At 38.7% G+C, this 62,386-nt stretch overlaps 4 protein-coding genes across 4 annotated transcripts in view; 3 read left to right on the forward strand and 1 right to left on the reverse strand.

Annotated features, from left to right (window-relative positions):
* LOC133878517 (arabinogalactan protein 13-like) overlaps positions 1 to 230 on the forward strand; it is a 765-nt gene extending 535 nt beyond the window's left edge. Inside the window, exon 1 of the mRNA XM_062317078.1 lies at positions 1 to 230. This exon is cut by the window's left edge and continues 535 nt beyond it. The gene's annotated coding sequence lies outside the window, so the exon portion shown is untranslated.
* A 2,446-nt stretch (positions 231 to 2,676) lies between these two features.
* On the reverse strand, positions 2,677 to 40,292 carry LOC133877389 (mediator of RNA polymerase II transcription subunit 13). Its single transcript, XM_062315667.1, has 22 exons — positions 39,869 to 40,292; positions 37,154 to 37,227; positions 36,890 to 37,029; positions 36,705 to 36,791; positions 36,005 to 36,092; positions 35,840 to 35,920; positions 34,409 to 34,486; positions 34,206 to 34,285; positions 24,725 to 24,803; positions 24,277 to 24,606; positions 23,908 to 23,967; positions 23,220 to 23,466; positions 19,873 to 20,142; positions 16,605 to 17,975; positions 15,505 to 15,772; positions 15,284 to 15,431; positions 8,617 to 8,704; positions 8,349 to 8,427; positions 6,985 to 7,280; positions 4,912 to 6,016; positions 4,073 to 4,444; positions 2,677 to 3,619 (listed from the first exon to the last, which is right to left on the reverse strand). The coding sequence occupies exons 1-22, from the start codon at positions 39,890 to 39,892 to the stop codon at positions 3,003 to 3,005; spliced, it is 5,982 nt and encodes a 1,993-aa protein (XP_062171651.1). The 5' UTR covers positions 39,893 to 40,292; the 3' UTR covers positions 2,677 to 3,002.
* Positions 40,293 to 43,585: 3,293 nt separating this feature from the next.
* Positions 43,586 to 44,086, forward strand: LOC133877619 (toll/interleukin-1 receptor-like protein). Its single transcript, XM_062316004.1, has one exon. The coding sequence runs from the start codon at positions 43,586 to 43,588 to the stop codon at positions 44,084 to 44,086; it is 501 nt and encodes a 166-aa protein (XP_062171988.1).
* A 5,969-nt stretch (positions 44,087 to 50,055) lies between these two features.
* LOC133877620 (disease resistance protein RPV1-like) lies at positions 50,056 to 55,414 on the forward strand. The gene is made up of 6 exons (XM_062316006.1): positions 50,056 to 50,753; positions 51,777 to 52,866; positions 52,988 to 53,320; positions 53,440 to 54,201; positions 54,291 to 54,862; positions 55,324 to 55,414. Exons 1-5 carry the CDS (start codon positions 50,245 to 50,247, stop codon positions 54,807 to 54,809), a joined length of 3,213 nt encoding a protein of 1,070 aa, XP_062171990.1. The 5' UTR covers positions 50,056 to 50,244; the 3' UTR covers positions 54,810 to 54,862; positions 55,324 to 55,414.
* Positions 55,415 to 62,386: the final 6,972 nt, after the last annotated feature.

Consider the following 62,386-nt stretch of genomic DNA (forward strand, 5'->3'; position numbering starts at 1 on the left):
GATTTGTTTGATTGTGATTGATGTGTTTTTTTGGTACTGTAAAATAATTTTATTTAATCGTGTATTTCTTTTTTTTATATGGGTTAGATTTAGGCTAATAAGGAGATCACGGGGATGAATGTTATGATTGGTGGTGGATGGTTGGTTTTGGCCTCTTTCTTGTACTCCTTCATTATGTCTTCTCATTTGTATCTGTGATCCATTTGATGTAATAAAATTCTATTCTTGTACATTACATTTCTGCAAAATTTTAAGCTGTTATTGTATTAATAATCACATTATTGGACTGTTGCCTTGGTGGAGGATTTGATAGGGACTCAGGAGAGCAAAAAAAAAAAAAAAGAAAGAAAGAAAAAAGAAGAAGATAGAAGAAGCTAGCTTCATTGTTGGGAAGGTGGGTGGTAAGAGTTAGTTATGAGCTGTAGCTTGGCCGAACCTAACGGATTTTGTGTGGCTATGATGATGGACAGTGGCTGTAGGGCCTACATTTGCTGGCATTGATGGCATGGCATAGCCAGAGTCATGTGAATTCATAATTCAAAAAAGAGGGTTCTTGGTGGAGTCTAAAAGCAAACTTTTGAATAACAAAGCAACAGGAAGTATATCTGAAGCATTTAAAAGAGGGTTCTTAGTCTGGTTTTATTGATACAAGCTTGAAAATTGGCTTGCAAGAAAAGGGTTTTTCAAAACTTATATACGCATGGTTAGGATTGTACAACCACATAAGATACTTAGGATCGTAACTTTGTCTTTGAAGTTGTGGAAGAGAATGGAACTACAGTGGAAGTTATATTTTTCTGGCCAGTTATTGAATTTGTGTGAAATGGAAAGTCAATTTTGTGGCTTTGTATCTTGGTTTCCCTGTGGACTTGGGACTGAATGAGTTTAACCATTACCAACTTCAGAGGGGTTTGAATCTCAAGTCTAATTTTAGTTCTAGGATGCTTCTAAGTAGCCATGGCTGTCTTAATTGGATGGCCCCAGATGAAATTTCGAAATGGGTCAGATCTGCATATAGTATGTTTATTTTTTAGCTTCTTTTGAGGAATTAATAATGACTCAAAATTGTGGTTGTGATGAACCCTAACCACGTGGGAAGACATTCTTTGAGGAATGGACATGGAGAGAATTATTCAGGTGATGGCAACTTTTTTGAGTGTTCAATTGTAACAAAATGTTATAAAGTGACATAAATGTGAAAACTGTTTTTGTACTTTGATGAGTGTTTTGTGTTTTGAGTTGTTTATTAATGTATTTATATTGAGAACAAAAAACAAAAATATAAACAAACAGTGTTGAAAACTGTTGAGCTTATACAATAATTGAAGTATTGAGGAATTGCATACCATTGAGATTATAATTTTCTCTCTTTGGTTCCCTCCTAATATGCTATTTTGAAGGGAATTATATGCTGCAATTTCTCTGTGATATATATTCTCAAGTTATAAGTAATTGGCTTAAATACCAGTTCTAACATGCAAAAAATGATTTAAAAAATTTGACCACTTCCTAGAGAAAATGTCTCAGAAAATCAATTCTGATGTGAACCTGTGAACAGACTGCACATGCTTGCTGGGTCCAAGTAAGTTGGGGACCATATGGGGAGATAACTTGTGTTGAAAAGACAACCAAACCCTTTTGTTTTTTAAGCTCTCAAATCCTCACTTATTGCCTTCATTGCAGAAGCCTGGGCTAATTTGATTCTTCTTCTTCTTCTTCTGTTTGTCTTTTTCCCACCCACCCACCCACCACATGTATGAAACAAAGAAGATACTTCCCCTTTCTAGGTTGCTTTTGTGGTGCTCTAAAACTGAGTAAACTAGAGAGAGGGCAAATGAGAAAGATCTTAAATTTGGCTCACGGCAGATCATATCAGATGCTTTGCACATGGGTTCTTAAGACAGAACATACATAATCACCCACAATAGTGGTTTGAATGGGTTCAGCTTTGTCTTTACACCAAGGCTCTGAAATGGAAGGGGACCCAGCAATTAGTACCAAACATGTTACTTTTCTTCCATTTTTTTTTTTTTAATATATATTATTAATTATTAATTGTTCCATGGAGATAAAGTCCAAAATATAGAAAGAACGAAGTGTTTTTCCACAACTTTACCACCCAGTCAATTTTGTTCCACTTAATCCCTATTTCACGGCCACACGTCTTTTAGGCCAAGGAATAGAAAACCTTTCTCTTGAAGTTTATAATAACATCATTGTGAACATGGAAATTATTTTTTCAATGGTTCTCATCATATTCTTTATTTGATGGGAGAAGTTAGAAATTTAAACTGGTATACGTATATTGACAACCAAAAACCTACCATTTTGTTTCTTTTGATGGGTATTACTTTCTTAATAAAAGCATTTCATATCATTTCCTTTAATAACCCGTTCATAATAGGTAATTTCTACCGTTAGTAGTGAGAGGCTGTCCAAGCCCCACATGCTCGAACAGGTGTCTCAACAGCTTCTCATCTCACATGAGGCTACCTATTTCAACACAATAAGACAGTTTTAGACAGCCTTATTGCATGGGATCCCGGTCCACTATATACATACAACATAGATGGTGGCATACTACAAACCATTTCATGAAGAGCAAGAGGGGTGGGGAAAATTGGACTCTATATTTCCCGAAATCCCTTCACTTTTCAATTAAACAAACACCACAACTTGAAATGTACTAATCATGTTAACTTGAGCAAATGTCAGCTGTCCTACAACTTTCATATACATTTTTAACGACATCTGCAGTAAAAGCTACACCTGTCAGACCTAACTATTTCTGCTCAGACTGTCCAATTGCTTTCTGGGAATTCAAAACTGCGGATCAATGGGACAAAATTACATATACAGATTACATGCTATAATTATTATACATGTGAATAGAACACTCGACAGACTATAGCACAGCCTATTCGATGCTCATTTTCGCATTCATCTTTCAATAAAATCTTCACCAAGAAACCACCCTAAATCATTTCCTACTGTGTTAATGTTTAACCTACACATTGTGACTTCTCTAGCTGCCGAGAGACGTCTTTATCAGCAAAATGAAGTAGCCTTCTTAGTCTCAAAACCATGTCGCAGTGGAAAGGCAATGCGGTTCGTCGCTCCAAGTATGCCGGGCTAACAGTCATCCATGATAGTGCATGAAGCTCTGCTGCAACACACTCAAGAACTAAATGGGTCTCAATTTCGAAATCTTTAGACTCCGAGCTTAAACTCCTACCTCCCTGTTTATGAACACCTCGAACAATCTTGTCTTGGATAATGCTAGCGCCTCCATAATAATCAATAAGACTGACAGAAAGAACCGAAGGCCATTCTTCTTTCATGCTGCTTCTATAGTCTTTCCTCATGGAAGGTACAGCCTTTGAAACCGCGAAGCCAGTGGAAAGTGGAATTGCAGAACCCTTGCTGTGAAGGAGATGGGCCAGCGGGGGTGATTCGGCAGTGAGGCATGTTGGGAGTTGAAGAGGTGTTGCAGGGAGAAAGCGCATACTGGGTGATGGGATCAAAAGGTATGAAGCAGACATAGAACCAAGAGACTTCACAGGGGTGAACCCTTCAAGATAGCCAGACGGTCCCATAACACTGCCACCTTGGGTGCCTCCTGCACAATGTTTACTGTCAATACTGAAATTGAACTACTTTGTTTGCAGAACTCAACTGCAAGTCATGCTCTGCACACTATTTAAAGTGGCCTGTACCTTACAATTTATATGAACCATCTATAATATGACTATATCCACCATTTTTTTAATGGTGTACAACACAGCTGAGCAAGTTTCCATATAGTAATTTACCAACAGAAAACGAGAGAAGGAACAAATTATAATGCTTAGCTAGATAAAGAAATGGCAAACAGAAATACAGTACAGATCACGGATACAAGATAAACCAATAAGGTTGTCACAGTAGAACGCCGAGAAAATTGTCATGCATAAGACCTAGATCCAAGTTTTCAACAGTCCACATGACCGGTGGATATTACTTTGCTTTATGGTGAGATGAACACATTTAAGGGATACGAGGAATGGAACTAAAGGAGAGGGTGACAGCTTACCAGGAGACAGTGAATCTGCTTGAAAAACTAGATGTAAAGAATGGTCAACTGAAATTGTAACAAAACTGATGCTCTGCACCCACTGAAGCAAGCTCCTTGAGCTGTCAACCACTGTATGCCCACCTATAAGCTGCTTTCTTGCAGCAGGTTGTCCTAACCCACCTTTTATATAGCCAGAAGCTTTCGTGTGAGGGCTATACAAAGGACTAGGTGAGGAAGGTAGGCCCCTGTCTTGAATCAAACTCATCTCCTGTTGCTGTAAGGAAGTACCATTGCTGGTTGCAGGAATTCCATCACGCACAGATCGTCGCAGTTGCAGGGGCCATTTTTTCACCTCAGACCCACCAACTGAATTAATGGCTTTCTGCCACTCTGTTTACAATCCAAATGCCAAAACAAAAGAACATAATGTCAATCCTACCCCATTGAAAATGCTTTCAACATCTGACCAAGTAGATTTAATTTGGAATGGCTGTAAAATCAAATAACAATGAACAGGATATACAAGGAAAAAAATTAAAATGATATGTGGGCTCTTCATCTCATGGTAAAATTGTTTCCTAGCCTCAACTATATGGCAACTTATATTCTTCCACCAGACTACATGCCAGTAATGAGAAGAATCCAGAGGGAGACAATCTCATCATTTTTAAAAGAAAAAGTGTAATATTGTTGGTTTAATAAAAAATACACAACTGTAAGCCAGCTACTACTAACTGTTTGACTGCAAAGCAGAGCATATGAAACGAATCAACAACAGCAATGGGTTGGAATTTTCTCAACACTAAACAATAAAAATGTGGACTAGAAACATAACATGACGGAAGAAACTCATATACCTAGGTATTCAAGTTCAAAGAAACTTCCAATGCGCGTGATCACGAAATCTCTAGGCTTGACAACACCAATGTCAGGAGAAGAGCATGCCTGAAGTATCTGACAGCCTTGCTGCAGAACTTGAATGAAAAGGCATTGCAGCCCCTTTGTGTCCTGCCTACTGCTGATTCCACCAAAGGGGAATACATGGCTGTCAAGCAATTCTCCCTTTGAATCTGTCCATATGCATACTAGCCAGCGCCAATCCTCTGTCCATCCATAACAACAATGTAGGCTCGGAAGAGACTTTGGATGGCTGGATCCAAAGGCATCAGTTTCAGATCCATCAAGTTGAGAGCATGATCCAGCATCTGCACTTCCTGCTGAACTTGTGCCCTGCATAAAGGCTCCACCACTATCATCAGACAATGGCTTCGAAGATTCTGATACTATATTACCAGAAATCGCAGGTGAAACTCCATGCTCTACAGAACCAGGTTCTGCGAGAATAAAAAGAGGTTCAAACAAGTAACGAATTTCATCAGGAATGTTATAATCCCCAGGTCTAGTTGGTTCACAACTTAAACCTCCAGTCCTTGTTTGCCAAGAATTATCCCAAGCACCAGACCTAAGGCTAGCATCGATTTCGCCCTCTCTTGGAAGGGAATGCCCAGTAATTCGAGGGCCGACACAGTCCTTCCACATCCCCGAAATAGGAGACATTTGTGTCAGGACTGAGGGAGATCTACTAGATAATGACGATGATTGGATCATATCATTAGAGGTTCCTCGTGAAATTCGGCGGGCCTTGTTGTAAACAGTGAAGGCAGTTTCCTTAAGAATTACGAGCTCACTAAGTGGAGGACTTGTAACTCTAAAAATGGCATCAACTGTCACAATCTGTAGTACCAATTTAGGAATACTAAACCCTGAAAGTACTAAAACATTTGACATTGTTGCTTCATCCACGGCTGCTGAGCAGCTTAAAGCTTTCCCAACCTGGCTGTGTAATATTGATCTTCTCTCTCTATCTGATTGGAGAATGACTGATCCAACAGCAACAGAAGATTCGACGACTGTTTGTAGAACTGCAATAGGCTCAGGGAAGGGGCACACCACATATATTACCTGCATATACGGCACCAGTAAAGTAGGTAACTGATTGGCCACAGTAAAATAATACCAAAACACCATGTACAGTCCAAAAATAATACTTTAACATGTATATGGGCGGTGAGCTATCCACAACCACCCCCCAAAATAAAAAATAAAAAATTGGCCTGACTGGGAAGTATTACATGCAGATCTTCACCAATTCTAAGGAAATAGATTGTTGAAGTTTCTATCTGTCTAAGGGTGTAATTCCCTCAGTTACGAGAGGTCAAAATGCATCCAGGATCATTTGTTGGGAAGAGAAAGTGACAAAAATTGTGATACTTCTTTCAGAAAAGTAAAGTCATCAAGTAAGTCAACAAATAAGAACTAGATCTAACATAACATCATAAGATATGAACTGAAAAACCTTAGGGAAGTCGGACAGTGGAACTTTAGCTTCTAGATTCAATGTCTTAAGGAACTATTAAAGAGCATATAGGTGGTCCAGATTACTGAAAATTAATATAAAAGGCCAACATTTGTAAAAATGTTCTTGACCAGAAATAATAGTCAACTACTCACGTGTTGTAATAGGGTGTGCTTCTTGAGGGTTCAGGCTTGAAGGCTGTTGGTTTTGAGGGTTTCTTGGGTTTCTTTCTTTTTTTGGGCTGTTTCTTTTTCTCTTTCTAGTTGAGTGCTTTCTTTTGTATATTTCCGGTGTACTTGGAAGCGCCTTACACTTTTAATAAGACCAGTTTATTACTTATCAAAAATAAATAGTCAACAATGCACATTGTAAGCCTGATAACATGTTATGCCTCAGATCAAATGAAATGCTTAGTTTCGACTAAATATTTGAGAAAAATGGCTAAAATAGCATCCCACAAATTAGCATAATACATCATCACCATAACCTATATTCCAATCTGCCATGATCAGTAAATACTAAAAACTTTTCCGTTTCAATCAACAAAATGATTGCAAATAGTACTTCCACTTACCATACAAGGACCACTGCTTCCTTCTTTTGGGTTTGTGGACAAGCACGGACCAAGTTTCAAGCCTTTTAGAACCTTTGAAAGTGTCTTAAGATAGCTCATCAAGTCCCAACCATTAGAAAGAGAGAGAAAATAATCGCTTATTGAGCCCACAAGAGAAGCGTTACTGCTTTCCATCTTCATTGATTGAGGACAGTCAAGTAGAACAAAACCAGAAGATGACCATTTTCCAGAATCTATTTCCATTTGGTTCCCCAAACTTTGTGGTGAATGACTACCTAGTTTACATGTCTCATAGACTGAGAGAACAAAAAAGAAAGAATTTAGGAACAAATTCTTGATTTTCTTCTCTTTTAAGAAAGAAAACTAAGATTAAACTACCATCAATAAGATGGTGAGCATATAAGTATTCTCAATGAAAGCATGAAGATCTGGAGCATTAATTGGCATTTGGTATAACAAGGATTTCATATGATGGAACTCAAAGTCCACATATGCTTTGCATTTTTTGTAACCCAGATTCTAGATAGTGTAGATAGGAAAGGCCTTGTCTAAAGAGCTACTCCTATATTTTATGAGAAATGCTAGATACTATAATTCTATCCAACATTCATCTAAAAAGGCTAACATGCAACTCTTAACTAACCCTTGGATTAATCATTGTTAAATGAAAAAAAAAAAAAAAAAAAAAGATCCAATGGTTGCTTTGAAGTGCCACATAACATTGTCGAGCAATTGTAAGATAAAAAAAAATAGTATCTAGCAATACTCATTTTGTATTGAAAAAAACTACATTTACCCACTTCTAACTAACTACCCACCCTATTTGCAATGTCCCACCCCCTTGCAAGGGCCCCTTTCCGCGACCCAAAATGACAAAAATACCTTACATAAGATAAACAAATTCCAAAAAAAAAAAAATAAAGGCCAAAAAAAAAAAAAAGGGAAAAGTTCTGTTTGCCATTTTTGGCATGGAATGGGGACATTGTAGCCCCAACGGTAAATTAAGGGGACATTGCAGCCCCAACGGTAAATTAAGGGGACATTGCAAAAATTGAAACACCGGGGAAACATTGCAGATAGGGTTTTAGTTAGAGGGGATAAATGTAGTTTCCGCTTTTATAGTAGTCAAGGAGAATGCTGTTTTCAATAAAAGTAGCACTGAAAACAGAGGTAGATATATTAATAATATTATCATCACTAATAATCCATTTCTGGTTGGCTCGTCAGTACTAGGATAAAATACAAAACCTTTTTTCAGCAGTCACAACATGCAAACAGCAATAAAAATTCTGGTGCCTGTGCATATAAGAGTTAAGCAACAGCCAATTCATTTGGATTTAAAGAATAAAACATGACCCACTCACCAGTTCCTAGTTGCTGGAAAAAATCAGCAGCAGCAGAAGTAAGTGGATCAATGTCTGGACATATAACATTGTAAGTAATCTGCAACAATTAATGAATTTGATTTACTTATTTAAAAAAATAATAAATAAATAATAATAAATAAAAATTGGAGCAATTAAATAGAAATCAATTTCTCAAAGTCTTTCAAAAGAAATTTACAGAAATGTACGGTAAACAAAATGGGGCATCAGCATCACCGATATGTGTTGCAACTGAAGTTTAACTTACAGGTTTCTGTAAAGCATACGGTTCAAGAGGAGCCTTCTCCCAGAGTTGTAGGGAGTTTGCAGATGTCTTAAGCCAATCATCCTGGTAACTATAACAAAAATCATAATTTGCATGAATCTCCATACATGATAACAATCAACTTACACAATGAGAAGCATCCTATGTTATTCTACCATCACTATAGAACACACAGAATGCACAAAGCAAATACTCATTATTTGAAACATTCAAAGACACCAAATCCACCACTAACATCTTTAGCTAAAATATGACTACAACCGCCTAGTAATATGTTCTTTCGGCCATTTAATTCCTCCCAACCATGAAGGAGATAAAGAGACAACTACATGGACCACTACAAAATTGCTAGTCTGGGAAGATATCTTTTACAGTCCTTTTTGTTTCCAATCTTGCAATTGCTGTAAAGAAAACCATTTAACTTACAAAATATTTTATCTTTCCTACAAAATAAGATGGCAGTCTTCTCTAAGACAAGATGTCCTGAATTCAAACGGTTACGGCTCCGTTTGCGACACCGGCTCAAGCTGGACCCTCTGTGGCGTTGGGAAGGTCGTCTGACATTAGGCATGGTGCAGCTGAAGCTACGGTTCTCCCTGCAGCACGCTATAGCCATTCTGGTGTAAGTCTCGATGTGGGTGCCCTCAGAGAGTCGTTAGAAAGGATGCAAAAGGAGATTTGACTTTTGTCTGAAGGGTTTGGCCTTTGTTGATGGAGATGGTCTGGGTCGTGCAGCTTCTTCTAGGGCCCGGGTGGTGGGTTTCAGAGTGGCTCGGCCCAAATCCAAACCAAAGCCCAAAGCGAATACCAGTGCAGTATCCAAATCAGCCAGGGCCTCCAAAGGAAAAGGAATCTTGGAATGTCCAGACCAGGCTATGGAGTGGAGGGCTAAGGTGGTTCCAGGCTCCCGCCCCCCTTGGGCCCATGCGAGTTCGGTGCTTCTTCATGGGGCTGCTTCGACTCAGGGCTTGGAAGCCGGGACCTTCACGCCAGGGGCTTCGTCCTCTACGTGGGCTCCGGCTCTGGAACATGTCGCCGCCACTTCCTCTCTCGACGGCCAATAGCGTTCGCCGGTGAGGGAGTCATCTGCGCTGGTGTCGGTAGCCACAGAGCCAGACGCACGGGGGATTGGTTCTCTGATCAGTCCTCAGAGACTAGTTGCTGACTCTCCGATATCGAATCCATCTCCGGGTGTAGGTGCAGAGCAGCTTCAAGGACAGTCCAGGCTCTTGGATAGTTGCTTCTCGCCCCTTTGTAGCTCTGAGGTGCAGGAGGAGGCAGAGGCGGTGCAGATGGAGGGGCCGGGTCAGCGGAGGGAGGGGGAGATGACAGTTGGGTCCGGTGCAGCAGGGGAGAAGTCTTTTCCGGAGCAGGAGCAGGTGAAATGTAGTGATGCCCCTGTCTTGTGTCTAGAGGGTGGTCTGGTGAGGGTGAAGGACTCGTCATTTTCGCAGCTGAGGAGTGTGAATTTGCTGAGCGTGTCTCGGGAGTTGACAGGGGATGTGTTTGGGCATGAAACGGTGGATATGGAGATTGTTCCATGCCTTGGCAGTGCTGGAGGGGAAGGTTGTGAGTGGATGGGGGGGCCAGTGGTGGACTCAGTGTCCCCTGGTCTACAGGTTGGAGTGGTGGGTGAGGCCTCTAGCAGCTTTACTCCAGGGGGTGCTGGTTGGGTGGAGTTCAAGGAGGGGGGAGGGGCTGGTGATGTGGTTTCTCCTCTCAATTCCTACTCTCTAGACTTGGGTGGCTTGGGGTACTCGGACTGGGTGATGCAAAGTGCTAACGAAATTTCCCCCATTGTTGGGATGACGTACGTGGGGCATAAATTGCAATTGTTAGCTTTCCTTACTTGTATAGAAGAGGAGAGGAAAGAGGAGCGTCGCTTGGGTAAAGGACGCACGAAAGGTAAGAGGGAGATTAAGAATTTGGAGAGCTCTATTAACTATGATGCTAAAGGTTCCGGATTGATTAGCGGCAAGAGGAGGGCAAGGGGGCTAGTAGTAGTGCCATGAAGCCGAAGATTCTTTCTTGGAACGTAAGGGGGCTGAATAAAAGGAGTAAACGCTTAAGGATTTGTAATTTGCTCAGAGATTGGAAGGTGGATCTTGTTTGCCTCCAAGAAACAAAAGTTAAGGATCCTTCTAGGAAATTTGTGCGTAGTCTCTGGGGGTGTAATTATGTGGATTGGTGTTGGTTGGATGCTAGTGGGGCTTCAGGGGGTATCCTTATCATGTGGGATAAGAGGGTGGTGGAAAAGGTGGATGTGTGCGTGGGGAGCTTCACACTTGCAGTTTCTTTCAGGAATGTTGATGATCACTTTGAGTGGGGTTTTGTGGGCGTGTATGGTCCAAATTGCAGGGTTGATCGGAGGGGTCTTTGGGAGGAGCTGGCTGGGATCATGAGTTGGTGGAGTTTGCCTTGGTGTATAGGGGGAGATTTCAATATCACTAGGTTCCCTGGCGAAAGATCTGGAGATGGTAGTGTGTCTGCCATGAGGGACTTTTGTGATTTTATCTCTGACCAGGGCCTTATGGATTTTCCGCTCGTTGGAGGTTCTTTTACGTGGTCGATTTCCTGTGATCCTCCTGTTTGGTCCAGAATTGATCGTTTTCTTGTCTCTCCTGTTTGGGAAGAAAGGTTTCCTGAGGCGTCTCAAAAGAGGCTTCCCCGCCTTTTCTCTGACCATTTTCCTATTCTCCTCGATTGTGCTCACTCTTCTGCAAGAAGGAGGCCGTTCAAGTTTGAGAATATGTGGCTCAAGGTGGATGGTTTTGTGGGGTTGGTGAAACGGGATTCATTCTCTTTTCATGGCTCTCCTAGCTTTGTGCTTGCTTGTAAACTAAAGGCCCTCAAATCGAATTTGAAGACATGGAATGTAGAGGTCTTTGGTAATGTGGAGAGGAACAAGAGAAAGCTTCTTGAGGAGCTTCAGGCGGTTGAGACAGTGGAAGACAGTAGGGCTTTGGTTGAGGAGGAAATTCAAAAGAAGCTGGAGATTGTCAGTGAGTTAGAGAGATGCTTACTGTTGGAGGAGGTCTGCTGGAGGCAAAAGTCCAGGGTGAGGTGGTTGAAAGAAGGAGATAAATGCACAAAATTCTTCCATTCTATAGCCAATTCAAACAGGAGGTATAATTCTATTGATTCCTTATTGATTGGAGATTCCATTTCTTCTAATCCGGCAGAGATAGGGGAGCATGTGGTTCAGTTCTATCAAGATCTCTTCTCTGAGAAGCACAGTTGGAGGCCGCGGTTGGATGATCTTTCCTTTGATGCCATTTTAGAGTCAGAAGCTAGGTGGTTGGAGAGAGACTTTGAGGAGGAGGAAGTTAGAAAGGTAGTGTTTGCTTTGAATGGCGACAAAGCGCCAGGTCCGGATGGCTTCACAATGGCTTTTTTCCAAGCTTGTTGGGAGGTGGTGCGATTGGACATTATGGAGGTTTTTTCTGAGTTTCATGCTAGAGAAGTTTTTGAGAAGAGTTTGAATGCTTCTTTTATTTCTCATATTCCTAAGACTCCGGGAGCCTTGTCTCTCAAAGATTTCCGGCCTATAAGCCTTGTAGGAGGTATCTACAAGATTATTGCTAAAGTCTTGGCCAACAGATTGAAGACGGTTATGGATAAGGTTATCTCCAAATCCCAGAGTGCTTTCATCAAAGGGAGGCAGATTCTTGATCCAATCCTTATTGCAAATGAATGCCTTGATAGTCGTATTAAATCAAGGGAGCCGGGAGTCGTTTGCAAAATGGATTTAGAAAAAGCTTATGATCACGTCAATTGGGATTTTCTGTTGTATATGTTGAGGAGATGCGGCTTTGGGGGTAAGTGGTGTTCGTGGATAGCTCGGTGCATTTCTTCTGCAAAGTTTTCGGTGCTAGTTAATGGCTCACCATATGACTTTTTCAGCAGCTCGCGAGGCCTTAGGCAAGGAGACCCTTTGTTCCCCCTGTTGTTTGTGTTTGTTATGGAGGCGCTGAGTTGGATGATTACTGCGGCAGTGAGTGGGGGTGTGTTGGATGGTTTCAGAGTGGGCGATGCTTCTTTTTCCCACCTTTTGTTCGCTGATGACACATTGATTTTCTGTGATGCAAGCTCCTCAAAGATTCGGTCATTGCGAGGTCTCTTGCTCTTATTTGAGGCTGTATCGGGTCTTAAGGTTAACTTGGCCAAATCCAGCATTATTCCAGTGGGGAATGTCGCTCATGTGGGAAGGTTAGCCGAGATTTTAGAGTGTGAAGTTGCTCATTTGCCTGTGATGTATCTGGGTCTTCCATTGGGGGCTCCTTACAAGTCTATTCGTATCTGGGATGGAGTTATTGAGAAGGTTGAAAAACGGTTGGCTAGTTGGAAAAGGTTATACCTCTCTAAGGGAGGGAGAGTGACCCTTATCAAGAGTACGCTCTCTAACTTGCCTACGTACTACATGTCTTTGTTCCCTATACCGGTGAGTGTTGCTTCTCGCATTGAGAAGTTGCAACGCGATTTTCTTTGGGGTGGAATGGGTGAAGATTTTAAATACCATTTGGTGAGTTGGGAGAAGGTTTGTACTCCTATTTCGAATGGGGGGCTGGGCATTAGGAAGTTGGTTCAGTTCAATCGAGCATTGCTAGGTAAATGGTTATGGCGTTTTGGCATGGATAGAGATGCTTGGTGGAGAGTCGCGGTGGATTCCAAATATGGAAGTTTGTGGGGTGGGTGGTGCTCCCGAGAGGTTGCTGGGGCGTTTGGAGTAGGGTTGTGGAAGTTTATAAGGAAAGGATGGGAGAATTTCTCCAAATTCCTTAGATTTGAGGTGGGGGATGGGAGCAGGATTAGATTTTGGCATGACTTGTGGTGTGGAGATTCGATTCTGAAAGAAGTGTTTCCTGATCTCTTTGGCATTGCTCGGGTGAAGGATGCGTCAGTGGCTGATAATTTGGAGAGTTTGGGTGGGTCCATTCAATGGAACGTGAGCTTTATTAGAAAGGCTCATAATTGGGAAGTCGATGTTTTTGCCTCTTTCTTCCAGGTGCTGGGCGCTACCAAGGTGAACTTTGAGAGGGCTGATTGTCTCAAATGGGTCCCGTCCAAGAAATGTGTGTTCGGGGTGAAGTCATATTTTGGTTCTATGATGGGTTCTGGAGGTACGTGGTTCCCATGGAAGTGTGTGTGGCGGTCTCAGGCTCCCCCGAGGGCAGCCTTCTTCACTTGGTCTGTAGCTCTAGGCAGAATTCTTACCTTGGACAATCTTAGGAAGAGGCACATAATTATTGTGGATAGATGTTGTCTTTGCAAGCGGGATGGGGAATCAGTGGACCATATCCTTCTGCATTGCGATCTAGCCTCAACTCTTTGGAACTACATTTTCTCCCGCTTTGGTATTTCGTGGGTCATGCCTAGGAGTGTGCTTGACTTAGTTGCTTGTTGGTGGAAGTCTGGGAGATCTGGGAGCGCTACTTCATAGAAGATGGTGCCTATTTGCCTTTTTTGGTGTACTTGGAGAGAGAGAAACCTTAGGTATTTTGAGAATCTAGAGAGCTCCCTAGAGGAGGTGCTAGAGTTGTTTCTCCATACCTTGTATGTCTGGTCGATGGCTTATTTGTACCCTTTATCTATCAGCTTTGCTGAATTTCTTGCTTCTTTTTCGCTTTCTAGTTAGGTGTTTCCTGTTGTATACTTCTAGTGTACGTAGGGGCGCCTTACGCTTTCAATAAAACTATTATTACTTATAAAAAAAAAAATATATATAGAAAAGCATTTGGACAAGTTCTTTTAAAGAAAATTGAAAAGTATTCCTCTATTTCTAAAGTAACTAGAGATCAAACATGCCATTGCCATCTTTCTTTCCTTTTGGCACTTCTTTCTTCCTATTTAGGATGTTCCTTCCATTGCTCCCAATGTACTAGGTCACAACCCTTTTGGCACTTCTTAATGACACAATTACTCATAGAAAGGTAGTAACAACAAACAAACAGGCAATCAAATATGATACATTTCCTATTACTTCTTTAGGCAAGTAAAAAATCAGCCAAATAGTATGCTGTTTGTTTACCTTCTCATCAGCATTCATGTACTATCTTCTGAGTACATATAAGAACTTCAGTACCCTGCATCAAACCTAGAAATGTAGCACAAAGTGGCCCAAAACCCAAGGACTTAAAACTGATGCCACTAGGAAAGTCCCCTCCCCACGGCAGAACCAAAAAGGAAAAAAATATAGATAAATATACCATCAAACCTAGGTCCATATTAGCATATTCCTCGTATTATGGTTTTTCTATTAGTCTGATTCTCTTTCTTTGTTGAAATAAGGGACTAAGGCACAAATGTTGGTTAACATTTGGTAGTGTTAAAAGCTTAAAATAAATTGATTTTGACGGTCACTTGGTTCTCTAATGAATCATAATAAAAACCATTCTACAAGCATGAGAAAAAATTTAAAATTTTATTTAAATGAGAATCTTTGTTTCTGTCTTCAACAAAATGTAATAAGCCTCTAATCAGTTATAAATGAGCCCAATTCACACATCTTCAAAATTTGAAAGTAACTTGGAAATAAATTATGTATTATGCATGCTCATTGGAAACAAGGCTTCCCATCTAAACAAAATGTTATTCGTAAATAATTTGATTTTTCAGGTGTCAATATGAAAAATTGTTTAAGGTATCATACCCAACAAGTATAGCAGGCAACGGAAGAACAAAAAGTGTTGGTCTTAGGCGGGTGCATAGTTGCTGCTCTGACTCTGAACTAAAGATTTCTTGGTTAGATCTCCTTTGGCATGTCTCATCTGCTTTAGCTCCATCCATGGAACTAGACACTGCATCAATGGTCAAACTATTTGTAACTAAAAAGTCAATAATCTCATGATGTCTATAAAAGCATAATCATACCTTTAAGGCAAGATGATCCACCAGCAGAAGACTGGGATGGGCTCATTGGTTCTCCAACAGATAGCGTTACAGTACTCGAGGACTCTCTACATTCACTTATAGAGGACTCGGCAGAAAATCCATCACCTGTACTTCCAGCATCACCCGATTGATTGCGACCTTTGCACCAATCGGTGACAGACAATGGCCCGTCCAAAATGCCAAATGCAGATTTTAAGGCTGTCTTTATGTCAGACTGCAACAAACTAATCACTGACGAAGCGTGAACCTGGATTAAACAAGATATCCTCTACATAAGGATCATTGCATGACAAATCCATAGGTATATTACAGTCACATCTTACTATGCCTGTTTGTCTACAACCGTCAAAAAAAAAGAAAAAAGATAGTATAAACAGTGTAACAGTTAACCAAAAAATCGAACTAACAGCAATAGCATCTTAATCTCAATTCCGAAGTTCCCCAAGCCCAACCATAAGGTTGCTTTCCTAAGGAAAAAGTATAAACAAGGAAACATTATCTATTGTCTTACCTAAAACTCGAAAAGGCATCCCGCTACAAAGCTTTTGACACTGCTACTCAAAGCATGAGAACCAATGCACAAATAAATTGTACTACATCGTGTAACCAAATAAAATGTACATTCATTTAAAAAGATTAGCATTGTACCGACCGCAACAATAATAATCAAGTTGATTTTTGAACAACAAATAGTATCTCAGATTGTAAAGTCCTTAGCTTGAAATTGAAAATATCTAAGAGTGGAGTGATAATCATTTATCATATAGCCTGTCGTAACTGACTCTTTAGATGCATTATAAACAACCCTTATGTGATATGGCATCAAAATATAATCAAGACCAACTCCAATCAATTTATTCTCATACAAAAATCTATTTCCCACATTCTTAGTCTCACAGTTCCATTAGAAGCTACTACATTTGGTTTGACAGTGACATATAAATGAAATCAGAAGCAACATTATCTCAGCACAAGCATTACATATCAGCTGTATAGTATAAAACCCAACACCTAAAGAAACAAAAGGTGTACCTATTAACATAAAAACCATTCCAGTGACATATAAAATGAAAGCTTACATCAGCAGAAAGTGGATCCACCAACTCCACGCCAGCAATGTCAAGGGAATGACAAGAAGCCAAAGTCCCTCCACAACCTGCATGAACCATAAAAGGCCCACAAGAAAATCCCCGCTTCCATTGCTCTTGTAATGCAAGCCAACCATAAGGACCATCCCCACAATCCCCGTCTAGAGTCAGATCAACAAAGGAAGTAGCTTGTTGGACAAGTAATGCCATTCCATCAAGAAGTTCCTGAAGTGGTTGCATTTGCCCAAAAGAAAGGATACCTTCCTCGTTGAATGTATTGTGAGGCAAAGAAGGGCTAACTTCCATACCTGGTGAATTTGAGGGCTTTGGAACTTTAGGAACTCCAACAGAGCGCCAAACCCCAACAGGTGCATTAAGGTGCCCATCTAGCACTCCATCAATATCACCAGCTATTCTAACTGGTATAGATTCTTTCTTTTTAACCTCAAATTTGCCAGATATGTTGTCTGTCATACTACTATGTTCACCAGGCAGCTGATTCAAAACAGTATGTCCACTTGACCTACTCAAACCAATAGGCATAAGGCTACTCGAAGATAAAAGTGTGTGCCTTATCCTGCACATGGAGGCCTGGAACATAAGGCATTCAACTTCAGTTGCAAGCACAGTCTTCGTAGACAGAAGGAAATGCGCTAGTTCAAGGGTGCCTTCAGTCAATTTCCTCAGGGAAGATTTAACAGCATTTGTAGAGTTGAGATTGGAGAATGGAGATGGTGCCACCCCATCAGACATAGCAATACTATTATTACCTGCAAATGATCTTTTCTCATGTTGCTCCTTCCCACTCTCCACATGAGTGTAATATTTCTGTGAGTGGATAACAGAACTCACATCATTTCTTCCAGGACATGGTTTTGAGTTCAAGGGCATGCTAGTCTTCTCTTCTGATCCATCAAAGCAAGGAGAGAAGGGTGGTGTTGCACCATATATATAATTGTTTGGGCTTGAATTGGAGCTCTCCACTTTTCGAGATTTAGGAAAATACGGGCTTCTGAAAATCGATGAGGAAAACTCACTTGTAGGGGTTTCCACAGCTCCATATTCAGTGGCAAATGTCATCAGTGCTTCAGCTTTTATTATATGATCAAACTCACCTGTAGAATATGCTGGAGTGTGGTTCACCAGACCTGATGACAGACTGCTATTTGTGACTTCTAGATTTTTGCTGAGACACTCCTCTTGGGCTACTGGAGGAGGTGGATCAAAACTGTCAAAAGATGGAAAACCCACAGGCAATAGCATCTGATCAGAAATATCCGTCATCCCCACTGGACTGCAACGTACATCTCCACCATCTGGTGCAGAAAACATGAGTGCCTGTGATTCTGCAGTTCCTGGGGGCTTCGCAAAACAAAGGGTCATCATGAGATTCAATGGAAGATTAATCATTTCACCAGAAAAGCATTTCAAAACAAAAACGGGGGCATGGGGGAGATGTACGTTTATGTAGACTGATAGATTAACTTCTTTTAGCATGATGGTATACACACAAAGCAACTGTACTAATGACATACACAAAATTATGATTATCAAAAGTAACCGGTGTGCATCTACCATGTAAGCACTGCCTTATTGAGGAAAGACTGTTCTGATAACATATATAAATACTTCCAAATGAGAGAGAGAGAGAGAGAGAGAGAGAGAGAGAGAGAGAGAGAGAATTGTAAGTATTAAAAAACTTCTAATAAATGGATGATATATTACACCAAAAAGGCAATTCTGAAAGCCTTTTGTGGTGACTAATATTAGGTTAAGAGTAATGCTACTCTTCCCACCTATTTATCACACCTATGTCAGATCAGCTAACATGACATGTATTAAGTGGCTTACACTTTTGTTTTTTTAAAGTGGTTGACATGAAAAACCACATAAAACACGTCATGTCAGCTGATGTGACAAATAGGTATAAAGAGTAACATTACTCTTAGGTTAAATATTTTCCCTAGTGCAAAGGCTCATGTTATCTAACCTTATATTTTCTTTAAGTGATCTATCACAAAACCTTTATAATATTTTTATTTTAGACATCTTGCCAATTTCATCAAATACAGCCTTACTTTTTTTATCCTCTTTTTCATTTTTTGGGTTTTTTTTTTTCCCGGTTCTTAATGCTTCAATTTGTAAGAGTTGGATGAATAAAGGTTATGCAAGTATAAATTGTAGATTTTCAATAACTTGAAATTTTATTGTTCCATTCAAGAAAAAAAAAAAAAATTGTATATCATCAGGCTATATAGGAAAAGGAAGAGAAAAACACACAATAGCTAAGCTAAGAGAATTTTAGTATGATCTGTCCATTCCGCTTGTTAACTTCAACATTTGGCCATTGTCCAAAAAAACAGCCGGCCTTTTCATTATACCATACAAAGACAGTTTTTATATGTCAATTATTTAATAGCTTATGGGCAATTTCCTTGTGCCCGTTAAATTATGGACAGAGTGAATTTCCCTAATCCTCTCCCCTCAAGAGTTGCCACCCTCCTTGATACCCCCTGCCCCTGCTGCAGTAGAGAGAAATGGGAATAACCAAGAAAAAGAAAACAATTCTAGAACTTGATTCAATTAAAACCTTAGTGCTATTCAATCGTTAGACAAATTTTGCATCCCAAATTTTCAATTTAAGACACGTCTTCCTCCAAACAAAGAAAGAACTATTGAGGAACTCATTTCCTTTTTCTTTCATTCTTTGTGCTCTTGGTCGGCTGCGTTCCTCGCACCTTTAGCGTTTAGTTTTAATGATTTTCTTATTTTGTTTTCTTCTTCCTCTTGATGCCTTTCTTGTATCCTTCCTGTGTACTTGATTGCGCTTTGCGCTTTTTAATGATACTTTTCTTACTTGTCAAAAAATAAATCAGATATTGATTTCCCATCAATGCTCAAAAATAGTAGGATTATCAACATAGATCAGACAGGCACAGCTACACAGGAAGCCATAATTCCGTCATAAAAAGAGAAGAAAACCTTATTCACTTTTAGCCATGCAAGAATAACATAAATATAGGTAGCAAGGTCAGAAAAGAAAGGGAATACCTGAGGGAAAAAATCCCATAACAAAATCATTATTCTATTTAATTGAAAATTAAATCTTGTAACCCAAAGTTCAGTGTATATAAATGTTTCCTCAAAACAATGGGCCATATATGGAGCTCCCACCATTGTCATAGCAGTGGTGTTATCAACATAGATCAAACAACCTTTGAAACAAAAACTGCAACCATTGAAAGGGTTAAGAAAATACCTCCCCAAAAGGCAAAGCATCATTTTCGAAGAAGTCCCCAAAATCTCCAAACTCAGAGAGAAGAGCTTGGATATCCATGGCATTACCTCTGTCATCATCATCCCAATCCCAATGGGATCCAATCTGATCATTTGCAGCTCCTGTTATGGCTGAATTGTCAACTTCCATGGAACCAAAATCAGACTTGTATGCATCTTGCACAAGAGAATTTGTAGCAGTGCCCACTTGACCAAATGACTCTGTCGTCCCAGCTCGAGAGCGCTTAGAACCCTGCATTGACATTAAAGTTCACTTCTTTTGCTGAATCCATAAATTTAACTCAGATAGATAAGAACAAAATTAGGTAGCCATTAGTTGATTGCAGAATTTAGTTATGAAGTAAATTCACATTCACCATCCCCAAAAAGTTCTTTATATGTCCTCAATTAGCTAGCATTTGATGACTTCCACTGAGAACTATAACCATGAAAAGTGAAAAGAGTATCACAAGTCAACAGTCATTTAAACTCGAGGGTACATCTGTACCATAAAGTCTGTTACCTCAACCATGTTGTATGCTATCACAATCAACTTAGAAGGAAATCTCATCTGCTACCCCCAAAAATAAATTTTTAATGAAAAATGCACTTCATAACATTGAGGTTCAATGACACATGATATAAACAAAGTATTAAATAGAATAGCGCACATAGAACTGTATTACTTCAGTTAACCGACAAGCAAAAGCCAATTCTGTATTTGGAGTTCACAATGAATAAATAACATAACTGAGCATCAATGACAATCAACAGCACCAAAAGGCAATCCCAACCATTCCTAAACCTTCAGGGAGAAGAGGGGATGGACCTTAATTTATGTATTTTGTTTTTTATTTTTTATGTTTTTTAAAAAAAGGTATGATATCTCATAACATATACCATAATTTTGAGCAAGTTATAAATTCAAGTTTTTGTCATAAGAAATCTCCCGTAAATTATTCTACCTAAAAAACAGTCATTTATGCCACCAATGAAATAAACCTTCACCCTTAGAAGTTTTGAGGCTGCAACTTTCAGAAGTAACCCATTAGTTCCAAGGGGTCATAAAATGGAGAGAACTGATAATAAAAACCTCATAAGATATAACCTAAATGTTTTTTTTTATATATATATATAAGTAAAAGAAATAGATATAACCCAAATGTTACCTGCATAAAGTATCACGACCTAAGGAAGTTCTACCCACATCTGCGTTATATCCTAAAAGAACTAGTCAATTACAATTGGAACATCATTTATAAAGTTCAGTCTCACCCCGTAAGGAACTAATATGACACTAATCACCCATGCAACACCTTCACAATCAACCCACCCTATATAGCACTTAGCCCCACTTAAATCCCTAACATCCTCGTCAAGGCCCATGTTAGGTCGCAGTGCCACATGGTGTAATTGGGTTGGATACGATACCATTTCTCACGCATCAGGAAAGCACTAACCAAATTTGCGCTATATTTCAAAATGAATAGTTAAAGTTAAAATTAGAGTTCCTTATAATTACTTATAAAACTCAGTCTCATCTAGTAAAAAACCAATCTAGGACTTAAAACCCATACAACACCTTCACAATCGATCCACTCAATAACGCTTAACTTTCTAGGGTGTCACATCAAATTTAACAAAGAAATTTCCCTTTTTAAATTGCATTTGCAACTATAGCCATTCACCAATGCCAAAACTAACCTAGATAGGTAGAAGCATCCATAAACACCATTCCTAAACACTCTAGTGGACATAAACTTAGGCCAAAATTGAATTTAGTCCCCATACCCAACTACCCCCCTCACAACTATAGCAGGGTAACCACCTCTTAAATCAAGTCTTATTAAAAGCGTAAGACGCTCCTAAGTACACTGGAAGTATAGAAAATGAATCACCTAACTAGAAAGAGAAAAGGGTACAAGAAAATCGATGGGTGTGTTTGGTAAATGGTTGTGTTGTGGAATTTTTGTTTGAATAGTAGTAAGAAGTGATTGATAAAATGTAAAGTATAAAAAAGTTTGGAATTGTTTTATAGAAAAGTGAAAAAAAAAATTGTTTTATAGTGGGTTTTTTTATTTGAATAGTAATAAAAAATGATTGATGTGATGTAAAAAGTGAAGAAAAAAAAAATGTTAGAATGTCTTTGAATTTGACTTTTTAGGGAGAAGTGAAAAAAAATAAAGAGGGAGATGAGAGTGTTGTCAAACACACTCGATATAACTAAGCGACAATAGGGACACAAAAGCCACCATCCAAAGATACAAAGTATGAAAAAACGAAGGTAAAATATCCTCCAAAGACCTCTCCAAGTCCTCGAAACACCTATTATTTATTTCCTTCCATACACACCAAAAAATGCAAATCGGCATCATCTTCCAAATCATGGCACTCCTCGGCTTTCCAAACGTCCACCAACAAGCAAACAAGTCGATAACTCATCTAAGCATAACCCAAAACATACCAAAGTGAGTAAAGAGAGCACACCACAAAGCGGAAGCCACATCGTAGGGAAGAAGAAGGTGATCCATTGATTCTCCATTTCTCTTGCACATGCAACATCTAACCACCATAATAACATGCCTCTTCCTGAGATTATCCACCACCTCTTGTAATTGATGAAACTATTCTCGACTATAATCTATTATCAATAATTCTTCTTCTTCCTTTTAGGGGTTTTCTTGTATATTCTCTGTGTACTAGGGTTGCGTCTCTCTACGCCTTATTAATGACATAAAATTACTTACAAAAAAATATTAGCTAAAAAACTTTTAAACATTTTTACTACAATTTAAAGCATTCAAAGATCAATTTTTTTTCTATTGTAAGTTGGACACACACACAATGGGTCTTGAACCCATGACTCAACCCTCCATCTTGTTGTTATTTAAGGAAGAGAAGTCATTTGAGCTAGAGCTCAATGCCCAAGGATCCAAATTTTGTTCTGAAATGGAACTAAATAATTCTAACGTAGCTATGAAAAATAAAAGAGCATTATACCTCTATAACTAACTACATATGAATGTATCTATGATGTGTAGGAAACCTCTCTCTAATAATAGTGGCTTGTCAGACACTAATTAACACTAGTTTGGGCAATAGAGAAGAGCACACCAGCACTTCAACAACGTAAAGAACAACATTGTATTCTTCTACAAGAGAACCATAACAAGTATAAAGTCCACCATTTGACTAGAAGTCTACAGATTATAGGAAATTGCCATGTCTGAGACCCCATGTCCAACTGGGAATCTGACATACACGTTTGTGTCCATGGATCACAGTAGATTCAAAGATAATAAAAACTATTCTTTGCAGATAATGAAGTACCAATTTGTTGCAATCATTCTCCAACTGATCATTAGTAGATAAACCAGACTGTCTACAAGCTAAAGAATCAGCATCTCCCTCAAGTTCGCTGCCTCCTGCGGTCATCTTGTGATCACTATCACTAGAGCTGCTGCTTATGCTGCTGATACTGCTACTGTTACTATTGCTGCTACTCTTATAACCATGCTTGGTGTGTATTCCACTGGTTTCATTCCATGATCCTTCCACGAAGTCCATATTGCTAGCACTGCAGAAACCAGAACAATAAAGAAAGAGCAAAAAAAAAAAATTGAAAACTGGACCAATTCACATCATCATCTATCATAAAATCATTATCCAAAAAGAAAAAAGTGAAACTTGGTAACCAAAATTTAAAAATGCCAAGGTCAGCTATATGATTTAAATAGATCGCATATGCATTAAGTGATATAAGAATGAAAAGAAAAGAATCATCACATCAAAGAAACTAATTAGATAAGAATAGGATTTAGTACATGCAAACAGTAATTAGATCTAGGTCACAGGTTCAAAAGCTGATGTGAGATAAAAAGTATCTTGAATTTATACGCCTTGTCTCAACAATCTTTTTGGGGCTAAGTAGCTAAGAATTAACTTGCATAACATAAAAGCAACATTTTTTTTATTAGAGCAACGCATGAACATCAATAACTCACAAAACATCACTAACCAGTGCATAAAGAAAGATGAACTAGGTAATGATGGTCCTGTCCAATTCTGTAGCCAAAATCTGCAATTACCATCATCGTTAATTTTAAGTAACATATACCGATATTAAAGAATCTGAACAGAAATAGGCACCATAAACATGTGTATGCACATACCCCCCCCCCCCCCCCCCCCCCCCCAGAAAGGAAGGGAATATTCCGGTAAGGGAAGTCAGTTTGATGTCTTGAGCATAAGAAATACCTAATGTCTACATGCATGACTACTTTACAAGATTAGTCCAACTGGAACCACCTTGCTGACCGGATTCATTCACCTGCCCCCTGTATGGATGAAGCCCCAAAGCATATTTAATACACTTAGAAGAATATACCTTTTAAGAGAAGATCTGGCAAATGATGTATGCAGGACTGGGACAAGCACTGCCTCGGCTGGATATATGAATGTTTTCTCATAAACTGGTAATTGATCCCGTGATCCCTTCTGATCACCCCTTCCAACAGCAGGAGGTTCAGCAACATGATTCTTGGCCAAATTCCTCATGGAATCTGAGTTTGATTGCAAGGCATTGTCACTTCCAGATCTAGGGCAGCCAAGGGTAACTTCAACATAGAAATTTTGCCCCCTCATCTGGTACCCAGAACTTTGAGAAACATGATATGGTAGGCCTATAAATCCATTTGAATTCTTCAAGTTGCCAGAACTGTTTTATAAAGAAGAAAAAATGGAAGAAAATATCAATCCAGAGAAATTTATTTAACATCAGAAGAAGATAAGTTGTGTAGAAGAACAACAATGAATAGATCAAAAATGAATTATACCTGAAATACACTTGTTTGACAAGATCGCCAGGACAACATCCAGTAAGCCTACCACGAATTCCATGAGGAGAAACAATCACTGCCATATCATAAAAATAAAACGAAATCAGCAGAGTTGGCAAGGCCGCAAAGATTACATAACTGACTGTTTAGAAACAAAATAACAGAATGTCTATGGCAACTACTTCAACAGAAAAATTGGAAAGAAAATAGATAGAAAGAAGGAGGGAGGTGCAGAATTCAACCACATTGGTATCCTATGGTTAAAATTCCTCCTATTACTGCATGTGAATTAAACCCCAGGAAGGCTTTGTAAAAAAGGGACACGACGATATCAAAAACCTCCTCGATACTAGTTTCTTCTTGGGTGTTGGATGGGGGTTCTATTGGGTTTTATTTTATTATGGGGATTACTTTGTATCTTGGGTGTTTGTTGGGGGGTTTCTTTGTATCTTGGGTTTCATGTGGGTTTTGGGTGTTGTGGGTATGTAGTTTCTTTTGGGTTTTCTTGGGTTTTTCATGTGGGCTAGCTAAGTTGCTCATGTGTACTTAGAGGCGCCTTACGCTTTTTTAATGAAATTTTCTTACTTATCAAAAAAAAAAAAAAAGCGCAGCTTAATTTGTCTTGTCTCACAGTGAACATCAAACAATAGTATCAAGATCCCAACTACTTTTCCTTCTTTTTTTTCGGGGCCAAGATCCCAACTGTTTGTGTCAATTGTAAAGTTCCTCTTTCAACACTCTTGCAGCCATATGTTCTAGTTAAGCAAACCATCATATGTATTTTTCTAAAGCAGTAACCACATTTTATCTTTGTTTTTCCCTTGTCTATATATCACCTTCAGCTCATGCCATATTACTCATTAGCAGCGGGTATTAGTTACACATTGCCAAGTTTCCTCAACCAACTTCCTCTCATGATGCCTCATCCACAGCAGATGACACTTTAAACAAATAAAATCATTTCTGATTCTGCAATTTGCATTCTTAAGAACTATTCTCATTTTATGTACTAAGTTATTCCTAACTATATACATATTCTAGCACAACTCGTGATTAGCCCCATAACCACATCATAAGCCTTTCCTTCAATATGACTATTACAATGCAATCAGCCATCAAAGCATTTCTCAACTTCATTTGTAGCCTAGAAGACTTATGTCTTGGGTTATGCCTAGAAGAGTTATCGACTTATTTGCTTGTTGGTGAACGTCTAGAAGGCTGAGTACTGCGATTTGGAAGATGGTGCCGATTTGCCTTTTTTGGTGTTTAGAAAGGAAGAAATAATAGGTGTTTCGAGGACTTGGAGAGGTCCATGGAGGATATTTTAGCTTCATTTTTTCATACTTTGTATCTTTGGATGGTGGCTTTTCTATCCCCACTCTCACTTAATTATATCGATTTTCTTGTTTGTTTTTCTCTTTCTAGTTAGGTGTTCATTTTGTATACTTTCGGTGTACTTAAAGGCTTCTTACGCTTTTAATAAGACTTGATTTACTAATATTAAAAAAAGAAAAGAAAAGAAAAAAAAAAGTAGCCCTTAATCTAATAGGAAAGAGTTTCCCCCAATGCTAATGATCAATCAAAGATGAAAAGGTGGCTAGTCGGTTCCACAAACAGGTTTCAGCATGGATCATCAATCAAAGATGAACACTTACAGATCGCCTCTGCGGCTCTGCCCATAATTCCATGTTCAACTTCTTGCCAAATTAGCTTCTTCATTTTTCTAGTTAGTAATATCATTTTTTTTTTTGATAAGTAGTTAGTAATATCAATTAAAAAGCTAAAGAAAGAGACACAAGCCTAGTGCATGGGAAGTTCTAGCCACTTTCTCATTCTATTGTTAAGTAATCAGCAATCGTCATTCACTATGGCCCCGTTTGGTTCGCAGAATAGGCCCTGAAATGGAATAGCTATTCCATAGGAATAACTATTCTTTAGTTTGGTAGGGTTATTTTTTTTTTTATATGTAAGAATAGTTTTATTGAAAGCGTAAGGCGCCCCTACGTACACTAGAAGTATACAACAGGAAACACCTAACTAGAAAGCGAAAAAGAAGCAAGAAAATCAGCAAAGCTAATTGATAATGGGTACAAATAAGCCATCGACCAGACATACAAGGTATGGAGGAACAACTCTAACACCTCCTCTAAGGAGCTCTCTAGGTTCTCAAAACACCTAAGGTTTCTTTCTCTCCAAATACACTAAAAAAGGCAAATAGGCACCATCTTCCAAGAAGTAGCGCTCCCAGATCTCCCAAACTTCCACCAACAAGCAACTAAGTCAAGCACACTCCTAGGCATGACCCAAGAAATACCAAAGCGAGAGAAAATGTTGTTCCATAGAGCTGAGGCCACATCATAATACAGAAGAATATAGTCCACTGATTCCCCATCCCGCTTGCAAAGACAGCATCTATCAACAATAATTATAAGCCTCTTCCTGAGATTGTCCAAGGTAAGAATTCTGCCTAGAGCTGCAGACCAAGTGAAGAAAGCTGCCCTCGGGGGAGCCTGAGACTGCCACACACTCTTCCATGGGAACCGACTACCTCCAGAACACATCATAGAACCAAAATAGGACTTCACCCTGAACACACCTGTCTTGGACGAGACCCATTTAAGACAATCTGCCCTCTCATTATTCACCTTGGTAGAGTCTAGCACCTGGAAGAAAGAGGCAAAAACATCGACTTCCCAATCATGAGCCTCTCTAACAAAGCTCACGTTCCATTGAATGGACCCGCCCAAAATCTCCAAATTATTAGCCACTGACGCATCCTTCACCCGAGCAATGCCAAAGAGATCAGGAAACACTTCTTTCAGAATCGTATCTCCACACCACAAGTCATGCCAAAATCTAATCCTACTCCCATCCCCCACCTCATATCTAAGGAATTTGGAGAAATTCTCCCAACCTTTCCTTATAAACTTCCACAACCCTACTCCAAACGCCCCAGCAACCTCTCGGGAGCACCACCCACCCCACAAACTCCCATACTTGGAATCCACCGCGACTCTCCACCAAGCATCTCTATCCATGCCAAAGCGCCATAACCATTTACCTAGCAATGCGCGGTTGAACAGAACCAAATTTCTAATGCCAAGCCCCCCATTCGAAATTGGAATACAAACCTTCTCCCAACTCACCAAATGGTATTTAAATTCTTCACCCATTCCACCCCAAAGAAAATCACGTTGTAACTTCTCAATGCGCGAAGCAACACTCACCGGAATAGGGAACAGAGACATGTAGTACGTAGGTAAGTTAGAGAGCGTACTCTTGATAAGGGTCACTCTCCCTCCCTTAGAGAGATATAACCTTTTCCAACTAGCCAACCGTTTTTCAACCTTCTCAATAACTCCATCCCAAATACGAGTAGACTTGTAAGAAGCCCCCAATGGAAGACCCAGATACATCACTGGCAAATAAGCAACTTCACACTCTAAAATGTTGGCTAACCTTCCCACTTGAGCAACATTCCCCACTGGAATAATACTAGATTTGGCCAAGTTAACCTTTAGACCCGAAACAGCCTCAAATAAGAGCAAGAGACTTCGCAAACACCGAAGCTTGGAAGAGCTAGCATCACAGAAAATCAACGTGTCATCAGCGAACAAAAGGTGGGAAAAAGAAGCATCGCCCACTCTGAAACCATCCAACACACCCCCACTCACCGCCGCAGTAATCATACGACTCAGCGCCTCCATAACAAACACAAACAAAAGGGGAGACAAAGGATCTCCTTGCCTCAAGCCTCGAGAGCTACTGAAAAAGTCGTTTGGCGAGCCGTTAACTAGCACCGAAAACTTTGCAGAAGAAATGCAACGAGCTATCCACGAACACCATTTACCCCCAAAGCCACATCTCCTCAACATATACAATAGAAAATCCCAATTAACGTGATTATAAGCTTTTTCTAAATCCATTTTGCAAACGACTCCCGGCTCCCTTGATTTAATACGACTATCAAGGCATTCATTCGCAATAAGGATTGGATTAAGAATCTGCCTCCCTTTGATGAAAGCACTCTGGGATTTGGAGATAACCTTGACCATTACCGTCTTCAATCTGTTAGCCAAAACTTTAGCAATAATCTTGTAAATACCTCCTACAAGGCTTATGGGCCGGAAGTCTTTGAGAGACATAGCTCCTGGAGTCTTAGGAATAAGAGCAATAAAAGAAGCATTCAAACTCTTCTCAAATACTTCTCTAGCATGAAATTTAGAAAAAACCTCCATAATGTCCAAGCGCAAAACCTCCCAACAAGCTTGGAAAAAAGCCATAGTGAAGCCATCCGGACCCGGCGTTTTGTCGCCATTAAAAGCAAACACTACCTTCCTAACTTCCTCCTCCTCAAAGGCTCTCTCCAACCACCTTGCTTCTGACTCTAAAATAGCATCAAAGGAAAGATCATCCAACCGAGGCCTCCAACTGTGCTTCTCAGAGAAGAGATCTTGATAGAACTGAACCACATGCTCACCTATCTCAGCCGGATTAGAAGAAATGGAATCTCCAATCAATAAGGAATCAATAGAGTTGTACCTTCTGTTTGAATTGGCTATAGAATGGAAGAATTTTGTGCATTTATCTCCTTCTTTCAACCACGTCACCCTGGACTTTTGCCTCCAGCAGACCTCCTCCAACAGTGAGCATCTCTCTATCTCACTGACAATCTCCAGCTTCTTTAGAATTTCCCCCTCAACCAAAGCCCTACTACCTTCCACTGTATCAAACACCTGAAGCTCCTCAAGAAGCTTTCTCTTGTTCCTCTCCACATTACCAAAGGCCTCTACATTCCAAGTCTTCAAATTAGATTTGAGGGCCTTTAGTTTGCATGCAAACACAAAGCTAGGAGGGCCATGAAAAGAGTATGAATCCACCATTGTTTCACCAACCCCACAAATCCATCCACCTTGAGCCACATATTCTCAAACTTAAACGGCCTACTTCTTATAGAAGAGTGAGCACAATCGAGGAGAATAGGAAAATGGTCAGAGTAAAGGCGGGGAAGCCTCTTCTGAGACGCCTCAGGAAATCTATCTTCCCAATCAGGGGAAACAAGAAAATGATCAATTCTGAACCAAACAAGAGGATCACAAGAAATCGACCACGTACAAGAACCTCCAACGAGCGGAAAATCCATAAGACCCTGTTCAAAGATAAAATCACAAAAGTCCCTCATGGCAGACACACTACCATCTCCAGATCTTTCGCAAGGGAACCTAGTAATATTGAAATCTTCCCCTATACACAAAGGCAAACTCCACCAACTAAGGATCCCAGCCTCCCAAAGACCCCTCCGATCAATCCTGAAATTCGGACCATACACACCCGCAAAACCCCACTCAAAATGATGAGCAACATTCTTAAAGGAAACTGCAAGCGTGAAAACCCCCATGCACACATCCACCTTTTCCACCACCCTCTTATCCCACAAGATAAGGATACCCCCTGAAACCCCACTAGCATCCAAACAACACCAATCCACATAATTACACCCCCAAAGACTACGCACAAATTTTCTAGAAGGATCTTTAACTTTTGTTTCTTGGAGGCAAATAATATCCACCTTCCAATCTCTGAGCAAATTGCAAATCCTTAAGCGTTTACGCCTATTATTCGGCCCCCTTACATTCCAAGAAAGAATCTTAGGCTTCATGGCACTACTACTAGCCCCCTTGCCCTCCTTTTACCGCGAATCAATCCAGAACCTTTAGCATCATAGTTTATAGAGCTCTCCAAATTCTTAATCTCCCTCTTACCCTTCGTGCATCCGTTTCCCATGCGACGCTCCTCTTCTATACAAGTCAAAAAAGCTAACAATTGCAATTTATGCCCCACGAACGTCATCCCTATAATGGGATAAATCTCGTTAGCACGCTGCATCACCCACTCTGAATACCCCAAACCTCCCAAGGCTGGAGAGTAAGCATTGAGAGGAGAACCCACATCTTCTGCCCTCTCCCCCTCCTTGAACTCCACCAAACCAGCACCCCCGGGAGTAAGGCTTCTGGAGGCCTCACCCATCAATCCAACCTGCAGACCAGAGGACTCTGGGTCCACTACTGGCCCCCCCAACCACTCACAACCCTCCCATCCAGCACTGTCAATGCATGGAACAATCGCCATTTCCACCAACGGTTGATGCCAAAACTCATTCCCTGCCATCTCCCGGGGCACATTCAAAAAATTGACACTTCTTAACTGAGAAAGTGCCGAATCCTTCACCCTAACTAGACCTCCCTCTAAACACAAGACAGGGAGTTCACTACTGTTCAACTGCTCCTGCTCCAATAATATTTTTTCCCCAGCTGCACCGGACCCTACTATCAGCTCCCCCTCCCTCCGCTGACCCGGTTTCTCCAGCTGCACCGCCTCTACCTCCACCTGCAACTCAGAGCTACTATGGGGCGAGAAGCACCTTTCCAGGAGCCTAGACTGTCCTTGGAGTTGATCGGCAACTAACCCGGAGGAGTTGGAGAGCCGGCGACTAGGCTCTGAGGACTATTCTGAGAAATATTCCCCCGTGCGGCTGAAACTGAGCCTAACGGAACCAGCGCAGTTGGAGCCCTCACCAGCGAACGAGGCTGGTCGTCCAAAGACGAGATGCCGGCGACTTGTCCCAGAGACGGAGCCCACGTTGAGGAAGAGGCACCTGGCGTGAAGTTCCCGGTGTCCATGCCCGGAAGTGTATCAGCCCGATGAAGAGGCAATGAACCCGCAGGGGCCCAAGGGGGGCGGGAGCCTGGACCCTCCTTAGCCCTAAACTCCATAGGCTGGTCCGGACAATCCAAGATGCCTCTTCATTTAGAGACCCTGGCTGACTTGGATAAGGCTATAATTTTCAATCTGGGCTTGGATTTGGATTTGGGCCGAGCCACTTTGAAGCCCACCGCCCGGGCCCTAGATGAAGATGCACGACCCAGACCACCACCATCAACCATGGCCAAACCCTTCAGACAAAAATCAATTTCCTTTTGCATCCTTTCTAACGACTCTCTGAAGGCACCCACATCGAGGCTTTCACCAGAATGGCTGTTGCGTGCTGTAGGGAGAAACGTAGCTTCAGCTGCACCATGCCTAGTGTCAGACGACCTTCCCAACGCAACAGAGAGTCCGGCTTGAGCCGAAGTCAGGGCCGAATCCGGATCCGGAACTTTCTCACCCGCAGCTAATTCTCTCCTCGCCAGGACCTTCGTGACCGTCTGCATGGGCAAACGTTGCCGAGTCACAGGAATCCAAGCACGGGTATTCTTCTCCTCAGTACAGAACTGCTTCGCCGGAAAAGACTCCATGGTGTGATAGTCCTTCGCCAGACAAAAAGCATCACTCTTCGCTGGATTATGGGAATACTTATTCCCCTCCGAGCATTCTCTTACCCATCTCGGCACTCTAGCTACAGGGCCGGTAAAATCTCCAAAAGGCGCATCCAGCGACAATGTTGTCTTGGCCAACACCTCTGCATAGCTTCTCCTCCCTCTTGGGTTCACGGGGGGCTCCGGATCAAACTCCCTGGCTCTGGAACCAGCTCTGAAATAATCAGATACCAGGCGTAATTCCTCTCGAAAGCACTTCCAACCTTTGCCGGCTCTTCCCTCCGGAATGAAGATCGAGTCCTTCCTCCGATCACCATTAAATTCTTCTATAACCATGAATCCACCATGTCTGTTAAAATGCCTCTGTGCAATGATCCGCGGGAATCCATGCCGAGATTGATCCCAAAACACCCGAGAGTCTGCCACGCAAACCAAAGACTTGAAAGTATTTAGTAACCAGGCTAACTCGGTTCTATCCAACACGATCAACCTGTTTCTACCCTTACAACTCTCCCTGATTCGAACCCCTGATTCCCCTCCTACTACCACCAATTCAAACTCTTTAGCTTCCACCGACCAACAACTCGAGAACCCCATTTTAACAAGTACTTGGTAGGGCTATATTCCATGGAATAGCTATTCCCATTGGAATGGCTATCCCCTTACGAAGAGGAATACCTATTCCTCTAAAAAATGAGAGGAATAGTTATTCCTTAGGGTAAAGACGACATTTTAAAAAAAAAAAAAAAAAAAAAAACTCATTTTTTATTTTCTTTCAAATCTTTTTTTATATATATATAAAAAAAAAAAAAGAAAAAAAAAAGAAAAAGAAAAAGGAGTAAATCTAAACCCCAAAGTGGTTGGCCGACCGCCACTGTGGAGGGCCAGGGGTGGTCGCACCACCCCTGGAATGCCTAGGGGGGACCACTAAGGCGTTCCGGGGGGGGGGGGGGGGGGGGGGGGGGTGACCACTCCCGAAGCAAGTGGGGGTGGCCTTGGTCCATCAGGGGTGGCCGGCCAGCCCCATAGTCCATCGAGGGTGGCCGCGGCCACCCCCGATTCTCATCAGGTGTGGCCGGCCACCCCCGATGGGCTTCGGGGATGGCCCCTGGAGGCCACTCGGAGGTGGCTGCGGCCACCTTCGATTCAACGGTGGGTGGCCGGCCCGGCCACCCCAATGGGTGGTCGGCCACCCATCAATTTATTTCAAAAAAATTTTGTTTTTTTTGTTTTTTTTTTTTTTTAATTTTATTTTTTAAAAAAATAATAATAATATAATGTAAGGTTTTTTTAGTATTTTTTTTTTGAACTCCGATTGTAAGTTATTACCAAACAAAAGAATAAGAATAGCCATTCCATTCCGCCACCTTTTATTCCCAGAAATAGCTATTCATTTTCCTAATGGAATGGTCATTCAGCAAACCAAACGAGGCCTATGTTTCCGTTAAACTAGTAAAGCCTAATGGACAACTATATCATAATCAGATTATCAAACACTTTAAATCTGATCTAAGTGAGATTGAGTTATTAGATTGGACACTTTAAAAACTCGTCTAAATCTAATTGCAAATTATCTACATTTTCCTAAATTAAAGTCTATTTACTTAACCCCAGCCTAAAGGATGCCAGCCTAATGTCCAGCCTTCATGTAAGCCTACAGCCATAAATAGGCTATGCTTTTAATTAGCTAATAATAGCCATATAAAAGAATTTCTCTTCTCTCAATGGGCATCAATGTTTCATGAGAAGATGGAGAAGCAAACAAAGTATTTCATGCGGTTGATGACCCACAATAGCCAACAGGTAGCCCACATGGCACTTACACACAGGTTCGAATCCCATGGGATTTTGTGAGTTAAATTACGAAGCCAAAAAAGAAAAGAAAAGAATCAATCAGCTCGATTTTTTCCCATTCAAAGACTTTCTACAGTTTTAATATTGCAAAAGACTCACCTCTCTCTCTACCTAAAAAATGGACCAAATCTCTCTCTCTCTCTCTCTCTCTCTCTCTCTCACACACACACACACAGAGGCACATTAGCCTGGCCATCCAGAAATGACATTATAAGCGGACCCATAGGGGGCCAAGAAAAAAATTTAGCAGAACACAGCATCTATAATCAAATAAGAAAATAGAGGCCCAGCATAGAGAATACATAAACCTGGAAGTTTGTAACCAGGATTATTGGAAGAACGCTTTAATACTCTTTCAATATCACCACTTGAAAGTGACCGGATATGCCTAGAAACAGATAGGAAAAGGAATATCAATTCAACATGCATTGCAGTAAAAACTATCAGCACACCAAAAGAAGCACTATAAAAATAGGACCAATAAACAAAATAAGGTGTGAACTTAACATACTTTGCGGATATTATAACATGTACAAAGATTGCCTCTTCAGTAGCAGCAAAGATGAACTCAACAGCAGGTTGCCCTCTCCTGCAGAAGCACCAATCACGCATCAGTCAAAAATCAAAAAGTCCAACCTGATTCTACCAAAGTTGCCTAATACAGCCACAACCACTGACACAAGCAAAGCTAGTTCTCACATACGCATGTAAACACGAGGAGAACAAGAAAGAAAGAAAGTCCAACAAAATAACTCATTTCTGCTTAAGTATCATTTTCATAAACAAAACCTAACGTATAAAAACAAGTGTTTCTGTATGTCCATCTAGAGGGGAAGCCCATCCGCACAGAATCTCATGCAATCGATGAACTTTACATTTTAAAATCCTCTGCAGTCATGCTAGCACAAATTTCCTCATAAATCAAGCTAGCAAGTTTGGTAACTCATCAGAGATCAAGGTAACTAAATATACATTGATACCAACAAAAAACAAATCATGGATATTCTCATGATTTAATATTTTGCATGAATAAACCAAGTTATATATCAGAGTCAAAATAAAGCCCAGACGTGAATAGATTCGCTACTAATAGCAAAACTGACTAGAAAACAAATGAGACAAGAAATTTCATACATTTGCAATAATTTAAGACAAATATTATCACATTTCCAGATTTCAAGAAAACAGATTTTAGCTATCTACACATTTTCAAGTATAAATAAGATATGGAAAACTTGCAAGGTTAACTCCTCTTTGTCTTGCAATTAAAATAATGGAGTAATAACCCTAAGAAAGCTTTGAAGAGTTCTTGAGTGCCATGTAGCAGTTATTATCTAAATGAAAAGAACTTTACAGAATTTCATAGTCATCAGCTCTGATGATGATTACTAGCACTTCTACAGATGGGGCTCTGCAAAGGCCCTCTTATTTCCATAATCTGATTCTAGGACTTTAAATAATGTGATTGGCAAAATATGCCCTTATTAATCTAAATTCTCTCACATATCAACACAAGACAATGTCTGAGAATGTTGGTCTGAATCTATTCTTTCCCACATTTGCAAATCACCAGGACGCAAAGTCTCTCAATCATCACCATTATTTACTAGGTTTACAGTTGCATCTAAATAAGAGTTAGTACATTTCCCAGACGACCAAATTGTATGCCTTCTTATCCTCTATAGTAAAACCAATAGAGACATCATATTATCACCATATTTGAAATTTAAACCAAAAAAAACCCACCAAGTACAATGTAGCATAAATCATCAACATATGTAGCTGACATAAAATAGCTGGAATTAAAGCTTTGTTGAGTTCAGTTTGAGTAGCGACAAGAAGAAGAAAACACAAATCACTTATAATAGTGAGGTCATTTTTTATCACCATTGTCATTGCTACTGCTACTACTACTTTTTATCAACATATGCTTGTGACAAACCTGAAAATTTCCTCGCTTTGAGATGGATAATACCTTGAAAATACATCTCCAAATCGCATGTAGGAGAGTCCAATAAGTGATCTGCCAATTCCAATAAGATTATGTCAAGTTATGAACATGACAAAGTTCCATACTTAGAGTTTTGGAGAATGGATGATTAGTGACCTTTCTATACGATTCCTTAAAGCCTGTGAAAGGGCAGCGGCAACTTCTTCTGAGTCCCCAGGAGCCAACCAGATTCCAGATGCAATTACTTTACGAAACACATAATAAAATAAAGCATTAGTAGTATAATCATAGTGGTTGATTGGTGTTGTAAGTGTAAGAGTAGTAAGACCGTTGATCATCTTTTACTTCATTGTGAGGTTGTTAGCACCTTATGGAATACTGTTTTCAGTCGTGTTGGACTAGCTTGGGTTATGCCTAAATGAGCGGTAGACCTATTCGCATGTTGTCTTCAAGGTCCAGCAATGTGAAAGATGGTTTCGTCCTGCCTAATGTGGTGTCTTTGGAGAGAGAAATTATCGAAATTTTGAAAACTGCAAGAGGTTTTTCTTCAATACTTTTTACCATTGGACACTTGCCTTTGACATCTTTTATATATCTAGCTTTCATGATTTTCTTTATTTTTTTTCTTTTACCGATTAGTTTTGCATCTCTTATATACTTCTTGTATGCCTGGGTAGGGCCTTTGCACTTTTTTAATAAATTTCCGTTTACATATAAAAATAGAGCAAAATGCAAACCGAGCTAGACATAGAAGTAATAAATTGATAAAACCAAAAAATAACATTCATAATCTACCATATCCATGATTTAAATAAAGCAACAGGAACTAAAAGAAAAATTCAGGAACACATGATACCTCTTAATCTGGAGACTGCACTTTGAGCAGTCTCAATAACAGATGAATGACGCCCGGGAAGAAAAAGCCAGAGTTTGATTTTCTCATCTGAGCATGTAGAATAGGTATGCAGCAGTTAGACGACCAAAGATGATCAGGTACATTATAAATAATACATGGTAACAGGATAGTGCGGAATCTCCTACCAGGATTGTGCAGACCCTGAGATGGATCCCAGGGTCCAACAAAGGAATTGGTCCATGTGCTAAAAAATCCTTCCTTTTGCAACTGTAGATGCGATGAAAGCACCAACCATGTAGCAGTATCTTTCTGCTCTACTTTCAAACTGTTCAATATAAAAAGAAATCTTACTAAGGCACTGCTCACCACATGTAACTAAACTACTTTTCTGCTTATCTACATCAACTTGCATAAAAAGAGAGGGAAAGAAACCTGCCATAAATCCCAACCTTTTATCAGGTAGAGGGTTTAGATCGGATTCATGGGGTAGAAACTGGAACCATGATATCTGATGAAGACCTCCCTGTAGAAATGGTCAATGATGTAAAATTGATATACCCATACAAAAATTGTCAATGATTGCAAAAAAAAAACTAGTTCAAAAGCAGCTAAAAAACAATCAATATGTTATAAGATAACTTTGAATTGAAAATTGACTAAATTGGATTCTGATGCCTTCCTCATGGTGGGCTATTACATAAATAGGGAATTTCCCATCCATGCCTGAGAGCTACAAATGGAAAAGGATTATTTAGCCTTGGTCAAGGGTATATTTATAGTTGCTAAATTACTTATCAAAAAAAAATGAATAATGATTCAATGCCACCTAAATATACAACTTTTCACCACCTTGCATATGTGGCAAGGTGGTCCCCCACTACTTTTTGAGTTTTTTTATTTTTTAAAAATAAATTAAAGTGGGGGATCACCTTGCCACATAGACAAGGTGGTGAAAAGTTGTATATTTAGGTGGTAGTGAATCATTGCTCAAAAAAAATATATATTTATAGTTGCTAAATTAAAAGAAGAGATTTAAGGGAGGAATCGTGTCCACGCCAAAACAGGTAAGCTTTCCTTGTGAGTCCATGTCCATGGTTCGTAGTGGGTGGCTGAGCTGGATAAGACTTAACGATATAAAAGATGACAAACACAAATAAAATATACAAAGACTAGATAATACGGTGAGAACCAAGCCACGAAACAAAAATTTAAGTTGCCAAATTATCATGAACATAATAAACTCATTGATAAGGACCCATTCTACAAACTCTGCCCCAAACATAAACATCACTTTGCTTTTGAACAATGATATCATCTGATTTGTGTAATCACATGTAACAGAAATCTGATAGAACAAGTGAATTTGGTCTGAGTGATCCATTAATCTTTCGTTCGCAAACTTTTTTTTTGCAGCAGGAGTAGAGTGTGCACAGAGGCCAAGCTTTTATTTTAGTGCAATAAACTGGAACGGCTGTGTTAAGCATCTCAATGCTGAAGATTTGATCTTGTTCTGGCTGAGACAGAGAGATGAGAGGGGAGAGCCCTGAACAGAAAGGAGAGGGGAGTCCTCAAAACTACCACTGGGGTACACAAAAGAGGTCTGGTCCAGATCGACCCTTGTTCTGGGTGCTTCAACGCCACCAGTTGAAACTACCATAGCGGAAAGGAGGCAAATCTGTCTATTGCATACAGAAGACCAATCAGAACAGAAGGCAATGAATATTGTCTTAGTTAGATCGGGTTCTTCCTGAGTTTCCGCATTAGATTAGGAATTGGAGGCGGTTTGAAGCCCTAGAATAGTAAGAACTAGCATTATTATTGAGACTTAAACTCGTAGGGAAGAAAATAGATTTATGAATGGAATTGTAGCTTCTGCGGCTACGAGAAATCTCCAGACCCCGGCTATGGAAAAGGATATGTTATTGTCCAAGCCTTAGCCATTGCTTCAGCTGGATCAATGGGATACCAATCTCAACTTCCTAGGTATGCATGCCCTGGTCAGAAACTGAAGCTGCTTTTTCTCTTTCACTACGCCAATCCTGCGAACGTTCGCCCAAACGCATACAGTTGATTTCACAGGTACCACGGGACAACACCCATTGCCGTCGGATTTGCCTTGTAGTAGCAGTCCTTTTTTTTTTTTTGATAAGTCCTTGTAGAAGCAGTCCTTACATATCATATTAATTCACTCCAATTTTTTGCTGGTCACACAAACTTTGGTGGTTCACCTGGGGATTTACCAATAAATTCCCCACAACTACTCACAGCATCGATTCAATTATCACAAGTTTAGAAAAGAATACCAGCAACTTCAAATGTCCACTGCACTTGTATATTTCATGATGGCATTCGGCAGTTATTTCAGACCAGTATGTGATGTATTTTAAAGTTAAGGCAGAATAGTTGGAGGTGAAATGGAACTGGTCCTGTTGGGGAGGTCCCACTGGTAAATAGAGGTCGTGGAAAGGTGGCAACAATAGTTCTGGCACATGGTCTGAGCATAGGCGATATCAGCAGTAGTCCAGTGTGAGTGGTGGCAGCAATGTGCGGCTTGTTGCTGTGGTAGGGAAGAGCATCATAGATGTGGTGTGATGAGAATGGAAAACACACACCAAAAGAATTCTAATCACTGTCTCGGATTCCAACAACATGGCTCAGGTTTGCAGTTCAGTATGCTGTTCAGAATAGCCAGTAATTTCCAACCATAATTATTTTTCTTTTTCTTGACAAGTAAGAAACATATCGCAACTCACAAGCACCAGAGGGTGCACAACCCAAATAGAAAGGGAGTGAACGAATGGGCACACCTAAAGAAAGAGAACAAATAAAAGTAGTCTAGAAACTTTTCAGATAGAGCACTTTTAAACTTAAATCCAATTTACTTCCCATCCACACTGGAAACTTTGCACCATCCAAGCTTAACAGTCTTTCAACAAGCAAATATTCCAGAAAACAACGATGTCACTAGCATAGCCCTACTAACAGGCACCGTAGTCTGTAGGCCTACCACAAACTATAATACCCAATACCAATTCGTGAACCAAATTACAACACAAGCAGAGCAATTAAAATAAGTGTAAAAAACAAATTAAGGCAAATAAAAGAACATGATACTGCAAATGAAAAAAAAAAAAATCCACTACATAATTTTATTAGGAACATACAATTTTGAAAACGTTGGTCCACATCGCCGCTACAAGCTGAAGCTCCGTCACTGCACTCCCACGCTCATGCTACGGACACGCACATGAGAGCCTCAAGCATTCCCAGCCTACAGACAGAGAGGAGAGAGCTCGCAACTAACAAGATTTTCAGTTTAATTTTCTTTCTCTTCGAGCAACAAATCGAAGCTAGCAGAAGTGGAATCCCGAATTCAAAAACCCTAGTAACCAACAGTTAGGTCGCGGGGAAATTGTACGGAGGATAAACAGTATTATGAGACTTCGAACCTACAGGGACGTGGGAGGTGAATTCGGAGGCTTAGGCGCCGTAAAGATTCTTCCGATTTTTCTTCTCCGATCCCCCCGATTTCAGGGGAAACAAACACAGAGATAGAGACAGAGCGGGTTTTGTTAATTGTAATAATTAAGCTGAAGAGTAAGAGAGTCGGTTGGGAATATAATTGACCCGGACCCGATTGTGTTTTGCGCCGAAACTGTAACTAATTTGGATAGTAGAAGTGTACAAACGGAGCAGGTACAATCGTTTTAAAGTTACTAACCGCATAACAATATGATCGGTTATAAATGACCGCTAATAGCCGAGGCAGAGGAGATTAGCAACTATATGATTTGAAAAAAACGGTTAATAACTGCTAACCGCATATATATAATTTTGGATTTGTAATATTTGAGTTTTGGATTTGTTTGTATTTAAATTTGAATTTGTTATTATTTTAGATTTTGGATTTAAAACCTGCACTAAAATCGGCCCAAAAGTGGCCAAAACCGGTTCAAAATCGGCCCAAAACCCAAATTGAAAAGCGGTTATACAACCGCAGGTTATCTACTCAATAATCGTTCACCGATGGTTATAAAAATAACTATATCTGCTTATGTGGTTAGTGGTTTTAGCCAATAACCGACGGTTATGAATAAATACAACCATTTTAATATATATATATATATATATATATATATATATATATAAAATTTGCGTAAATATTTCAAGAATGACATAAATTAACTAAAAACTAGTTTTTAGGATTAACTACAAAATAATATGTGTTCTTAAAGCATGTAAGCACATGTTTTTTTATTAATACTATTAAAAAAGCACATAACAAACACGTACTATAAAAAAAATGTGTTATTCTCACATGTTTAGGAACACTTATCACTTTATTAGACTAATTTATAGCTAATTATTACATACGAGTTCGTAGTTAATATGACTTGTGGGTTTATCTCATGACCTTCATTTGGACTGGATTACTATAGAATAATATTACCATTATCAATAGAGCATTTAATTGCCTTAACATTTCTTAATCTAATTACGCGAATTTTGTTGCCTTAACATTCACTAGATGTTGCCTATTTCCAATTCCTTCTTGGGTTTATGCCCTTCCGGCCATCTCCATGACGCCTGATTTGAATAACTGCAACTAAGTACTGGATGAGTGGATGGAGCAATTCTAATTCTGCTCATTTAATTAAATAGATCATATTTAATTTTTTAGTTTTAACTCATTAATTTTGTATTGGGCTCAAAACCTTTTAACTTGACTGCAATCATGATTGTGGTCAAATTTATAAGCTTATACAACTTTAGGTATGTGAAAAATTGTATCAGCCTTCCATCTTTTACCAAGCTTCGAGTAAGTATAGTTTTCATAGTAGCTGGTGGATGTGCCCATTGAAGATGGACTCGTTACTATGTGGACTTCAAGAGATTTTTTTAAAATGAATATATAAATTCTCTCTATTCAAAGCGGTAAAAGTGAGGAATGGAAGATTACAAGAGACTAACAAATAAATTAGATTGTGCTAAGTTCTAATTAACCATGAAAGAGTTGAGAATTTGTCAAATAAATGATTCAACATAATGGAAGAACTGGAGCTGCCATAAAAGGCGGTAAGCTTAAACAGAATTCTATAAACGAAATAATCTACAGAAGAGCAATAATAGAAAGGGACACGACGTCTTGAGATCTTTCAACCCTATCCGGACCCCCAATAGAGAGAGGGGACACGAACAGGGGATGACCCTCAAAATACCTTTTAACCCTAGCTAAATCCCTACCATATATGTAACAAACACTCAAAATACCTTTTAACCCTAGCTAAATCCCTACTATATATGTAACAAACACGACCATCAATAATCAGTTGAGGGAGGGCAGCACTCAAGAGAGAAAGAAGGTGGCAAGCACAAAAGAGTTTCTGCCACAATGATAAACCATACACACCAAGGGAGGCAACTAACCACAAAAAAACACGAACAAACAATTCAAGGAAATAAATAATCAACAAAAAAACCCATGGAACAATAGAACCGGCAGATCACGAAGCGAGGGCCACGCCTGTTGGTTGAGTGGAAGAGCGGTTGGCGGCAGCAGAAAGCTAAGGCACTAGTGAGCACGGTTGAGTGGCATGTGGCATGCTGGGTCCGTCGAAGGAAGGTATTTCGAGCTTTGAGAAATCCAATATGAAAACTTGGACAAATCCAACTACAACACAGTGGACACGGCGGATGGCGTAGTGGAGAATGTGGATGGCGCGATGGAGAGGGTTTTTGGCGCTACTGTTTGGGGAAGAAAAGAGGCCAAAACACCACAAACGAAAACACAAGAGAAAAATATGAAGAATAAGAGGATAAGGATGAGAAGGGAGGAGGGGAAAAAAACTCTACTAGCTAGAGAGATGTGGGAGCTTCTCTAGAAGCTTGGACAATTAAAACTCAATAAAACATACTGTTCCTTATGTTGACTCAAATAGGATTCTTTCTACTTCAATCGGAGAGAAGTCATTTAATAGTTAAAATTTAATATTATTATGTCTAACGGTATAAATGATGTCATGTGATAAATAATTTAGAATTATAATTTAATATTATTGTATCTAACGATATAGATGTTATTATGTGATAAATATGTTAGCATACATTTCAAAAAATTTAAATGATACGGCATCGTTTACACCGTTAGATATAACAACATTAAATCTTAAATATGAAATAGAGAGAATTCTTGTCCTTGTAAATGTGTCCTCAATGGGGAAAGTAACAATGGCTTGTGTTAGCACGAGCATTATATTGGCACGTTTGGTAATACTTATTAGAACAACTTTTATATTTACAAAATACAAAATACTTATAAATTACTTTCATATTTATATTACATCGCAACTACAAAGTAAATTATATACAAATATCATATAAAAAGGTTTTAGGGCTTGTTTAATAATGCTCACTAGTTTTTTTTTTTTTTTTTTTTTAAAGCATAAAAGCAATAGTAATGCTAAAAATTATATTCTTATCACATAATTATCTTACATAAATTAATGATCAATTTTTTTGGATCAATTATTGGTAAAAGATAACATTAATAAAAAAAACAAAAAATAAATTCTCACAAAAAAAAAAAAAAACACTTTAAAAACAAATTTTAACTTTATTTCGCATCAAACATTTTTTTTTTCAGCTAAAAAGCGCGCCAAAATTCCCGCCAAAAGATCATTTTGAAACGAGCCCACCGCGCGCGCCTTGTGCAAATTTCCTCATGTTTACCACTTTTCCGCAACGCGAAATTTGTGGAAAGCCGAACAGGGATCACTTTGCATATATACTTTGAGTAAGGTGCTGCTGGTCCTAAACCCTAACAAAGGTCTCTTGGTGTTCTTCCTGTTCTCTGCGTATGCAAATTAGCTTGTAAGTCTCCGATGGCGTCCATGAGCGCTCAAAGAGCCTCTTCATCTTCAACACCTCGATGGATATACGATGTTTTTCTCAGTTTCTACGGCCAAGACACCCGCAATAGCTTTACGGACCATCTATATGCTGCTTTGATACAGAAGGACATTATCGCGTTTAGAGACGATGAAAAACTCGAGCCAGGAAAATATGTTTCTGAAGAGCTCTTGATAGCAATAGAAGCATCCATCTGCGCGGTCGTTATTATCTCAGAAAACTATGCTTCCTCTAAATGGTGCTTGAATGAACTTGCCAAGATTGTCGAACGCAGGAGAGAGACAGGGCTGGAAGTTTTTCCCGTTTTCTACCATGTGGATCCCTCTGACGTGCGAGAGCAGAAGAAGAGTTTTGCAAAAGCTTTTGCTAGACATAGAGAGGACCCCGAGGTTGACGAAGCGAAGATGATGACGTGGAGAGATGCTTTGAGAGATGTGGATAATACCGTCGGATGGCATGCACATGATAGGTAACCTTTAGTCCTTTCTTCTTTCACCGAGATCGATCATAGATGAGTTGGAAGCCTAGCTATCAGTTTTGTTGCAATTATTAGTGATGACTGTCACTGTCTCATCAAAATTGTCTTCCCATCTTCTTTACAGGTACGAGTCAGAAATTGTCAATGAAATCGTTGAAACCATACTTTTAAAATTGCCTCCTCGGGTTTCACTTGTTTCCGAGGGTCTGGTTGAAATTGAATATTGTCTGGAGGAAGTCGTGAAGAGCTTGGATCCTCAGCTATCGCGCGCCTGCACCGGAGGCATGGTCCAGATGCCTCCGGTTAATTCCCAGGACTTCTATTTCCCTCAGGTACGCGTCGATTTCACGGCCTTACCCAGAATTCCTTCTCTCGTTCCTTACCGAGTTGGAGCCGTTAGTTTCTTGGCTGACCCTGAAACCGATGAGGTTTTCGCGAAGATCAGATTTGTTCTAGTGGGAAACACTAAGGTTGGTTTTGACGATGATGGGGTTCTCGGGGCTAATGAGTCTGAGAATCCAGAGAAACCTGATTGGTTCGCCAAGACATTGCCGAATCTGACATATATACATACTGGACATTGACCGAATCTTACATATATATTGATCGAATCTGACATATATACATATTGTGGGAATCACATTCTTTTGTTTGTTAATTTGAAATCATTTGTCTGTTGTTTTAGATGTCGTCGAATTGGACATCCTCGGGAAATGGTAGTGAAGAGTTTCGGGAATGCTATTGTGGTATGAGAACATATTTGAAGACTTCAAGGACGGATAAAAATCCGGGAAGACGATATTTTGGATGTGCTCAATACGGCAAAGGCCCACATTGCAAGTATTTTGAATGGGTTGAATAACGCATTTGTGAACGTGACAGCAAGCTTGCATACGAAATGAGGGTGATGATTAAGACTATGGAAGAACTTCACAAACAAGCAAAAAGGGAGAAGCAATCAAATATCCTTTTGTTTGTGTCATGGAGATTATTTGTTACACTTTTGTTTACTTTTATGTATTCGTTTTAGACTACGTTTATTTATTTAGTAGCACCAGATAAAATTAGTCATAATTGTATATAAGCGTCCAATTTTGCCTTATCAAATTCAACATTTGATGAGATAGTATAATCTGTTGATTCATTTTCCATGTGAATCTGCAAGCAATGTTCTTGATTGTTTCAAGCATCACAACCAATTGTCTTTTGTTCCATTCGTGTCAAAATTAATTGCAATGGTAATGATCACTTGCTGCATCTTAATTTTTTTTTAGCAAGTCAGTGCTCAACTTTTAGGTAATAATCAAAGTAGAATTACTACGCCTAACATACATCCACAAAATATACCACATTCTTGTTTGATTGTTCAACTCCACATTATCTCCTAATACATCATTCTAATAACCAAACTTTTGCCACAATATTCCCAGTAATAAATTGTTCTTAATTTCATGCCACAAATTCTAAATAATAACAATTACATGATAACATATAAAGATGGTGGTAATTCCTGCAACCTTGTATCAAAATCTTACATCAAAGCATTTTTTAACACAAAATCTCTCTCAACAACAGGATTCAACTTCTATAGCCATCAACATCCTCCAATTCTTTTCCTCCGAGTAATACTATTAGTATATTAAGTGTTCATTAAAGTTGATGTTGATAGCATGAAGTTGTTCATACTCATAAAAAGTAACTCCTATGAAGAACTAATTATAAAAAAAGATTTCATCATCACAATATTGCATGTAGAGCAAATGGGCTTTGGGAGGAAAGCAGTCCCTTTGGAATAATCATTAAATGAATATTTTTGAACTTTTTGCAATTTTTTTCTTCTTAAAAGTATTCTTTAGTCTGTATTGCACATGACCAAACCATCTCAACAAACTTTATGCTACAAGGTCACATTTGAGTGCTACGTCTTTGAGAGATGCATCCAATTCTAATTCCATGAATTATTGTATTTCCTAATCATCCATCTAAACATCCAATTTGCAAATTAAGTTTTGTGAACTTTCTTGTATAATAATTACCTGCATTGTATAGCAGGCCTAATTAATATCCATTTCATGAATTCAGCCTCTAATTTGATAGGTATGAGTCATTTGTTGTGAATAAATCTCTCTTTCTCTGCTCGGCCAAATTGCATTTTGATATAAAATGCATTGCTAAGAAGAAACTATTAATTACCGCGGGAATAGTTACAGATATAAATGCCTCCAATTTTCAATTAACTGCAAAGAAAGGAGCAATGTCCAACCGTTAGCAATGCCCGAACAAATCAAAGTTCAATCGGTAGTCATGGAACCTATGCATTGTTTTAACACTATCGTAATGCATGTGCCCTACCCAATTCAACCAAATTAATTGACATTATCCCCTAAAACTAGGGTGCCTAAATGACTCACAGAACAAAACCAATTTCTAAAACACTTGAAACCCAACTGAACCCACCAAATTCATAACCAAACCTCCATAATTTTTTGTTTTTGTTTTTTATTTTTAAAAAAAAATCTGACTTCCAAAATACTCCTAACACACAAAACACAGAATACCTATTTCAAATAACCAAATTCAAAATTAACCCATAATCAAAAGAGAAACTAAAAACCTCCATTTGACAAAACAAAATCAGACTAACACATACCTCTTTTTCATATCAGCCTTCCTGACCATCACAGCAGTGGAGAGCAGCCTCGGCACATGATTGGACTCGAACCAATTCAGAGCATGTTGAAGCAAGTGACCGGAAGGCACTATAAAGAATTTAGAGCAACAGAGGACAACAAATTTTACCCAAATAAATTTAATAGAAACAATAAGTTGAGGAATATTTTTCCTCTGCAGTGTTCTTTTTCTCTTCATAAAAACAGCAGATCATCGATGCTAAGAAAAACCAACAGATCAATGCATAAAAACATCGACTCGACTCCAAAAACCAAAATCTAAAGAGATGGAGAACAACTGGAGATCCGGAGATGGATAGAGGAAGGAGGGAAAGATTTGGGAGAATCGAAAACGGTGGCTTTTGGTCGGAGATTCGGAGATGGAGCTGGACGTACCAATGGCGGCCTCATGGGTGGGCTGGACGTACTGATGGCGGGCTCATGGGTGGTTAATGGTGGGGTTGAGGGAAAATGCTTTTGGGAAGAGAATGGTTGAAACGCCGGAGATCTGGAGATAGAGCTGGAAGTGCTGTTGGCGGGCTCTTAGGTGGTCGACGGTGGGGTTGAGGGAAAATGCTTTGGGGAAGAGAATAGTTGAAACGTCGGAGATCCGGAGATGGAGCTGGACGTGCCGGTGGTAGGCGCGCGTGGTTGATTTCACAGTGGGCTTGAGGGAGGAGATGGAGAGAGGGAGGAAAAGATTTGGAGAAGAAAATGGCTCGGTTTGCTCCATTTCAAAGTTGGTTTTTCAATTTTATTTATTTTTTTATTTTTTTCAATGAGAGCTGACGTGGCGTGGTGCCACATCAGCTGTGATGGGCGAGTGATGGAATTTTAAGCACTGGCTAGAATTACTCCACCATGCAAGTGCAGCATCATCGGACTGAGCATGAAAATAATTGAAAAGGATTGTAAGAATTGTGTTCATCCTCGATAGCATGTATACGGCTAAATTAATATCAAAGGATGGTAAGAATTTGTTTAGTAAAACCTATAATTTAGCCATATTTTAAATAATATCAAGCCATATTTCAACTAACCAAAAGCATAGTTGCTTCTTATTCTTGGTCCATTTTATGCGTTCACAAGATTCAACAATGAAACTGATACAAACATAGAACTCAACTTTGAAAATCAATTTACAAGAAAAAAGTACCCAAGATCGAACTTATATATACACAGTTAAAATTTGCTAAACCAAATATGAATAATCTTATATATGTGCAATATCATGACATGTTTGGCTAGATTTGCTCTGCCCATTAATGTTCAATCCCCTCGTCATATAAATATTTTAAACTTCCACCGTTGTCCTCTCCACGTACAAAGAGATCGACTCTCAACTAGCAAATAATAGCAGAGAAAATTATGGTATCTCATGCAGTGCAAAAGATCATCAAATACAAGAAATAATAAGATACACTTAACACCAACCCAATTTCGAAGCTAACTAGCTATATCAAAAACCTTCTATTTCCTGACGTGAACCCTACAGCTTCCTGCCTCTTCGGATTGACACATGCATCGTACGTCCAAATGATGCAATATATTAACATGTGCAAATGCATCTCTAATTTATGTAATAACCATCTACACGATCACATGCCAGAGAAAAAAGAAAAAAAAGAAAAGAAAAAAAGAATAAAAAGGAACTTGATTCAATAAACTGTTTTATAGAGTAAATTTTATTTTACTTGCATATTTCTTCCCGAGAATTTTCAAATGGAAGACTCTCCAAGTTCAAAAGAGTAATATCCGGTTGCAGTCACACCCTAAAAATGACTGGAACAATTTTTAGGAAAATTGTAGAAGCCTACTTCTCAATCACAGTGAAATTATCAAAACAAATGGTTTTACTTGCCGGGTGTGAAACTGTCAAATCAGCCAAAAAAAAATTAAAAAACTACCCGACGGCAAAAAGTAACATTATTTTTAACGCTTCACCCATAAGAAATCTCCATCCTGCAGAGACAAACACTACAACCCTACTGATTTCAAAGGCCCTCCAGCTTTCAAGGTTTTCATTGCGCAATCTAAAGCATCAAATAATTTTGGTTGGTGCATAAAATTTTTATTGAAATAAAATAATATCAATTTAAAAATTAATAATTAAATAAATTATTGTTACATAAGTAATTGGTTGGAAATATTATTGTTGATACTAGACCATATTAATATGAAATAATAATAAAAATAAATACAGTACAAGAGATTAAAATTAAAGCAACGAAAGATCTCACAATATTATATAATCATACAAAAGCGTTGTCTTTAAAGGTACGTTGATTCGTGCCTTCCGGAGTATATAACTCGATGTGATTGAATTTTTTGACACACAACCTCACAGGATTAAATTATAACATCTATCTTTATTAAAGATACATTTTCAAAACCGAAAACTACTAGAACAATCTTTTGATTAACATGAATAGAGGACTTTAGAATACTTTTTCTTATAAAAAAGTTAATAATATAACAAATAGCTTTATTACTTAAAACAAATTCACTTTCAAATAAAATACCCGCTTAAAAATATATATGTTGAAAGCCAAAGAAGAAGGGGTTTACAAATGCATTGAGGAACTCAATATATTGGAAAAAAAAAAATGAGAATTAGTTTTTTCTTTTGTTAAAGACTATGACCAACGGTTAAAATCACACTTCTCTTCAATGACCAACGGTCATAAGTGCTTTAACAGATTTTTTCTACCTTAGCTTCAGTTTGTGTTTGTTTCTTATCAAAGCATCTTAAAAAAAAAAAAAAAAAAAAAAGGGTTAGCTTCATTTTTTTTTTTTTTTGTCCAGGGGTGGCCGAACCACCACATGACTGGCCGGCCATCTCCCTGGCCAAAATGGGGCTGGCCGGCCACCCCAAGCCACCCCTTTTTTTTTTTTTTTTTTTAGTTTTTTCAGTTTTTTTTTTAAATTTTTTAATTAATTTTTAAAGATTTTTTATTTTTTATTTTTTTATATAGTGCCATGTGTCAAACTTCTGGGGTTGACATGTGATGAACCGTTAATTTTTGGACGGAGAAGTTAACCGAGGTACTAATTTGGTCATTTCTCAAAATTGATGTATCATCTGTGATGCGAATTGAAACTCAGAAACTAAAAAATAAAGTTGTCAAAACTCAGAGACCTTATAGTCATTTAACCTTTAAAAAAAAAAAAGAAAAAAAAGAAAGTAAAAGTAAAAAAAAAAGTAAAAAAGCAACGTCTAATTTACTGGCCGCGTCTTCTGCGAAATTTCCTTAATGATGTTGACCACTTTTCCACAACACGGGAGGCCGAGGAATCGCACTTTATACTTCATAGGTGCTGCTGCTGGTCCCACGACGTACTCCCAACCTCTGTTGGGAAAATTAAAAAGACAAAAGAATTTTTGTGGAGGATTTTCGAGACATGGGTGACACCATGTCAAAAAGGTCTCTTGGGGGGTGTTCTTCCTGTTCTCTGCGTCTGCAAATTAGCTTGTAATTCTCCAATGGCGCCCACGAGCGGTCTAAGAGCCTCTTCAACACCTCCGTGGATACCTAGATGGAGATACGATGTTTTCCTCAGCTTCCGCGGCGAAGACACTCGCAGGAGCTTTACGGACCATCTACATGCTGCTTTGGTAGGAGGGAACGGCATTATCACCTTTAGAGACGATAAAAAACTCGAGCGAGGAAACGATATTTCTGAAGAGCTCTCGAAAGCAATAGAAGAATCCATGTGTGCGGTCGTTGTTATCTCAGAAAACTATGCTTTCTCTAAATGGTGCTTGATTGAACTTGCAAAGATTGTCGAATGCAGGAGACAGACAGGACTGAAAGTTTTGCCCGTTTTCTACCACGTGCGTCCCACTGACGTCCAATACCAGAAGGGGAGTTTTGCTAATGCTTTTGCTCGGCATAGAGAGGACCCCGAGGTTGACGAACAGGAGATCATAACGTGGGGAGCTGCTTTGAGAAAAGTGGCCAATCTCGCCGGATGGCATATCGATGATAATTGGTAATTAGTCTTTTCTTCTCTCACCGAGATCATATTTATAAATGAGTTGGAAACTTATCAGTTTTTTAGCAATTAGTATCATCATCTGATCATCATAATCTGCAACGTACACTAAACCCCAACTAGTATACCTAAATTTATTTTATTTTAGTCATACTATGTATTTCTTATTATAAATCGTGTTTATTTAATTTGTAAATATTTTTAGTTACAGATGTCTATTAGAAAATATGCTTTTGGATATGAATTTTTTTTTTTTTTTTTTTTTTTTTTTTTAAAAAAAATAAAGTAGAAAAATTAATTGAATCTAAAAAATGATCTCTAAATAAATTTGTTATTAGTAATAAACAAAATATAAATGATAATTTAATTGAAAAACTCATAAATGAACTAGAAGTTAATAAAAAAGAGTTAGAAGATAATGAAATAATACAACAAAAAGATGACATTGAAAATAATGATAATGATGTTCAAATATGTAATATAATAGTTCTCGATGAAAAAGTTAAGGAAAATTTAGAAGAAAGTAAAAATATTAATGATGTATCTTATTCTATTGTTACAAATATTTATAAATCAGGTTAATGGAAAAATATTGATGCAAAATTAAGAGATTTATTAATAGAAAAAGGTCCCATAAGAGAAGCAATATAAATTTTTCTAAAGATGAGAACTATAGACATTTTTTTAGTACATTTTATATACGAAAGTTATCAAAAGGGGAGAAGCATGATAGAAAATGGTTAATCAATTCAAAAGATTTTAAAATGATATTTTGTTTTTGTTACAAGTTGTTAGAAAGGAAAATATTAGAAAAACTTTAATATAAAAAACTTAAGAAGTAATTTTGCATCTTTAAAAGTGAGCATGATGAATTTTAAATAAAAATATAATATTTAATTTTAAATGAAATGACTGACTTAAACTCTTCTCCTTATGCTCCAAAAATTGTATCGAGCCCCGGCCCCTGGACCTGGATTTGGTCACTGTCTCATCAAAATAATTATCCCATCTTTTTTACAGTTACGAGTCAAAAATTGTCAAAAAAATCCTTCAATGCATAAATAATGAATTGCATAGTAGCGGTTCACTTGCTTCCAAGCTTGGTTTTGTTGGACTTGAATCTCGTCTGGTGGAAGTTATGAAGTTACTCGATACTGGGGAGGGTGGTGTTTGCTTTATAGGGATTCATGGGATGGGTGGGGTGGGCAAGACCAAACTGGCAAACGTCATTTATCATGTGGTTTATCCTCAATTTGAATTTAGATGCTTTCTTTGTTGTAAGAAAGATTCATCCACAAGGACCAGATATAGTCGTCCTCTGAATGATTTACGAAAGCAGCTTATTTCTGACTTATTCAAGGGAAAAGAAATAAATATATTGGATGATGGTGATCTAATCTCTGTGATAAGACACCGAAAGGTTTTACTTGTTCTTGATGATGTGGATATAGAACAAATACAAGCATTAGCATGGAGCCCTGATTTGTTTGGTTGGGGGAGTAGAATCATTTTGACAAGCAGAGATGTTCATTTGTTGAAAAGGCATGCGACTGCTATCTATGAGGTGAAGATGTTGAATGATTATGAAGCTTTGAAGCTCTTCAGTTGGCATGCATTCAAACAACCCTATCCTAAAGAAAATTATAAGAGTCTGTCTTGGAAATTTGTGACTTATGCTCAAGGTCTTCCTTTAGCTCTTGAAGTTTTGGGTAGCTACTTGTTTCGTAGAAAACGATATGAATGGAAAAGTTTCTTGGATCGAATACAAGTACGGCCTATGGAAATAATCATAGATCAGTTACGAAGCAGTTTTGATGGACTGGACGTTTTAGAAAGAGATTTATTTTTAGATATTGCGTGTTTCTTCCAAGGATCATACTTAGTTAGCATAATACATAAACTAGAAAGTTTTGGTTACTTTCCAAACTCCACTATCCCACATCTTAGGGACAAATCTCTTCTAGCCATCTCAAGGGGCAGATTGGTGATGCATGGTTTGATAGAAAAAATGGGTCAGCAAATAGTTGAACATGAAGACAAACATAGTCCTGGTAACCGCAGTAGATTGTGGCATTGGAGGGATGTCCTTTACGTATTGCAGCATAATAAGGTAAGTGGATTAGAGTAGATATATGAACATAAAGTAGAATAATTTCATATATACTAATTAATTCTTCTAATTATTTGTCAAGTATTTTTCACTTGACTAATCTGATTGTTCTTGGGAATAGGGAACTGAACGGGTTCAAGCCATGGTCCTCGACTTCCCTAATAATAGGAAAAAGAAACAATTGAGACTGGATGCCTTCTCAAACATGAAAAGATTGAGAATGCTTAAGATTGGAAACATTGGTTGTGTAGAAAATGTTTCTGAACTTTTTGATAAGTTAAGCACTCTGGTATGGCATGGAGAACTTTCAACATTCGTGCTATCAAATGAATTGCGCATTTTGGAATGGTGTGGATGTCCTCTAAAATCATTGCCAACCAGTTTTGAGCCAGACAAGCTTGTTGAACTCAGCATGCCTTTTAGCCCTATCGAAAAATTGTGGAAAGGAGTTCAGGTAAGATTTTTTGCTTATGCAAATGTGCATTAATATTCTTATTTGTCTTCTGCTTAATTTCTAAATAATTTCATTAGCGCTTAATTGATTTTATCCAATGATTTATTGGGTTATAACAGAGTTTGGAGGATTTGAAAATCATTGACCTGCGTGGCTCTCAAAACTTGATCGAGGCACCAGACTTCACCGGAGTCCCAAGTCTTGAGAGACTAGAGCTTGAAGGTTGTACAAGTTTGTCCAAGCTCCATCCATCTATTGGATTTCTTAAATGTCTTAAACGATTGAATTTACGAAATTGCAAACGTCTTAAAAGCCTTCCAGACTTGATCAGCTTGGAATCTCTTGAGTTTTTTGATCTATCTGGTTGCTCAAGACTCAAGACGTTTCCAGCTATCCTAGGAAATATGACATCTTTGTGGATGCTTAAATTGGACGGTACTGCTATAGAACAATTACCGTTACCATTTGAGCGTTTATCTGGTCTTGAAATTCTGAGTTTAGAAAACTGCAAAAACCTTTCATTTTTTCCCCGTGACATTTCCTGTTTATCATCACTTGAGATTGTAAACCTGAGCGGGAATGAGTTTGCGAGAATACCAGATAGCATTTGTCAGCTTTCCAATCTTGAATCACTTTACTTGAGAAATTGTATCAGGCTTCAAGCATTGCCAAAGCTTCCATTGAGTTTAACATATTTGTACGTTGAGAATTGTCCATTGCTGGAGATGTTTTCGGACCAAATATACACGAGGGCTTTAAGTGATATATTGGTGACCACCGATTGCTCCATAGCAGCATTGTATATTGATTATGATGGTGGCAGTCCCTGCAATATTTTACAATTGGATCTACGAACACATTTACAGAAAGAAGGCTATTGGGTGAGTCTCTTTCTCTCATTTTTACACGAAAAGTTCTTTTTTTTTTAACACAAAAAATCTCATCTTTTTTTTTTTTCACTCTCTTACAGAGAAGCTTTTTTGGTACCAAGGTAATATGTGGGTCGTGGTTGGGACCTGGAATCCCAAAGTGGTTCAACAATAAAAGTGCTAGTTCCTCTGTAAAACTTGAGATGCATCCAGATTTGAATGATAACAGGGAGTGGAAGGGATGTGCTGTGTTTGTTGTTTATGAAGTCCATAAGAGCACTGATCCTACTCTTTGTCACTTTGTTTTTCATTTTGAGACCGACGAAGGGCGTCTACATATACCCTTTGTCCTTCCTGTCCCTAAATTCCCATCTGTTGGGCCAACTGGATTCTGGGTGTATATACCAGCTAAATGGTTTTTGGAACAGTCGAAGAAATTGGATGGATGGAGCTACATTGAGGCTTTAATTTTGACAGACAGCTCGGCTGTGGAGGTGAAAGAGTGTGGGATGCGTGTTGTATGCAGTCAGCATGATGCTTCGGAATTCTACAACGCTTTGAATATTATTGCTCATGGTTTGGATTTAGAGACTTATCACCCTCCTTTATATCGTTTATAATTGAGGAACATCCATGGTATGGAAGCTCGTAAAGTCATCCTCTGAAGTTTCTGGTAAGTCATCCCCTTAATTCCCTCTACTCTTCTGTCACATTTCTTTTTAAAGGAGCTTCATATATAATTTCTTCTTTAATTTTTGTATTTGCTCTTTGAGGAAACTTTGGTCAAGTGAAAACTTGCATGTATATGTGCATAGATCGCAATGGCACTATAGCGCTGATGGAGTGAGTTAATTGGTTTTTTCCTACCTCCAATTTTTACACTCATTTTCCGGTTAATGTGCAGTTGAGTTTAAAGATTTTTATGGAAGAAACATGAATTTGCTCTAACTTAATTTTTTTTAGTAGAATAGTTAGATGTGGCCAACTTTCAAGGACAACCCCTCTTTGGTTGAATTTGCACTCGTTAATTTCCTACTAAATGTGCAGTTAATTAGGTCAAAGATTTGTATGGAAACAATTTGCTGAATATTTATTCTATTTTTAATTCCTTTCAGCATTGAAACATTTGACCAGCTGGAAGTGCCCCAAGAGATGATCGGTGAAGTCGGCTCAAAATTTGGTCTTCTTTTCTTATCATGCTTGAATTTGAATGCATTTCAAATTTTCTACTTTCATCCGAAGTCTCCTCCCAAATTATATACTGCTAATTCAACAATATGGCGATACTGAACAGAAAGCTCTGTTCTCTCTCTTCGTTTCTTCACCTTGTTTTCTTCTTGTTTTAGCTGGATGAGGGAGGAGGGAAGGAGTACATCTCTTCCCTCCTCTCCTCTCTTCTTTTCTTTATGTCTTTTACTGCTTTTGTTGTTATTTGGCTAGAGATTTCTCTAGTTCACGTCACCTTTGATGAGGTTTTATCCGTCATCTTGTACAAGTTATCCTGCCTAGGTTTGTAACTTCAGTATTTTGGTTTCTCTACCGCGCTGTTTACGTCCGCTGCCGTCCTCCCCGCGTTGGTGGTTAATTTTGTCGTAGTTCTTAGATTTAGTTTTTTAAAAGCTAGATTTACGTTCCTACAATGCTTTCTGTTTCACGTACACCCTTCCACCGCACTCATCGGCGTCCCCTCTACCCGATGCCACCGGCCAATCTTTCTTCCGCTGTCCATGCGCCGAACTGTGGATCTCACGCGCCGGCGGGCCAATCGCTGGATTTCCCCTTTTTTTTTTTCTTTTTTTTTTTTTTTTTTGCTGTTTATTTTCTTCTGTATTTTTATGTTACTTGGGTTATTGTCTCATTTTAAGGGAAACTCTTGTATTTGAATTTGTGTTGGTGCTTTTCTTTTATGTTGTTTCAGATTCGGGCTTTAACAGTATTTTTACCACTTCAGCCTTTGAAGGGTGGTGGTTGTTGATCCCAAGTGGAAGTATAGATAGTTTGTCTTATTCTGTACCTTTTTGACTTATGAAACTGCCTCGTGCATCCCCTTGAAAGGATCGGGTCATTTATTTGTCTCATTTCTTACTTTTTGTATATATATTTTAGCATTATTTTGATTTGTTCTGGGTCTGTTGTTGCAGAACCTACCCTTTTTTTCTTTTATAGAATCAGTCACTTTTTTTTCTTTTTAGATAAGGAGCGGTAAGGATCTATAGCATACCCTTTTCCTTAAATTAATTAGGAAAAAAAAATGGCAAGAGAAAAAGCCTTTCATATCCTCGCAAATGATTACACCTGATGTACCGACAAAGCACGGCGACATGATCTTGGTCTATAGCACTTTACGGAAGCAAAAAACAAAAAAAAAAAAAAAAAAAAAAAAAAAAAAAAACTGGTTTTGGAATATATATAATTGTTAAGAAAAGACATTTTTAAGGACATTAAAAAACTGGTTTTGGAATATATAATTGTTAAGAAAAGACATTTTTAAGGATATGATTGTTAGAGAGAATAAACAAAAAGAACTTGGGATTTAAGTGTTTTGAAAAAATGAGAAACCAAAAAAACAAAACGTAATTCTTTTAAGTTAAAATTTGCTAAACCAAATATGAATAATCTTATATATGTGCAATATCATGACATGTTTGGCTAGATTTGCTCTGCCCATTAATGTTCAACCCCCTGTCATATAAATATTTTAAACTTCCATCGTTGTCCTCTCTACAAATTAAGAGATCGACTCTCAACTAGCAAATAATATCAGAGAAAATTATGGTATCTCCTGCAGTGAGTGCATAAGATCATCAAATACAAGAAATAATTAGATACACTTAACACCAACCCAATTTCGGAGCTAACTACATCAAAAACCTTCTATTTCCTGATGTGAACCCTACAACAGCTTCCTGCCTCTTCGGATTGACACATGCATCGTACATCCAAAATGATGCAACATAACACGTGCCAAATGCATCTCTAATTTATGTAATACAATGAAACCATCTACACGATCACATGCAAGAGAAAAAAAGAAAAAAAAGGAACATGATTCAATAAACTGTTTATAGAGTAAATTTTATTTTACTTGCATATTTCTTCCCGAGAATTTTCAAATGGAAGACTCTCCAAGTTCAAAAGATCGAGTAATATCCGGTTGCAGTCACACCTCTGGAACAATTTCGAAACGCTTCACCCCAAAAGAAATCTCCATCCTGCAGAGACAACACTGCAACCCTACTGATTTCTCCAGCTTTTGGATCTGGTTGAGGAAAATCCAAGTCATCTGCATAAGAGCAAACACCCAAAAATCAGAAACCAAATTTTTTTTTTTAAAAAAAAAAAAAAAAAACAATGTGAGGAACTAGGTCACAGAGGCTCTTTTTAATCAAGTATTTTAAATGAATTGAAGTTGGTAGAGTTGAAGATTTTTGTTAGTGCACTACGAAAATATCTATCCCTCTTTGTGCAAATTAAATAGTCAATCTAGCTAGCACTAAAATATCAACTCACACAAGAACAATGCAGAAAAATAAATCCAGCAACCACCACAAGCAAGACACCAAAATTTTTACGTGGAAAACCCTCCGGTGTGAAGGGAAAAACCACGGGACCTAGTCCAGTTAAAACTTCCACTATCAACAATAATGGGCTTACAAATTGTCTTCTCTAGAACAATATCTAGAGGTTATCACCACATCAAGAATACATGCATTCTTGGATTAAAACATAAATTCATCACTTCAAAAAGTGGATTACAACAAAACAAAGAAAGGTCTCACCAAGTGGGGATGAACAACCGAGCAACTGGAGAGGAAGTCCAACGATTGACACCAGCCAATGCGTAGCCCTCGTCGTCGCGAACAACATACTAAAATTTCATCAAGATCGGACCATAGATGACCCTCCAATTTCTGACGAAAATAGCTATGTTAGAAGCTCTATTTTTCTCCTCCCCTCACTGTTTTCTCGAGAGGCTTTTTCAAAAAACTCCCTTCCCCCTTCTCTGTAACTCAAGCTGAAAAATCAGCTTGCCTCATTTTCTTTTTCCTTTTTTTTTCTTTCTCTTGCTGGTCGCAAGTCAAGAGAGTCACGCACTGTGCGTGACTTCTCTTTTGCTGCAGAACAGAGGGCTGCTGCCCTCTGTTTTTCAGCACAGCTGGGTTGGTCCCCACATAGGAGGGACCACCCAACAAATCTCCTCCTCCCGACTAGGTGGGGGGCTCCACCAAGCCCGCTTTCTTTATGCAAATTTCAAGCTTTTACATAGGCAACGTTTTTGTCATCATATCTGAACCATTATCATCAGTATGGATTTTCTCAATCTGCAACAATTTCTCATCCAACGCATCACGAATCCAATGATACCTAACATCAATATGTTTGGATCTTGAGTGAAAGGTTGAATTCTTACTGAGGTGTATGTCACTCTGACTGTCACAGTAAAGCAAATACCTCTCTTGCTGTAGACCCAATTCTTGTAAGAACTTCTTCATCCATAACAGTTCTTTAGCAGCTTCTGTGATAGCAATGTACTCAGCCTCTGTAGTAGACAAAGCAACACATTTCTGCAATCTGGATTGCCATGACACTGCTCCCCCTGAATAAGTAATCAGGTACCCTGAAGTAGACTTTCTGGAGTCAATATCACCGGCCATATCTGCATCTGTAAACCCATCAAGCACCTGTTTACCGTTACCGAAGCACAAGCATACCCTCGAAGTACCTCTGAGATACCTGAGAATCCATTTCACAGCTGCCCGATGTTCTTTGCCGGGATTAGAAAGGAACCGACTGACATCTCCAACAGCATGAGCGATATCAGGCCTCGTGCACACCATGGCATACATCAAGCTACCCACAGCTGAAGCATAAGGCACTTTCTTCATTTCTTCATTTTCTTTCTCACTTGTAGGACTTTGCTTTGAACTTAGCTTCAAATGACCTGCAAGTGGAGAGCTCACTGGTTTTGCCTTGCTCATGTTGAACCTGTTCAATACCTTCTCAATATAACTCTCTTGTGATAGCCACAATCTTCCATTTTTCCTACCACGAGAGATCTTCATACCAAGAATCTGTCTTGCGGGTCCCAAGTCCTTCATAGCAAAGGACTTGCTCAACTCCTCCTTCAATCTGTCAATTTTGCTAGTGTCACGACCAACTATCAACATGTCGTCCATGTATAGCAAGAGAATAATAAATTCTCCATCTGAGAACTTTTTCACAAATACACAGTGATCAGAAGTAGTTTTGTCATACCCGTGCTCAACCATGAAGGAGTCAAATTTCTTGTACCACTGTCTCGGTGCTTGCTTGAGTCCGTACAAGCTCTTTTTCAACTGACACACTAGATGTTCCTTGCCTCTAGTTGTAAACCCCTCTGGTTGCTCCATATATATTTCCTCCTCCAAGTCACCATGAAGGAAAGCAGTCTTCACATTAAGCTGTTCAATCTTCAAATTCATATTGGCAGCCAAACCTAGAATAACTCTGATAGAAGATATCTTCACCACGGGTGAAATTTTTTTTTCAAAGTCAATACCCTTCTTCTGACTAAACCCCTTCACAACCAGTCTTGCCTTGTACCTTGGTTGTGATCTGTTTGGTTCAATCTTGCATCTGAACACCCATTTATTCTTGAGTGCTCTTTTTCCCTTAGGCAGTTCCACCAAATCATATGTGTGGTTCTCATGCAAGGATTTCATCTCTTCTTGCATGGCTTTTTGCCACTCATTTTTCTGGTCATGTAACATAGCCTCCTGATAACTTTCTGGCTCTCCCCCATCAGAAAGTAACACATACTTATCAACTGAATATCTTCTGGAAGGTTGACGCTCTCTGGTAGATCTCCTCAACTGAATCTCAGTATATGGCTCTGAGAAAGCTTGCTCTAGGTGCTCTTCTGACTCCACATTATCAACTGCGGATTCACCATCTCTACCAACTGTGTCAACGTGTTCTTCTTGTACATCTCTCATGTGTTCATCATGTGTCACACAAGGAGGAACAACTAGACCCAAATCAACACATTCTTCACAGAGAGACTCTGGCTTTTTAATTAGTCTGTTCCATGTCTTCAACGGTTTGATCTTTAAAGAAAACAACATCTCTGCTCCTTATGATTTTCTTAGAAACTGGATCCCAAAGTCTGTAACCAAACTCTTCATGTCCATAACCCAGAAAGATACACTGTTTAGCCTTGCTATCAAGCTTGGACCTCTCATCTCTAGGAACATGAACAAATGCCTTGCAGCCAAACACTCTCAAGTGCTCAAAAAAAACATCTTTCCCTGTCCACACCCTTTGAGGAAAGTCACAATTCAAAGGAACTGACGGAGAAAGATTGATTAAGTCAACTGCGGTCTTCATTGCCTCACCCCAAAACGATTTAGGCAATTTTGCATGAGAGAGCATACACCTGATTCTTTCACAGATAGTTCTGTTCATTCTCTCTGCAACGCCATTATGCTGCGGAGTCTTGGGCACAGTTTTCTCAAGCCTAATGCCATGGCTTCTGCAGTACTCTTCAAACGGACCTCTGTATTCACCACCATTATCTGCTCGAACACATTTCAGCTGCTTCCCAGTTTCTCTTTCAACCTTCATGTGAAAGGCTTTGAACACATCCAGCACCTGATCTTTAGTTTTCAAAGCAAAAACTCACACTTTTCTAGAGTGATCATCAATAAATGTCACATAATAAAGTGCACCACCAAGAGTTTTAGTGTTCATAGTGCAGACATCAGTTTGAACTAAATCAAGAATATTACTATTTCTTGATTGTGGGGATTTATGAAATGAATCTCTTCTTTGTTTTCCAACAAGACAATGAATACAGGGCATTAGTGACGTACCTTTGATATTAGGTAGGAGCTGCTTCTTGGCAAGAACTTGAAGTCCATTCTCACTTATGTGACCAAGCCTCTTGTGCCATAGCTCAGTGGAAGTTTCATTCTCAACAACATTCACATCTCCCTTGACTAATTTTGTTTCAGTCTTGTATAGAGTGTTAATCTTCTTCCCCCTGGCTAAAATAAGAGAACCCTTGCAAAGTTGACAAACAAATCAATTTTTAGATATTTTTTCACATCAAAGTCTTTATATTTTCAACTAATAATTGATTTCATTTTTCTTGTATATATGCAAATTGCATACTGCAAACTCTAATTGTATTTGACTTCTCATAAGTTTAAATATTATTGTTATCCTCCTAATCAAAATATTTGTGCAGCCATCAACATAAATCAACCTTTAAAATTGTTGGAAATAGTTTTGGATTGTGTACAAAATTCTTATTGAAATAAAATAGCATCAATATGAAAATTAACAATTAAATAAATTATTGTTACATAAGTAATTGGTTGAAAATATTATTGTTGATACTAGACCATATTAATCTGAAATAATAATAAAAATAAATACAATACAAGATATTAAAATTAAAGTAATTAAAAATCTCACAATGCTATACAATCACACAAGAACGTTATCCTTAAAGATACGTTGATTTGTGCCTCCTGAGTATATAACTCCGTGTGATCAGATCTCTTGACATGCAACCTCATAGGATTTGATTATAGTGTCTATCTTTGTTAATTACATACTTCCAAAAACGAAGACTAATAGAACAACCTCTTAATCAAAGTAGATAGAGGGCTTCAGAATAATTTTTCTTGTAAAAAAGTTAATAATATAACAAATAGTTTTTTTAACTTAAAACAAATTCAATTTGAAATAAAATATATGCCGGAGAATATGTTGGAAGCCAAAGAAGAAGTGGGTTTACAAATGCATTTAGGAACTCAATATATAAGAAAAAATGAGAATCAGATTTTTTTTTCTTTTGTTAAAGGCTATGACCAACGGTTAAAATCATTTGTTGACCAACGTTTAACTGAGCATCAGTTTTTTTTTTTCCTTTTCTTAAAGACCATGACCAAGTGAGCAACGGTTAAAATATTTGTTGACCAATGGTTAACAACTTTAAGACTCATGAACTGATGAACATGTGTTAAAGACAAAGCGAAGAAAACAGGCGAAACAAAATTGTCTTAAAGAAACAGTCATCAACCGAAGAAAAAATAAATAAAAAATCAATGGGTTAGGCTAATGGCTCAAGGCAGGGCGGTTCAATGTATTTAGGGGCCTTAAAAAATAATTTAAGTAAAATATATATATATATATATATATATATTATTAT

This window comes from Alnus glutinosa, chromosome 9 (assembly GCF_958979055.1).
Source record: "Alnus glutinosa chromosome 9, dhAlnGlut1.1, whole genome shotgun sequence".
Taxonomy (NCBI): Eukaryota; Viridiplantae; Streptophyta; class Magnoliopsida; order Fagales; family Betulaceae; genus Alnus; species Alnus glutinosa.

Excerpts from the sequence above, each read along its gene's own strand:
- LOC133877389 (XM_062315667.1), bottom strand. The coding sequence starts at position 39,892 with ATGTGGACCAACGTTTTCAAAATT. Across the intron at positions 23,467-23,907 it reads TCATCTTTCTTTATGCACTG|TGCTAGCAATATGGACTTCG; the intron begins GTTAGTGATGTT and ends TGGTTTCTGCAG. Across the intron at positions 20,143-23,219 it reads AGAATGATTGCAACAAATTG|GGTTCTAAGCGCTCTCGAGC; the intron begins GTACTTCATTAT and ends ATGTCAATGCAG.
- LOC133877619 (XM_062316004.1), top strand. The coding sequence starts at position 43,586 with ATGGCGTCCATGAGCGCTCAAAGAGCCTCTTCATCTTCAACACCTCGA.
- LOC133877620 (XM_062316006.1), top strand. The coding sequence starts at position 50,245 with ATGGCGCCCACGAGCGGTCTAAGAGCCTCTTCAACACCTCCGTGGATA. Across the intron at positions 50,754-51,776 it reads TGGCATATCGATGATAATTG|TTACGAGTCAAAAATTGTCA; the intron begins GTAATTAGTCTT and ends TCTTTTTTACAG. Across the intron at positions 54,202-54,290 it reads TACAGAAAGAAGGCTATTGG|AGAAGCTTTTTTGGTACCAA; the intron begins GTGAGTCTCTTT and ends ACTCTCTTACAG.